General features: G+C 39.0%; 2 protein-coding genes across 2 annotated transcripts; both read left to right on the top strand.

Moving 5' to 3' along the window:
* The first annotated feature begins 7,357 nt into the window (after positions 1–7,357).
* On the top strand, positions 7,358–11,821 carry NDUFAF4 (NADH:ubiquinone oxidoreductase complex assembly factor 4). Its single transcript, XM_056487854.1, has 3 exons — positions 7,358–7,552; positions 8,803–8,900; positions 10,997–11,821. The coding sequence occupies exons 1-3, from the start codon at positions 7,426–7,428 to the stop codon at positions 11,309–11,311; spliced, it is 540 nt and encodes a 179-aa protein (XP_056343829.1). The 5' UTR covers positions 7,358–7,425; the 3' UTR covers positions 11,312–11,821.
* A 24,378-nt stretch (positions 11,822–36,199) lies between these two features.
* Positions 36,200–61,362, top strand: GPR63 (G protein-coupled receptor 63). Its single transcript, XM_056488326.1, has 4 exons — positions 36,200–36,538; positions 50,903–50,988; positions 54,626–54,703; positions 57,747–61,362. Exon 4 carries the CDS (start codon positions 57,889–57,891, stop codon positions 59,146–59,148), a length of 1,260 nt encoding a protein of 419 aa, XP_056344301.1. The 5' UTR covers positions 36,200–36,538; positions 50,903–50,988; positions 54,626–54,703; positions 57,747–57,888; the 3' UTR covers positions 59,149–61,362.
* The last annotated feature ends 10,727 nt before the right edge of the window (positions 61,363–72,089 follow it).

Below are 72,089 nucleotides of genomic sequence, written 5' to 3'. Positions count from 1 at the left end.
GTTACTGGGAGCTGCAAGAGCTTGTGGAGATCACTGATATGTGCATTTCAGCACGTGAAGAGAGAGAACAGATTCTGAAATCAATGCAGTTCTGTCTCCCATGTGAGGAGTCTGTAGTTCTGCTTCTTGACTCTATGTCCAAAAACTGCATATAGTCTGTCCACAGAAAAAACTGAAAACACCTCGTTGTTGTAGCAATTAACCACAATACAAGATGGCCCACATTTTCCAAACAGATTAAAGTATTAAACAAGAACAGACTTAGCATGCTCCCTCTGATGTCTGAACGAAAAGTGAAAGACTACAGGAGCAGCTTGCAGAAATCTAAAAATCTCAATTGTTCTTGGGGTGAGAGGTGAACTTCCCCATGCTGCAAAGAGAGATGCCCTGCAGGGATCATTTCTACATTCTAATGAGATTTTACACCAGGATGAAACTGGCCCATGTCACAGTCCATTGACGAGAGTCTGGCAGTACTTCTGACAAGAAAAGCTTTGCAGCTGTAATTCAGACAGGCCATCAACAGACATTTCCTCTGGAGTAACTCAGTGTGCTGAATTATTTAAAGTCTGTCATCCACAGGCTGAATCCTACTACTTGTAGGTACAGCAGGGAAACTCAGCTCCTGGCAGCTCTTAGAAGCCGACACCTAGTGCCACAGAAAGTTCCAAAAATCTCTCTGAGCACCTAGCTTCTTTGTGCACATGAGATTTATCATGTTATCACTCATCATATATCCTGTAGAGAATTTCTTAATTTATATTAGAAAGGCATGAGACATCTTGACAAATTGTTTATCAACTAAAGAAAACTTGACATTCTCAGCATTTTCTAGCCCAAAAAAGTACAATAATACCTATAGAGTTTCTGAACTAATGCTTGAGAACACTGTTTTTTTATTTTATTATGTATGTATAGGCAAGTGTGGTAGCTTCATCATGATCCCAAAGACATCTTACATAAAGAAAGAACTCTGCCTTCAAGGAGTCTCAGTAAGTCTGCAGTAAAATGCTGGAGCTTTGAAGCTTAATCATGTCCTTATTATACAATCTAAAAATGAACTTTTGGTACCCAGAGTTAGTAACTTAAATATTTGGGGACCTCTTTAATAGTCTATTTTAGTAGGCCCCAAAGCAACCTGACACTTGCATACTTAACCACTGTATCTTTCTATATAATTAGTAAATGTAACTGTTCAAAATACATCTGTGTCCCACATGCTGCCCCTAGATTTTTGATGCTGTGGGAAGAAGAGGCACACAAAAGGGCTCTCTAATTTCAGTAATTATTTCCACTTGAACTCTAATTCTGGTTCACATGACTATGTGTTGAAACCTTTTCTTTTGTCTTTAATGCATTCTCTACCAGCACAATTTGGATATGTAATCATTCAGGTAAATGGGGATACATACAAATGAAAATGCTCAGAAGACCTGTAGGAAGAACGTAATTAATTTTCTGGATTATTGTACATAGAGTATTAGGGAATAATGCAAAATTAACTAAAACAATGCAGCATTATTTGTCTTAACTATATCCTTCTCTGTGACATACATTTATGGGTACTACTGCATTAGGTGTAGACCAAATCATTTGTAGTTGACATTATTCCTGTTACAACACTGCTACAATAATCCATACTGGTATATTCCTAAATTAAATAAAATGTAATATTTTATGGTAAATAAATCAAGTAGATAATAAATCTATTTTTTCCCGGATCATTGATATGAATACATGTTATCTAAAACTGTGTCTTTAATAAGGACTTCCCATAGAGTATTTCACAATAAGATGTAAAATAAATAAAACCCATGTAGTAGACAGGACATAATTATGAAAAATCTTTCCTTGTGGATTTTTCATCTGACAATCACTGAATTACACTCCAAATTCTAAAATTTTTTATTAATTTCAAATACATATCTTTGTCTAGAGCTTTGGATTCTTTTCCACTATTTTCATTCTTATTTATCCTGTTCTGTATAAATGTTATTGAAGCCAATAGGATTTTATTTGTTTTATATGTTCTAAGATCAGTTCTTAAACTTAAAGTTTAGAATAAAGTTATTTCAACCAGAAATCCAAAGAAAAATGTGTTTAAATCAGCAAGACTTTAATATTGTAACTCTACTGGTGACTGCACATCTCAAAATATTAATTTGTTTCTTGGAATAAATGCTAAATGAATTTAATGTATTTCTTCAATCTTCTGGTAATGCAATATTGCACATTCATCTTTACTTCAAGGGTCTTAATCAAAGGTTGTAAGTTGTAACCCTATGGTCACATTTTCTTTGCTCTGCAGTCTGGTAGCTTCTTCTGATAGAACCCTCTTCCAGCTTTAGTATAGATACATTGGCTTTTTAGAAATTAGAGGACTTGAAAAGGCTTGTGGAAGCAGCCAGGAAAGATATGTAATCTCAGTATGGTATTTCTTGAATATCTGCAATGAATCCTTTGTGTGTGTCACGCAGATTTTTAGCTACTGCATCTAAAAAAATACAGGTATAGGACTTGGACTCAAATGCTACTTACCCAGCATAACACTGATTAAGCCACTGAGCTATTAAACCACACTGTAACTTCTCCAGCTTCTTAAGATCTATATATAAGCCTTCTTTAGGACTGAGATATATATAAAATGGTTTTAGAAGTGTTCACTGAGGTCATTTTGGCTTTCCTGCTCTGCACAAAATTTGGTTTCCCACAAGCAAATAAAAGATTTCAGCTTTTCACGTAATTCACACCTGCAAATACACAATTTGTAAATTGCAGAAGGATGCAATTAAAGTGTAATATGAATAAATAAAACTGGTTCTGCAACTACTTATAGAAGCATGGAAAATCAATCCCTTGATATATCAAGTCACAGATAATACAAATAAATTATAAAGTTATAAATATTTATGCATCATCATAAATTAAAACCATATAGAGAGAATAGGAATATCCTCTGGGGTTGGAAAAAAATTACATTACTGTAGAAGAACATCTTGCCAGCACACTTAGATTATATATTTGTTATTTTTTATGTGTTATATTTCATGAAAGAAACTTCAGCAGATAGCTAATATTCTGAATCCATTCACCAACACTCTTCTGGACTATAAGACAACTACTTAAGTGGCTGCAGTACTACCTCAAGTCAGTACAAAGGATGTTTGTCTTGGGTGATGTTGGAGCAAAGCCAGTCCAAGATGAGCCAGCCACCTCTCCATTCCATCCAGTCTCTTCCTGCTGGTTCATCTCCTGCTTATTGGAGCTGGCCCAGTTGTTTCTGTCCCTGCTGGAGGGAAATAATCTAGGAGCAAAGTGCAAACTGTCACAAATAAATTAACCAATCAAACCAATCAGCCAACCAACCTGGCAGCAATACCAGTTCAAGGTATTCACACTCATCCTGTCACAGGATTTTATTTTCCCTCCTGTGTTTCGAGTAGCTTTCTGTGGACCAGTCAAATCATCAGTGATTGACCAGCTTAGAAAAGTTATGGGAGCTCTTCTCTTTCTTAAATTAAACCATCTGTGTGATGTTGTTTGCTCTAGAGGTGTTCCTACACCCTCACACTGGAAAGAGGGATGAACTGAAGCCAGGATTACAGGCAATAATAAGGCTGTCAGTTGTCTCAACTAGTACTGCCACTGAGAAAAGAACATGGGGTACTGAACCCTGTGAGTAAAAATGAAGAAAAAAGGCATGTGTAACTGATTTAATTAATTAATTCCAGTACCAGGCTTCCTCGTTCTCAAATATGTACATTCTCCTACTGTGTATTTCCAAGTCAAAGTAACCTGCTAATTGAGATACAACAATCAGACAGGAAAAGTATGGAAGATGATGTCAAGTATATCAAGCCACAGTCAATCAGGAGAATTTAAATGCAATGTCTTTGAAATTAGTATTAACTGACAAGGAGCTAGTGATCTGCCTGGGCTGGTGTGTGAGTCTGTAACACTGAGCTTGCTTCACTTGCCATAAACTTCATCCACATAAGGACTTGACAAAAACTCCTTTAAATAAAGCACTGCAGCCACCTAGCCTTGAAAATATGCAAGTGTTCAGGAACACTCTGATCACAGACTAGAATTAAGCAAAATCCTTTAATGCAGATCCTTCTGTAGATACGTCAGAAGTCCATAAAAGATGGATCAGTTGAAACCAACGAGAGAGAAATGATCTGAATTAAGTAACCAAAAATCACTGAAAGACAAAAGTGATCCATCAGTAAGTCCATCTCTCCTGAGTGCAGCTCTACAAAGTTGCAGGACAGTCATTTTTACTTGGCTCATAATCAATTCTTGCTAATGCTATGTTCTCTGGTTCTGCCTAACACTGATGAGATAAGGAACAAAAGGATCAATGCTTTCATTGTGTTTGCTGGTGAACCAGCAATCAGGATAGAGGTCTCAGTCCTGAATCCTAATGCTCAAGTATCCATTTAGACTAACATAAATTATGAACAAACAACAACAGAAAGATGAGAACAGGAAAACAGTTTCAGTGGTAGAAACTGTGGACAGAATCAAATATAAACCTGTGCTGCTGCTGTATAAGGGCATTCTTCATTTTCCACTGTGGTCAACTGCTGTGCCATTCCCAGACCACAAATCACAAAGTAAACTTCACCTGCCTCCTCTCCAAAATTCTCCAGTTGGGCACCTATTACCAGTAAAAGACTGTTATTTTACTGAGATTACCTGCCCATCTGGACTCATATTCTTAGTCCTGATCTTCTGAGTAGTAAAGACAGCAAAGAAACTTTCATAGTACCACATAGGAACACAAATTAATGATAGACATTCCTATTCTCCCTTCTCTAAAGGGAATTTTCAATAGGTCAATCACACTTTTGATGCTAATGAAATACAAAAATTAATTTCTAATTTTCCACTCAGTTAAAGAACTATCTGAGAAAGAAAAAAATATACACAACATATAATCAAAACTGAGATGGAAAACCAAGAAGATTCAAAGAACAGTCACAAATGTACTTTTTACTTTCCAGCTACATAGTAGCTTTAGAAATGTCTCTCTTAAGATGTATGGAAGTATTACAAGGAGGTCCAGAGTGGCAGCCTATGGCACACATATATCATGAGAGTTACAGTATTTTTCTCTGATGTGTTTGGTGCTGTCCATTGTTGAGAACAGGATGCTATGAGAACCTGTTGAGAACAGGTGTACATGAATCCAGCTGGCTAATCTGTGTTCTTCTCATGGGCTGTTTTGTTATTTTTTAATTTCCTGGAAAAATTCAGACTCCTCATGTAAGATAAATGCATCTCATTTGAAATTCTAAGGTGAGTACATATACATTAATTTTTTTAATCATCCCACTTGCAGATGTTTTATACGGAAAAAAATCCAACCTCTTGATTACTGATATTTAATATCAATATGGTTACATTGGTAAAATATCAAATTATATTGAAATTGTTTTCAATCAGTTTTTCTGCTTGCTACAGTTTAAGAAAGATTCTTCAGAATAAAAATCTTGAACTTTTGATGCATTTTTATAAGAAAAGAACAGCCTTGTGCCATCCTCAGTGGTAGGAAGTGACAGGCAGAGCATGACATCACTCTTTATTTTTAACTGACTGCCTTCTGGTGAATTTATTTTGCTGTCAGTACATATCACAGCAGTGTTAATGACATTCAGTAATTACGAAGACAGAAGCCCTGTGCTGAGTTTGATTCCACAAGCTGGGAGTGCTTAGCTTTTGAAGGAGAAACTTTGGCACGACAGCTGATCTGCAGACAGATGAGTAAGAATACGTCTCAGAGAAATGCTAAAGTACCTATGAAAGGTCTACAACCAAAGGCATCCATTCTATTATAGCCTCACCACACAGACTAACCACTTACAAAAGTATCAAATCCTGGACTCAAGAACACAGGCTTAGCCAGCAAGTAATTGACTATATATATTTAATTAAACTTGCCACCAGTCTGACTTCAGCAGATTTTAACAGCTTTCTATTATCACTGTATCACTTGTCTTCTTAATTCATTCGCATGCAATGTCTAAAATAAGACAGGGTCAGTAAGCTTATTACCAGAGAACAAAAATATGTTTCTATCCTACAGACTGTGAGAGTCTTCAAAATAAACAAGTGGAGAAACTGCACCTTCCTGATTCCCAAAGAGAACAGAAATCCAACACACACACTGCTAATATTGCCTTGACTCCATTGCCTTTCTAAATCTATTTGGCTTCTTTCTAAAGAAAACACAGCCATTCATTAATCCAGCATTAAAGCACACTGTTGCCTTGACAACTATCACAATTATTATTATTACTAGATAATGCTACTAGTAGAAGACCAAGTTCTGAAATCCCAGGTTTTGTATGCCTACAATAATAAGAAAAAACTAGATAGATGCAAGAGCAGAAAAAAAGGTGTTTCCCACCATAAATAAATAAATAAATAAATAAATAAATAAATAAATAAATAAATAAACAAATAAATAAATAAATAAATGAGGCACAAGACGTCTGGTCTTTTCTCAGTCCTTCATTAACACACCCACTGCAGGCCACTTTATTCAGGCAACCATGAACTAACTAGCGACCCAGAATGCACTAAGAGTCTGCAAACAGTGCATACACAATATAAAATCATAAGGGAATTACTTGTTGGCTAATTCACGCAGCAGCTGGAATGAACGAGTCATTAATCTCTATTGGTAAGACACCTTATCAGTCGTGGCTGAATAAAAAAGTCAATCAGGCTTTATCGCTTTTTGCATCAGGCCAGGACCTCTTACTCTTTCTTTCTCTGAGGATTCTGTATTTTTATTCTGTATTCTTTTCACACTTCGCTTCCTGAACCTATGAACTGCTGATTCCATCTCAACAATTATGTACTTTAGAAATGAATCAAACATAAACCTTCAAATACCCTGTGGCAAACCGTACTGGAGAACAGTACAGTTCTAACTCAGAGAAGGTGAAGGAATCTTGCATTGAAACAACAAAGCTGATCATCTTCTTGATAAGACATTTACCAGACTCCAAATCAAAGACTTGGCAAAAAGGTTCTTGAAAAGAAAGTTACACTGTAAGCCTGGCACTGACTTATACCCTTTAAATTCACCTTCTTTGGTGACAGGCATAAAATTAGTTTCTGGTTTTTTTTGTTTTTTTTATTTTTTTTTAAGGAAGGAAATCATAATGCATTTTAAAATATCAATTCTGGAAAAGCCACGGCGGGACCAACGCCGCCCCGAGGCAGCGCCGCGGGCAAGCGGGAAGCACCGCCGTGAGGTGACAAGTGAAAGCGCCTTGTCCGCACTCTCGTTCGCTTCATTATTTGCTTGTTCGCGTGCGCTCCTGGGTCTATTTCCTTCCGGTGCATTGGCGGGCGCGGCGCAGCAGCCGTGCCCGGCCCGCCCCTGCGCAGGCGCGGCTGGCGGCGGCGATGGGCGGGCGGGTGACCCGCGTGTTCCGGAATTTTAACGTGGAGAACCGGGCCAGCCGCGAGATCAGCAAGGAGAAGCCCACGCCGGCGCCGCGGCACCGCACGGCCCGGCTGGACACCATGGCCGGTGAGTGCCGGCCCCGCCCGGGGTGACCCCGGCGGTGGGGGCGGCCCCTGTGGGCCCGGCGCGGGGCCGCGGCGCGGGCGGAGGAGGCGGAGGAGGAGGAGGGCGGGTGCCGGGTGCGGGCTGAGGGGGCGAGGGGCGGCGGCTCCCGGTGGCCCCCGGTAGCCCCCGGTGCGGGGCCGGTGACATTGAGCGCGGCGCGGGGCATGCCGGGAGCCGCGGCTGCGGGGCCCGGGCGGGCACGGCGGCAGCAGCGGGAGGGACGGAGCGACGGGCGGAGCCTGAGCCTGAGCCCGAGCCTGAGCCTGAGCCTGAGCCTGAGCGAGCTGCCGGGGGCTGCTGGCTGACGGGGCAGTCGGGCATGGGGACAGGAGCTAAGGGCATTGATGGGCCGGGTGGTTCCTGGGAAGGCGGTGGAATGGGGGGGTGAAAAACGAGGTTCACTTTCCTGCTACGTTTTTAAAGGTTTAATAAAAGACAGTATGAGACAAACACTAAAGCAAAAGGTTATAACCGGGTGCTTGGCTTTCAGCCAAGAGCACACCTGCTGTTTTGGAGACACCCCTTAAATTCATCAGCCTGTTGCATATTCGTAGACCCATCATATATATTCAAACTTTTCTGCAAACTATTTTCCATACGCCAAGAACTGTTTTACATGGCCACTCCTTGAGTCTGCCTTTTTAGATCATGTGTGTTTCTTGGCTGTGGTTTTACTTTATTTTTCTTATCAGTCTTAATTCGGGCTGTGGTCTTCAATTTCTGCAGATGGTCAGTGCTGGTAACTGGTATATCAGTAGCAGGTGTCTTCACTGGGTTATCCAACCAAACAGATAGTTCACTTACTACAAAAACGCTTCATCAGCCTATGTAAGTCCTAAAACAAACCTAGATCTTAAAAACCATTTCAACACCACACATATAGTATCCACCATAGTATTTGCAAAATGCCAATACCATAATATGTGTTTATAACGAGGGGTGGTGGCAGGGAGCCTCAGGGTTGCTGAGGCAGTGCTGCAGAGCAGTACCGAGCATGTGCTGTGACAGGTGACCCCAGCCCTACTGTGTGAAGTCTTGTTGCCAAGGTCAGGGCTCTGGGAAGAATGACACCTTCATGCATTTTGTGGGAGCCATGCCATGCCTCTGGGTAAGCCATGAGCTGGCAGAACTAACAAAAAGGAAACTATTTGACTCAGATAAATCTTTTCTCTTTTTTTTCTCCCTTCTCTTCTTCTTCTTGCTGCCTTTAGATAGCCCAGAGATAAGAGAAGAAGTTCTTAGAAAGGATGATAGGTTCCTCACCTTGCTCAAAGATGTTTATGTAGAGTCCAGAGATCCACCAGTGCAGGTAAGTGTGTCTCTGTATGAACCCCATACCAGCATCAGCTTTGTGGTCTTCAAACTCAGCACAAAGTCAATGTCAAGAAAAATGCTCTTTGTGCATAAAAGCTACTTTTTTTCAGTAGATAAAAGTAGTGTTTTTATTACCCTTCTGTACATCAGTAACACTGTGTCTGACTCCAGGTTTTGAACGTGTGACAGATTGTGATTATACAAGCTTTTAAATGCTGACACAGTCTTCCTTTTTAACACAGTGTTAATCTTACTCTGTTTTTCACCTAAATTCCCATTTCTGCTTCTTATGAGGCAGGATAGTTCTCCAGCCTTTTGCAAAGATAAAGCAGTAGCTAGAGATCATTTGTGGAGTTGTTAGAAGAGACTGGGACTGCTGGGCCAGCAGGGATGTGGTAGAGGACAAAGATGTTTACTCTTTAATGGAGTCTTTAACTCCATTTAATTTTATACAGTGCAAAGAGTTTTTTAATCCAGCTCATTAAGTCCCTTAGGTTTTTTCTACATAATCTGTTGAGTTGTGTGGTCATCATTTCCTTATTGCCACTGGCTGCAGTCTTTTGCTTGAAAGGCAAAGCATACTCCTTTGTAAAATGCAGACTGGGGTTCAGTGTCCTCTTTGCCATCATATTGTGTGTTTTACCTGTTGCATTATTGGACCACTTTATTCCAGTTACTTTATTCAGCAATAAGATTTTTATAGTCATCTAGCAAAATCCCTAAGTCTCTCTAATTTGCCATGTATATGGTATTCAAGTCTAAAAATATTTAAAATGCAAATAGTTGTCTTCAATCTCTGCCTGAAATTTTCAAGAAATCTCTGTTGTTAATTTCTGTCACAGAGGCTGGGACTCTAATCTTGAAGTGCTGAAGTCTAATTTCAATATATTTCAATATTCATGTATAGACCTGTCAAGAGAGATCTGAGAAAAAGCCCAAAATGGAACAAATCTTTACTTGATTTCATGCCTACTCTGAGTTTGCTGCCACAGACTTGCCCTTGTGCTGTGTCTGCTTGTAGTTGTAGTTGTTAGGGCACAATTGAAGTGAAATCACAGAGACTTGTGGGCAAAGCAATACAAAAGCTTTCTACCATTCCTGATGTCATCCTGATGACTTTGTGCATTTGTGTACATGATGCGTACACACCTCTGTGTATATTTGGGATGTCTGCCTGTGGTAAATGGAAAAGTACCAGCCTGGGAGTCTTGAAGTGGCAGATTCCCAGAGACAAATTGAAAAGAGTTGAAAATCATTATCCAACCAGTTTTAGGAAAAAGTAGAAGGCATGGAGTACAGGCCAGACATTCTTTGTAGCTCAGAAACAGTCTCACAGGTGCTGTAGCATCCACATCAGTTTTCTCAGCATGTGAGTTGATACAGAGTATCTGTGTAATAATCAGTGGTTGTGCACTCTGATTACTATGTATTACTAAATTTAAGAAAGGTTTAATTGTATCTTTTTTTTTTCAGTATTATTCACTGATTAAATGTTAAAAAAAGGTAATATGAAGAAGTGAAAGTTGTTTTGGAGATTATCTGGAAATATGAAGGGACCTTAGAGAAGAGATTTTGTGTGTACATATTGCAGTAGTTATGGCAGTTAAACTCCATATGATGCTGCAAAATAGCTGGAGAGCTTGTTCTCTAGACAGAGCAAAAGAAGGAATTTCTTTTAGTAGCAAAGCTAAAATTTGAAAACAAAAGGAAGGGGAGAGAGACTACATGAGAAAGTTTTCCATCAGTATCAGAAGGATACTGAGTTGTTGCGTGATTTTTTTGTCCCTTCCAATGAATATTGGTTATCTGGATTTACATTTGACTACCAGAATCTGTAGTTTGCCTTGTATGAAAGGCTGTCAAGCCAGTACAACACTTAGAATGCAGTGAACAGGAGCTTTTCAGCATTTGGTTGGGAGTTGACACTCTATGTAGAATGGATGTGGAAGAAGCTAGGCTGGCTAAGCTTTTTTTAAAAAATGGGGAAAACTAATAGGAAATACCATATTTAGGAAAGCAGCTTAGCTGCTAGAGTATGCATAGTAAACAGAACTGCTGTTGAGCTCTTTTTGTTTTCCTTCCCTCAATTAGGTTAAAGATGGAGGTGGTGAACGTCTTCCAAGCAAACAGGAGGAAAAGAGACTTACCAAATTAGGCCACTTGGAAGCTCTAGATGTTAACAAAGTTTCCAAAGGCAAAATTTCCCTTGTGGAGGCTCTGACACTTCTTAATAATCATAAACTTCAACCTCAAATATGGACTGCAGAGAAAATAGCAGCAGAATATAGTCTGGAACTGAAGGACGTCAACTCTCTTCTGGAATTCTTCATTCCTTTCACCGTAATGGAATTTCCTAAAGAAACCAAAAAAGCCATAACAAGCCATAAACCAAAACAGTTAACATAAAAATACCTGCCAAAACCTTTTGTGATCTCACTCGTGTCTTCATTTTACTCTCAAGTATATTCCATGTCTGCAAGGCTGCAGAGAGATGCCAGTGAGATGTATTCAAGCAATTCCATTCTACATTGGATGGCTTCAGTGAAATGCAGCAACTAGTTTGTAAACCAGAATATGACTCATTCATGGTATGACAGCACATTACACAGTTCTCATTATCCCATTCAAATGTTGTGAGTTCAGTTAAAGCATTTTACCTTTGAAGATTGCCTTTCTCAGCAGAGACTTCCTGGCCTGCAGCTAAAGAGGTGCTCTGTGGGTGTTGGCTCTGTAATTTCATGTTGCACTGTTCTTTCAAGGACTTGCTGTCAAGGTGTGTGTACATAACAAACAGCTGTATTTCTTTTGTATGAGAGTGGAATGGTATTTGTACTTTGTAAAGAAGGTTAACCACAAGGGCATTTGGAAAATTCAGCTGTGTCAAACATAAAATAAAAAGAAGGTGAACAGCAAGAAGGCCTCTTTCTGGTGCTGGAACAATAATGGCTCATATGTAACTCCTCTTCTACTCTATTCTGATTTAGCTTAAATGCCTGCACCTCTCCAGGTGCTGTTAGGGAATTTGTAGAGTGATGATCTTGTGGCATAAGTCTCTTGCAGCTGCCCATGGCATCTGCTGTATGAGGAACAATGCTTCATAATAATAGGTAGCAAGGACATGCAACCAATGGATGTACTAATTGGACCCACTAGTAGGACTTCTGTGAATGTTTGCCCATCCTGTTACAACAATTTTTTTTTTCCCTATGGAAGCCTTGTCTGATCCAAGTGTGGGCTAGATCAGGTCATGTTTACTCCCAGCACACATCTGGACAGATGACAGGTGACACAAACTGTGAGCTAGTGGTGGATTTTAATTCTGATACTGTGATTGTTCACGTCTGTGTAGGTAAGAAGTTTTGTACCGATGGTTAATCCTGTAGCAAAATGTGGTAAGATAAGCTGGGGAGATGGGGCAGCAGAAAATCAGAATTTATATTTTAAAATGCATTATGATTTTCTTCCTTCAAAAAAAAAACCCCAGAAACTAATTTTATGCCTGTTACCAAAGAAGGTGAATTTAAAGGGTATAAGTCAGTGCCAGGCTTACAGTGTAACTTTCTTTTCAAGAACCTTTTTGCCAAGTCTTTGATTTGGAGTCTGGTAAATGTCTTACCAAGAAGAAGATTAGCTTTGTTGTTTCAAAGCAAGATTCCTTCATCTTCTCTGAGTTAGAACTGTACTGGTATCTCCAGTACGGTTTGCCACAGGGTATTTGAAGGTTTATGTTTGATTCATTTCTGAAGTACATGACACTGTACTATAGTGGAAGATGACACTATGTGCACTGCATCAAAATTCAAAAGTCTTTGAATGCGTGGCTTGTCATTTGTCCTCTAATACAATGGGATACAGAGCTGCACTCTGAAATTGATGCACCTGAGTTATGTACCACATTAGGATTTCTTTGTTTTGCACAAAATATTCTGTTTTATAAAATGTTGTAACAAAAATACTTAATTGTTTCAGTACTGTTCATCCTACTGTAATGTTTAAGGTAACATTCAGAAAACAGCTCTGGAATGCATTTGGTACAGATATTGAAGATGCTGCAATTTCCTTTAAAGTGAATTTTAATTATGGATTGACATTGATTAAAAACACACTACAGGCAGCGCCAGACAATAGTTCAACCATGGCCTTTGACCACCTTGATATGTATTTTGGCATCTTTTGTCTGTCTTAATGATAAGTCTTGTGATGTAGCTGTACCATGACAGTGCTCTGTTTCACTTTATGGTACACTACTGTGCTGCTTACACCCTCCAGCAGGCATGCACTTTGGGATGTTTGTTTTGTTCACAGTCAGTGCCCCAGCCATCCTTTCAGGACAAAATCCTATCCACAACTGTGATGACTGCAAAGCTGTTCCTTGTGTTTGTGGAGCCAGGATCTCCTCCTCAGAATACATTATCCACAGTGGGAAAGCAAATGTCCCACAGCAGTGTTGGTGGAGGGATCCATCTCCCTGCAAGCAGGTGAACTTGTGGCCCAGAAGGCTTCTCTGGAGCAGGGTGGTTCTCTGGTAAAGTCTGTTCACCCCAGGAAAATTAGATGTAATGCAATTTGTCAGCACAGATTCTTCTGCTGGTCACCTGCCCCACCTGGTGGGCAGCATCAAACCAGTATTACAAAGATACTGCCAATGGTACAGGATCATATAAAAATTTGTACCATTATCTATCCAAATTGTGTGAGGTCTGATGTTTAGCTTTCACTGTGTCTTCTGACATGGAGCATGTTAGTTGCCCAAAGCTCACAAGAGCCAGGACCATCGATCTTTACTGTGATGGGAAAGCCTGCTCCTGATCAAGCTTTCCAGTGCTACCATCTTGTCCTGTGTAGGATACTGACCACAGCATGTGTGTTGCCTAGAGTGTTCCAGTAAGTTTGAGTATGAAGGTAATGCTGTCTTTAGGGTTGATGTCTGGAACAAGATTATTCTCATTGTTGCATGTTTTCTACAACTACTTATATCCTTTCTTCCAGTTTCAAGGGACATTTTACTCATTAGTCTTGCCTGGTTACTAGTTTCTGATTGAAAGAATAATGTTTTTCTTTTGTTTACACTTGAAACATGGTTTTGTCTGTGTACCTTTATGTCTGTATCCCTTTCCTGTTTGGCTGTTAGCTTAAGAAACAGGTATTCTTCAAGCAACTGTTTTGAAGAGGTAATTATGGGAAATTTGTGGGAACCTCCAGTTCAGTTTTCAGGTACTTCTGTGTGAAGAATTTTTCATGTCTCATTGCCATGCATATGGGGAAACAAGTTTAGCTCAGGTGGTTTTGGCCACCATATAGAAACATTACATGTGGTAGGGAACAACCTGTCTCACCCAGACTGCTTTGTTATTATGGAATGAATGTACAATGTGTAGCAAGTATTAGCTTTGTCAGCCTGTAAGGGATTTGTTTCATTTCTAGTGTGGCACACGATTGACAAACTTCTTATATGTGACATTATTATGCCAGTTCTTCAAAAGTTACTGAATAAATCCAAGGCCACTGTGGGCACAGATGCAGAGTGAATACACAGGATGAGGCTGAGCCTCATTTGAAAATGAGGGTTACATTCCTGGTGAGACATAAAAATGAATTTCTTCATGGGAGTTCCAGCAAGTATATTAAAAAAATTGATATTTTTAAAAGAAAATTTCTTTAGGGGCAGTCTAGTAGCTAACTTACCCAGGTTTTCTTGGACATGGTCCTGTTTCTCTAGCCTTGTTCTATCATTAAGTCTATTCCCAGTCTTCTGCAGCCAGTCTTTGCTGCAATGAAAACTTCATGCAGTTGCATTCTTGCTCTGTTCTAGATCACATGAAAATGTTGGTTGTATTCTGCCCTTTCAGTAACAACTATTTTATTTCTGCAGAGCATCTGCTGAGGTAAAGATGAGAATACTGAGCACATTTTGCTGCAGAATTTATGAATAGGAGGTTTTCAAAAGGAATTTAGCTTTAACATCTTCAAAAGCCACTCTTTAGGGATATGTGAACCCAAGTAATCTGTTTCACCCCATCACTATAGCTTGGTTCATGCAGACTGATGGCAAGATAGCAAGATTGGAGCTGTGAGGCAGGAGTGAGTTTTAACTGCTCCCAATGCAGTTTAGTCAGAGGGACCTTCAACACAAAATGTGATTTTTCTGTAGCCTCCCAGCACAGGGAACTTGTCTTTTAATCTGCCTCTTTTTGCTCAAGCAGAAAAGAAAATTATATGTGAGAGGTTTGTATTAAACTTACAAAATGGAATGTCTTATTTCTGTATTAGAAAATCAAAGCTCAAGTAGTCATACAGCAGGATCAAAATGCAAAAGTTAAAAAAGGTGGCTGTCTCACTTTGTTACATGTGAGCATCATGCTTGCATGTTTGAGATTGCATGAAGGTTCACATTTCACAGCTCTTTCTGAAACCTCCTTTTTTACAGGAGTTTCCTGGCTCTTAGTCAGATGATGCCAGTGTTGAACTGACAGGGCAGGCATGACCAGAGCAGATAAGCTTCAGGTGCAAACAGATTTTGGTACCTAAGACTCTAGGAAGCTGTACACCAATTGATGTGCTACTAGCAATCAAAACACCCTGTTTGTGCCTGTTATTAAATCTGTTTCCAGCAAGTCTAATGAATTCTGTTAACCTTTCACAATTTAAGTACTGTTGTGTTGTTACCAGAGCTAAGTATTTTCACCTGAAAAAAAGCCACAAATCCCATGGAGTAAATTATCTTAGAAACTTCACATTAGTTTTCTTGGTCTGAAAGAGAGACTTAGATGCAGTCTAAGCAGCAGTGGTAAGCAACAGAAGCACAGCACTCCTGTATCATGCTGGAGGGAGAAGACTGTGGTGCTCTTGTGCCTCTGCAGGGTGGAGTGGGGTTTGATGTGTCTACAATCAGGAAAAGAAATTAAAAAATAGGTCTTCCAAGGTGGTTCTTTTGTGACTGTTGTGCAAAATCTCCTTCCACTGTGGGTTACATCAACTGGCAGAAGCTGTTTTTAGGTGAGGTGTTTTGGCTACTGAGAGGAGTAGTGTTGCATTACCCTAGAGGGAAGCAACTGGGGCTGGACAGACCTCATGTTATCTCCTGTAAGGATTCTTTGCACAGGGATAGAAAATGTATGATGTCTTGTAAGCATGAGGCTACTGTTTTTTAATAAGCTGAGGGAAGTGATGGTGCAGTTGCATGAATCTCTACTTTTTCAAAAGTTATTCAGTGGCACCCACACCTGGAAGCGAGGATCACACAGGGACTGAGGAATCCCACTGCTGATGAGCTGCATATGGTGCAGAGTCAGTCCTGCCATGGCTGCTGGAACTGGAAATCTGAGAGTAAAGTCACCACTGGAAGCTCTTACACAGGATTGGGGGCTGGAGAAAGGACAACAGACAGCACTGGTATCCTAGGTGCACTGGGAGTGCAGAGCTGGTTATAATTGCCTGTGTTGGCAGAGCAAAAAGAGATAAAGGTGGAGTCTTCGAGACATTTCCTCTGACTTAAAGTATGCCCTTTTGTTAATTGCACAGGGCTTTGTTCCAAAGAAAAATCAGCACAGTTCATGACTGCTTAGCAATGTGTTGAGTATGAAGTAGAGGCAGAGCAATGAAGCAGGGGCAGAGCACAGTAAGCCTGGATGGTCAGATCCTTGTTCAGCTGCCATATGTATGGGTGTTGTGCATTGCATGTCACCCTTCATTGCCCTCTGTCCCAATTTCTGGTGTTCACAGCATGGCACTGTAGCCTAAAAGATGCCACAGACTTGATGGTTAGCTGTCCCCTTGTAAAGTGCAGTTGTGGATTTGCATCCCTCTTAAGATAAAGCAGAAATTCAGTGTTAGGTAGAGCCTATCTTAGCAGCCTCTATGCCACCTAGAAGCTGGAGCCTATGTATCTCAGCTGCATAATTCCTCCACATCATTTTTCTTCATGACAACCAAGTGTAGCAGGGCTCAAGCCCCTTTTGCAGTGGGGCAGTGGTAGGGCTACAGCCTGGTGGGCAGGGGAAGGGGCTCCCTGAAGTTCAGGGAGGGAAGCCTTCTTTGTTCCTTACCACCCCACCCTGTTCCCAGTGCTACAGCCCACCTCCTCTCTTTTTGCTAGCTCAGCCAATTGTCAGACCACTTTATGAACCACTTTAATTCACTAACATGGCAGAAAACAAACCAGAAGAGGTATTTTTAAAACTGAGAAGAAAGTCTTTACCACTGTCAGCACCAGTGGCTATCCTTTGGCTGGAGCCACCATATATTTCGCTTACTTGTATTATCAAACTTGCCTACAGGGGGAAACAAGTTATTGAAATTGGGTATGGTTTTCTTGCACAAAATTTAGGGCAAAAAGCTGAACATACGGATGTACCAAAATGCTGCTATGAATTTTTTGAAATGCATTATCCTCAGGTTATTTATTTGAAAAGCATACTGTTAAAACCTTTCTCTCTTTTAAATTTTAGAAGCATATTTAGGTGTGGTGGTATAAGATGACATGTATTTCTAAGAATAGTTCAAACTGAATACAAAATATTTTGTTCAGACATCTTTTTTTTTTTTTTTTTTTTTTTTTTTTTACAAAATAATGAGGGTTTTTTTTCCTTTGGTCAATCTCAAATGCCAAGTGTTGAGTTAAATAGTTTGTCCCATTTTAATTACTACCATTCCCACCCTTACCTAAATCCAGTCCTCCTCATACCCCTCTACTTTGTTGACAAGTATCATCTGTTGAGTTTCTAGTCCTGTTTCATAGATAGGCAATTAACTGTGTACATTGAGTGAGGCTGATTTACTGTCTACCTAAAGCTATAGTGAAACTGGAATAAACAGAAAGCAAGTGCATTGAATAGCAATGTATCAGTGTAAAATAGGCTACTGAAGATGTCTTCAGGAAGAAATAATGCCAGACTCTTGCCTTTGCTTCTCTGCAGAGAAGGAAAGTGGAAATAAAGTTCATACTGTGTTCTGCCTTTCTCAATTAGCTGTCATCAGTTAAAGATTTCCTTTGTGGGAACAAATTCACAGTTGTCATCACTTAACAAAGATAAATTCTATCAGCTCACTTCAGCACATGCAATTCTTCAATATTAAACTCTTTTTATATTGCAAAGTTTTCATTAATGTAGCAATTTGAGAAATTAAACCATTTTTCTTGTTACTCTCTTAATAGGTTGACATTTAATCATGGCTTCTTAACCCTTTTGAAATAAATGTACTGCTGAGTACATTTTGAATAAAAATTACTTGAATTTTACCATGGACACATAGCTATGATTAAAAGCTGGGAAGATGCTATTAAAAGTAAATCTGTTCCTTCAGCAAATAGAATAAATACCTGCTTGTGATGCACAGGGTCCATGACCCTATACGTACATACATAATTCTCTAGCCTTCAGAAAGCAGTGAAGCTGCAACATTTTGGAGATACAATAAGGAAGAAAAACATAGTTTTACTGACAGAAAAGTATGAGAAACCCTTGGTAGATTTTTAGGCTCAAAAACTGGTGCTATCATTCTGCTGCTGTGGAACTTGTTACAGAATGCAGCCCTGATACAACATTGCACTCTAGCATAATATGTTTAATGTTGCCAAAAAAGTGTAATTAGTTCTCAATCAAGACAAAAGCTGAACTGAGTGTAAGCCATGCTTACTCAAATCCTCTTGAGTTTGCTGTGACTTAAAACATACTTTGTGAAAAACGAACTGCTTCCTCTGTCTTAGCTGCTCAATACTTCTGAAAATGAAAGATGAAAACCTAAATGTAGTTAAAGTCAAAATGCTGGACATATTGATATAAATTACATAGGGCTCTTGATGTGCTACGACTCCTTTCTGTCTTGAATTTAACACAGGCTTTTTGACAATTGCCCTTGTTTTTAGTTTTTAACAACATGAAATGCCTTTTCTAAAACAATCTTTTGTCCTTGGTGAAATGATAGCATCTCCTTTGCCTTCTCCTGCACAGATTTTCTTTGCTTCCTGAATGAGAGAGGGAAAGGGTAGATAAATATTCAAATGTCAGATTGAAGAATGTGTCATGAAGGATTTTCAAATGTTATGTCCTTTCTACACTTGGCAGTAGACATGGATGCACTGCATTTTTCCAGTCTTCATCAAAAGCTTGTGTCAAATGGAAGACAACTTGAATCTGAACTAACTTCACATTCTGTTGGTTTTCAAGCTATTTTCATGATAAGAAAAAATGGGTACTTAAGAGATAAAAATCCAATGTGCATTCCATTTAGTCAAACTGTTTCTGGAGTATTTATCTAAAGATGAAAACATGTGGCTTAAAGATGAGAAAACAGCTTATCTGTTGTATCCCTTCGCTAGACAAAAATAGAGTAGAGATGCAGGCAGATGGTTTTCTTGCTGAATCCTTGCAAATAACTCCTCTCTGCAAATCAAACTTTTCCCCAAAGCCCTGGCAAATCTATATATGCTGCAGGTGACCAGAGATTTTTATAAGAACATCATTAAATTTATTCAGTGACATCTCAAGGGTCCTGTTTGCATCGTTTGGGAAGGTGACTTACCAGGATCAACTACTAAATGTAAACTATAAGAACAAGAATAGTATTTGTTTTCTCTGTGTTCTGCAAGGATGCTTCACTCCATAGCTCTTGGATAAGTCATTACACAAAACATTACTTGATTTACTGCTATGTTTTTCTTCGTTTTGCTATTAGGAATAATATTACCTATTTTTTTTCTGAGGTCTGCTAGCAGCAGAATAGGAACAAAAAAATCATAGGTTGAAAAATTAATACAGACTTTTCCTAGGCATGCTTTTTTACATATGCGTCTATTGCCATGCTAACAAAATATTTCTATTTCACTTTTAAATTTTGCTCATAAAGTTGCAGATTATTAGCAGCATCTATAATAATTTCAAAGCTTGTCCTTGTTCCATCAAGGTCATACAAAGGCAACAGGAATAAGGAGCACTGAGGTCTTAATGACCTGCAGATGACAATTTTAACCATGGCTGGGCAGCTTCCAAGTCAAGTGCAGGTAGCCATCTAGAGACTTGGGATCTAATGGCAGGAGAAGAAAAACTGAGAAGAAAAAAGGAGCATTTCATTTAGGAACCAGGAAGACCACTTGCTACCTCAAAACATTGGGCACTCTGTTGTAAACATTTTTGAATTCATAGAATCAAAGAGTAATTTAGATTGTAAGGGAATAATTTATCCTGTGCAGTCAAGTTTTGAATGCTTCCAAAGCTGTAGATTCTACAACACAGGCAATCCATTCCAGTGCTTAACTGTCTTCATGGGAAAAGTAATTTCTTTACAGCTGGGCAAAATTTCCTGTTGCAACTTGTGACTGTTGCCCATTGTTGTTCTGCTAGAAGACTGAAAGATGGAAGAGTGACTCCATATTGCTCATGCCTGGCCAAATATCTTTCAGGATCACCAGCATACTAAAAATTATCTGAAAGAAACTTGGTTTCATCCATCTGTGCTTTACTACTTTGCTGGAATGCCATCCTTCCAGTTCCTGTTTCTACTGGGAACTAACTCTATGACCTCATCTATAAAACATGAATAATGTTTTATTCAATGAATAGAGGGAAAAGGCACTATAATATAACTTAAAAGACAGATCATTCAAAAGAATATATTTAAGGATTTATAATTTAAGGATTATTCCTGCAATAGTAACACCATCACTCTTCCTGTCAGCTTGCATGTTTTCTCTATATATACTTCATACCAGACAATGCATTTGTCTCTGGAAAGCAGCAGCCAGGGCTGTGGGTGGGTGAACAAGGAAACGAGCAAAAACCCAGGCAAAACTTATTCCTGTTTTTTCTCTGTGGCTTACCAATGGTAATGATATTGCCTTATTTTATTTAATGAACAGTAATGCAGAAAAATTATACATATGCTCACAACTGCTCCTCTTCTCTTAGCAACTTGTCTGTAGTAACGTTTTCTGGTAATAAGGTTACAGGATCCACATTACAGTCTGAACACTTTCTGAAAATTGTTTCCATTTATTACATGCTTAAAAGATCTGTAGTTGTTATTCATTTTCCAAGGCATCAAACTTACTGAAATATTTGGAAACAAATCTGTTACAGGCAGTTATGATGCCTTGACTCTATGTTTAATGGTAGTGATAGGCACAAGAGAGGTGACATTTACTTTCAAGTTCTCCCACATTTCTTAATGATACCACACAAAAAATTCCACAATTTCTTAATGCCTCAGGTCTACATCGGACACATGAAGAAATGTGGTTGCTACTTTTTTGATCATTGCCTTAGGAACATACAGCAAATTGTTGTTGTGTCACTTAAATCACTCCAGGAAGACTCTCTGATAGTCCTGTGACATATACACATTTGTCTTTCTGGCAGGTGCTTAAGTTTGAATCAAAGGTAAAAGAAAGCCAAAATATTCTGACCTGCCACAAAAAGACTGTGGGAGAATTGGTGAAGTCCAGCCTGTGCCAGTGCAGGGGTGCACCATTATCTTCATCAAGTGAATGGAATGAGCTAGACTCTCAAGGCCTTATCGTGCAGCTCAGATATGAGCATTATTTACATAAATGGTCAGGTTTTTACCAAAAGAAATGATGATGTGATCAAAAATATGTACAGTTAGGTCTTCAGATTAACACTAAGGTGTCTATAAATTTCTCAGAGATACGACTAGTTCAGTTTCTGCTCTTCACGGATGTTTATGGTTGACAGATAAAAACATTGAAATATAGTCTTCTATGAAAGTGTGAAGTGGCACCCTGTGAAGATTTCTGAGCAGTAAAAGGCACCATAATGTTTAAATAATGTGCTATTGATCTGACCATTTGAGAACACTGTTAGAGTACAGATGATGTTAATAAAGTCAGTTAGTCTAACACCCTAGAGCCCTCCTTTTAACACATGGTGATCCAGCATTATGGTTATGAAATACAGTACATCCTGAGTCAGTAAATGTCAGTGAACTTTAAAAAGAGAAAAAAGATATGTTGCTTACAGACAAATATGATTCATTTCTGTACAACAGAGAAAGACATACACAAAACCACATGGTATTATCACTCTTGTACTGGATTTTGAGAGCAGTCAAGCTTACTCAAGTATGCTAAGCCACATTTGGAAAGACATAATATTCCTGTTCTTTTTTACAATCTCCCAAGAGAGATATTGTAAAATCTCTGGATCATCAATTTGTGCTGTGTCATATGCTGGCACTGGTGTGTGGGTTGGTTAGATCTCAGCTAAGTATAAAGACATTTCACCTGCCTGCACTGAGGAAAATATGTGTATGGAAAGGAAAAAAATGTGTGGCCAGCAATTCAAGGGAGGACTCCTCTACTCCAATCTAGTGAGACCCCACATGGAGTAATGCATCCAGCCTGGGGTCCTCAGCAGAGGAAGGACATGGACCTGTTAGAGTGGGTCTGGAGAAGGACCATGAAGATGATCAGAGGGCTGTAGCACCTCTCCTAATGAGTAAGTGCTGAGAGAGTTGGGGTTGGAGAGGCCTGGAGAGTGCTCTGGGCAAACCTTATAGGTGCCTTTTGGTCCTTAAGGAGGGCCTGTAAGAAAGAAAGGGACAGACTTTTTTCACAGGCAGATAGTGATAAAACAAGAGGGAATGGCTTTAAATTAAAAGAGGGTTGATGTAGACTAGATAGAAGGAATATTTTTTTTTTAATGACATGTGTGGCAAAACCCTGGAACAAGTTGCTCAGAGAGGTGGTGGCTGCCACATCCCTGGAAATACTGAAGGTCAGGTTGGATGGGGCTCTGAGCAACCAGATCTAGTTGAAGGTGTCTGTGCTTATTGCAGAGGGGCAGAACTTTAAATGTCCCTTTTTAACCAAACTATTCTGTGATTCTATAAAGGTTAGCCTATTTCACATGAACCATCACTAACAAGGAAGTAGCAATACTTCATCTCTTTTCACTCATTATTATAAATAAACTGGATCTCCATCCAGCTTGACCACATAGGTAGATATCAAAGATTTGTGTAGCAATATTTAGTGTTTAGAAAATATTTAAGCATCACTGGAGAGTAAAATTTGCATTATTCCAATTTTTCATGCCAATGTGATTTGTAAGGCAGACAACATGTGCTAATTAGAGAATTTCCCTAATAAATTTCTGTTAGTGTGCTGCCCTAACATGACTTAAAATATACAGCTTAATGTATTAAATGTATTAGGATTGCTTATATTTCCCATTGTAAAACAGGGAGTAATATGCTATTAACAGCAAGTGTTTACAACAATCTTTAGATGCACATATTCTAATTAAAGTGAACAGGCAGCATGTTGGGCAAGGATGAGTCATACTCCACAACAGCTCTACAGGGAAGAGATGTGAGTTGTGTATTTTTCTAAAGCAATGGCAAAAAAAAATAAATTACTTTCTTTTGTGTGAAATGTATTTTCTGCTGCTTACTGAATACCTAAAGGATTAATGAACATGAAAGTATGAAGCCTGGGATACATACTGCATAGCACAAGGGTGGCACCTGTAATGGAGGGCTAGAGGGAGCTATTTGAAAACCCAACCTTTTTGTTGCTAAGCACAAAAGTATATGCATTTTGTCACTCAGGAGCAAGGTACCAGCATTATGCCACCTTAGTTACCATGGTTTCCATTCAGCCACAGCGTCCTCTTGGAAAAGAAACAACTTTAATTTTATATTCATTATATATAACTCCTAGATATTTTAAAACCAAAATTACGACTCAGATTATCTTAAAACCAGAATTACAACTTGACAGATGTCAAGATGGACAGATCAACATGATTTTCTGTTTGAACACAGTACATACTTTCCCAGATCCAAAGCATCTCCTCTCACCCCAGCAAGGTTTGAAAATAACCACACTCACAGAGATGCCTTTTTTCAAAGAGTGCCAAACCTTCTGAACATCACAGGTTTTGAAGAACTCTGATAGCAAATGTGTTTCCCAATCCACATGGCACCACCAAGTGGGCAGTGATGGACCTAAGAGCTGGAGGAGGCTGCTGGGAACCTCTGGCAGCACCAGTGCTGCTGCTACTCCTGCTCCCCTAACAGGAGAGAATGCTCTGCTGCTCTGATGGTTGTGGTGAAGAAAACAGATCTGCAGTGTGAGAGCAAAGCCCTCTCAAAGGGAATAGCTGCTTGTTGTCTCATAAAAGAATGAAGGTGTTTTGAACACAGTATTTATTGTAAAGGTGTCACGCTAGATCAACAGCTTCTGATCTCTGCCCTTCCCAACAGCTCCAGAAAGTGCAATGTGCACTGACCTGCTCTCTAGCAAGGTGCCTTGCTGTCTCTAGCTACATTTAAATCACACAGCTTTAATTGTGATACTTCCCTAGGAGAATCTACAGTAATTTAGTTTGGGTGATACACCATACATGCAAAAAGCAAATTACAAAAGGGACTAATGCTATCAGAACAATAGCTTATGTTCTCATTTTGTTCTTTTTTCACCTGAGATATGAATATAGCAGAAGCTGACCTTTAGGTAGCAAATTGCATGCCAATGACATCTGAAGTATGCTAAAACAGATGGGATAATCTCATTTTCAAATGTGGCTGTAGAAACAACCAAGAATGAAATAATTGTTCATACAAAAACTAATTTCAGTAGGCTTCAGAGTCAGATCACAATCACTGAACAAACCTCTTCGTGATTTTCTGAGCCATCACCATTTTTACTCCTACAGATCCTGAAGTACTTGTATAATGAGGCTCCACTGGTACCTAGAAAACTGCAAGGAAGGACACTCCCTACTCCAATTGTCCTTCTTTCTCCTGCTTTTGTAGCTGATTACAGCTGTGGTAAATCTGTAGTAAATAACCATTGGAATATGTTGACAAGTTAATTTGGCTCATAACTGTGAAGGCAATGAGACATTTCTGCAACTGTTTAGATCAGATTTGTCAGATGTAAGTCAGTTACAAAGGTGACACATTTAACTGTACAATGAACACATAGAGAATAAATCAACTTTCAGACTTGAATTACAGTGCAGGGGGGATAATTACCAGAGCAGAACATGTACTTAGAAACAAAAACCTTTGTAGAACAGAATTACACCTAAAATTATTGTTGAGTATCCTAAAAAAAAAAAGGAATAGGAATATTGAATAAAACTATTTTACTACTTTTAACTGTGTGAATTCTCAGTGGGGATAGAGAAGGGCAGCTTTGACCAGACTTCCAAAACTTATTGTGGTGATGCTAATGGTTCACTAGGCATTAATTTTTTTCCTCAAAATCCATGCACAATGGTGGAGCTGCTTGCATCTTATTTGCCCCACAGTCCCCATATACATGGTAGGTGGATTTCATGCATGTGCAGTCTGGAAGGCTTGCTTCAGTTAGAAACATATATAAATCAGAGCCACTTATAATGGTTAAAGGTACATAAAAAGCCTTTGATGAGTTTTGAGATCTGGCTCGACAGAATTGAGTTCTTTTAAGTAAACTGCCCTCTACCAAATTTTGCCAATTTTGTGTTCAGCTAACTACAAACTGGCAATTTATTCTTCTTGCTACATATATTATTAGACATTAAAAACCTGTACGTGGTTTAAAACCTAGCAGTAGTGCATACTGTGCTAATTAAAATGTGTATGACATTTCTATCTAGGTAAAATAAACAAGGTGATGTGATGAATTACTGATTTTTTCAAAATTTTATGTTACAAAAGCTTTGTGTCTTTGTTCAGCATACCACTGAATGTTTCCATTAATTGAGGGCACTTTGGAACAAAGGACATACATTTGATAATAAGTAACATCTTCACTTTGCAGTCACTTAATCTGTATGTGTTTGTTGGAGTGCAAAGTGAGGCTATAAAACCATCTAAGTTATTTCTCATTACAACAAATGGCCACAAAGAGGTAGGAATTACAATATTGTTCAGTCCCAAGCATTATAAAGTCTTTTGTCCCAGTTGTCAAGAATTGTATTACTGCCCTCAAGCATCAAAGAATTTTAAAAGAAGTATGGGGTTACAGTTACTGAACCTTTGCTGCAGTTTTATAATATTTTCTCTACAATCACAAGACTTAGAAACTTCCATTTAAAAAGGATGAAAATAAAACTTTTCATCCAATAACAGGACTGAAGGATTTAAAATGTCCCGAGTAAAAAACCACAATATAGGTTTTCTCTCAAGAAAAAAAAATTGTGTTAATGTAAAATTTATGATATCTTAATCAAATATTGAGGACTGATTTGAGGAATGTTTTTAGCACATAGCTAGGGATTTTCTTCAGCATTTGTTTATTATTATTTTTTGAGAAGAGGAAAATGAACAGCAACTCATATATTTTGCCTACAGATTGAATTATCCAGATATCCAGAAATCACACTGCTGATCCAGAATGCAGTGTATTATTGTTGATAATTACAATTTTTTCTACTCAAGAAGATTGCTTTTTAGAGATGCATGAAAAATTCCCATAAATCATATGTATACCACTTTGAATTGCCACTAAATAAACGTATTGTATAAATTTGCAGTGTTGAGGTTGTTGTTTGTTAGGAAAAGCCCTCAGTAGGTTACTGGAGGAGTTTTTGTTTAAACTAGATGATCTTTATTTATTCTGAATTATTGCAGAGGAAATTGTGGTTTTCAATCATTTATGGTTATTCTGAGTTCTTCTTTTGTTCTTAGTTCATAATTTATATAATCTTAGACATGACCACTGTGATGCCCTACTGTGATCTAAAATAAAGTGATGTAATGCTTCCTTAATTTCCCATTTTGAAATACAGAAGAAGCTTAGGGGGAAAATAAGGAAGCCACTATTGATCAAGTAATTTCCAGTGAGAAACAATCCTGCATAATCCTTAGAAAATTGCCACAGTGAGTTACTACCTTCACATTTCAAGACTGAACTCCACTTCTAGACTGACTGTGGTATATTGTCACCAATTTGTTGCCTCTTCTTTAACCAATGTTTATGGTACAGAAAACCAACTGTATTCCTCATGAATATATTTACAAACTGTGGTTCCTTAATATAACAATGTATTTACAATCTGTAATACCTATACAAGGAAATGCACACAGTCTAGCAACTGTTGAATAAGGACAGGAAATATCTTTAGAAATACAATGGTCAGGAAACTGACAAGCCTACTCAAAACATCAAGTATTCCAATAGAGATGTTCACAGCAGCTCTAGCATGAATCCTGCCCTGCTCCTTCTGTTGAGGAAAAACACCCTGGGGGCTGTAGAAGTCTTTGTTTTCACACCCTGCAGAATGTTCTGAGACCTGCTGTATCTTTTAAGTACACTGATGTTATTATGTCAAGCTGTGACTGAAACATTTTCTATTAAGACTGGAGCTAACACTGTGATACAATAGATCTTTTCCATTTCTAGTTTCTCTGCATGTCCCTGTAGGCTGGAACATTGCAATGAAGGCACTAAAATGGCAAACAGTCTTTGAGGAATGTGTAGCTACAGTGCATTGAAAGTCCTGCAAACCAGTCCCTCTTTTAATGTATAATTAAATTGTGGAACTCATTGCCATGAGACATTATGGAGGTCAAAAGCATAAGTAGATTTAAAGTGAAGTATAAAAACATCCTGGAACATCAACACTGAAGTAAAAGTTCATGTGTGGTTAATAAGCACAGCAGTTGGGGTGTAACTCCTAGGAAGAAGAAGTGGTTTAGGACATTCATAAGTCACTTGCTGCTGGAAAGCACATGTTATCATTTGGTACATGTTCCTTACTTTTTGCTCCTGTAGAGATCTACTGACATTCATTGGTCAAGGTGTCAAACACCCATTCAGCAGCATGTCAGCACTTGCAAGGACCAGCAGTGCAGTACAGAACCATCCAAACAGGCCAAGAAGAAATGGGCATCAGGGCAGCATGGAAGCAAGCACAAGTCTCTATTGCCCATTGATTTTTCCTTCCAGGTACCAGGCATTTCTCAGTGCACCACAGGAAAGCATCTCAGAATGCATATATCTGGAAGCACAGCATTTTCAACCTGTCCAGAAATGTTACAAGCCTAGTATTTCAACAGCCCTCTCTGTAAGGAGACTAATTCAGATTGAAGCAGAAATAACTGGTTGCATTGATACAGATACTGAGCTGTGTCAGTCATCACAGAAATGGCAGAAGCTGTTGCTGTCCTTTCTTTCCAAGTTCACTTGCCTCTGGAGCTCAGTTGTGGAATGGCCTTTGTGGGCACTCCTAATCTACTTCTCACAAAGTCAGATGGCATAGTTTGACTTATTGTTTAATGTATTTTGAGCTAATCTTGGCTGACCTTTTGCTGAAAAAAATAAGAAACACTTGTATGAGCCTTTCTGCCAGCTCTACTCTGATGGCAGTGCCCTCCAGCAGAAAAACAGTCATATCTAAAATTTCCACCAATGATTTCACAAAAGTTAAGTTAAATAACTCCACAGCTCAGTAAGAGCTCACTGTCTGCACAGGCAAGGTGTAATGGAGAAGAATGTGGATTTTTTTCCTTTTAATCCCTAAATTAGAAATGCAGCTATGTCCCACATAGGCAGTAGAATGCTTAGACTGTGGTATTCAGGATTGGGGTTTTTATTTTTTGGTTCTGCACCAAAGAAATAAAGACCACAGGCTGTGTTATAGTCTTGTGATTAAGTTGGCAGAGCTAGAAATCACATCTCTGTACTGAAAGATCATCCCATCAAGACTTCTGCTGAAATTCCAGAACCTGATTCTTCTGATTATTAGAAACATTCTGAATTTCTATTGTAAATTTATTCATAGCTCTTCTCCCTCTTTGGTGATTACCATCTCACTCCCTGTGTATTTATAGGCATCAATCATAATATTAGAAAGGACTTTATGCAGAGCAGTCTGCAGATTTATGCTTCAGTAAATATGATCTGAAATTGAAAAAAGGATAGCTTTATCAAGTTCTTTGGTTAAAACACAACTTTGCTGTAATTGTCTCCTCCCTGCATTAAAAAAAAACAAATATCAGATCTGGCATCAGTTGGTCTATTTGAAGACAAAAATGGAGAGGGTATGCTGATCATTAGTAAAAGATTCATTCTTCCAACTTTTTTTCTTTAATAACACAGAGTTGCTTCAAAAGGACATAGGGCTTTCACATTAACAATCCTTTTCTCTCTAGTAATCAGCATTCATAAGAATAGAACAATGTGAAAATATTAATTTTTAAAAAGGTATTTTATGTATTTTTTTTATATTGTACAACACTTATGCGCTAAAACCCCCAAAAGATAGCACCTTCTTTTATTTGCTATAAAATGAGCTGTAAAATGTCTGGATTTAAAATACAAAACTAAAACAGCTTTTTTAGAACAAACTGAACAGAACCTTATAAAAGAAAAGTCTGCTGTCTGTGCAATTGCCTTTACAGGTATCCTACACTGTTATTTTACATGAATAGTGAATTGACAAGAGCTACTGTGTCAAGAAAAATGTAATTTACAAAATGTCTGATTTCTAGAAAGCAATTACTTAAGGAAAATAGATTTAAAAAAAAAAATCTTTCCTCAGCCTGTATCCTTTTGCTTGAATTCTAGTTCAAGGCCTTCAAGTCAAAGAGTGCATCATATGAGGGCTATCTCCACACACACACACACAAACAGGTCAATGTCATAAAGTCGCTGACAAAAACCTCCTAGATGTTCTAGTTGTTCCCTTTTGGCACTTATGCATCCAAAAATTGGAAATCAAATTAAAAAGAAGAACCAAAAATCTCTGAAGACTTCAATGGTGCTTAAGGAACACCCCTTTCTCTCCTCTTTCCATACTTAGCATGGAGATCACCAGCCCCAAAATAAGCAGCTGGCCATTCAATCTTAGGTCTCAGGTACTGATCCAAAAGCAACTCTAATTTGCTGTCTCTGCTGTCTTCCTAGCTAGGATCTATTCTATCATCTACCATATAACAAAGATAAGTTTGAGCTTCTTTAAGTAAGAATTCCACTTCATGCCAGGTAGAGACATTCCTTTGGAAGACTAACAGCACTGAACAATGGATCAATAGACATATTCACGCATTATACAAAAATGGTAAAAGTAATTGCTCACAGGACCTAAAAAGAAATTGGTCTAAGTATCTGGAATAGGACATGAAAAAGGTAGGGAAGATACACAGAAGACAAGGGGAGTTTTAAAAGGATTAAAAGGACAGGCTTTCTTAGGAGATAAGACTCAAAAATTTTCAATTGAGAGAAGGCAGTGGTGAGACTTGTTCAATCTTTATGAAATCATGAAGGAGGCTATAAGGATGAATATTTTTCATAAAACTTCAGAGTTTGGCTAATTTAATGGAATTAAATGAAAACAGATAAAAAGAACACATTACTTTACAGTGCCTCGTGTATTTCTGGACTTGCTGACAAAAGAGGTTGTAGAAGCAGATCCCAGCAATAGGTTCAGACAGGAATTGGATAAGTTCATGTACAACAAGTCCAAAAAAGACAGTGAAAGAACTTCCACAAAAGCCAGGAGAGTACAAAGAAAAAAATTTGAAGAAGGTGGCCAAGCTTGTGTGCACTCTGTAAATAGTTTCTTCTACTGCTGCCATTTCTATTTTCTTTTCTGTTTAGAAAAACAGAATTTTGTATAAGCAAAACCTTGAAGATTCCCAAGGGAGGGAAAGGGCTATGGGTAATGGGAAAAAAGGATTAAAAATAGGAAACAACAAACAACAAATGATAGAAAGGGAAGAGTTATAGCACTGAAAGTACAGAGCTAGGGAACTGGAGGAGGGCATGAAGCAGAGAAACCCTGACATCACTCATCACTTTTTGAAGGTTAACCAAGGAGCAGGTGGATGCTTCCCAGTGATGCTCTGCCTGGAGATGTGGGAGAATGATGAAATGAATATATACAGCTTCCACTATCACCAGCTTCTTTCTTCTGGTGACATGAACAACCAACAGGGCCTGGAAGCTGTTGATGAGGAGATCCTGCAACTTGAAAGGGTCTTGGTTAGGTTATAAACAAAAAGTGCAGAGGGAAAAGCACACCTGGAACTTTTTCATCATAATTTTTATTTAACTGGAGGATTTTTGAAGTATTTGTTATTGGTTTTTCGTTCAGAAACATCTTTTATTGTAGAGATAACTTCATAAAATTAAGTTCACAGGGCACTGATTTAGGTTCTGAATAAAAAGAAATTAAAATGTTTCTAATAAATATCATCTATGTCGTCCATCTTCGCTTCTTGCATCTTCTAAAAATCAAATTTGCTGATGAAAGAATGGCAACAATTCTAATATGATGCACAGAATTAGATTATCAAATTTGTGCCATGACAAAAGAAAGGTGCTATTTTGTTACTCTTTTCTTAGAGTGTAGTTGAACACAAAACTGGACACACTCAGACACTACACTGTAGATAGTTTCCTTCACAAAGATACTGGAAAATCATTCCAGCCAGTTTCACTAGACTGTAAGGTAAGTATCCCAAAGGACTTGCTGAAAACTAAGACTACTAATTTTAATTCCTCTGTTATCAGTAAAAATAACTGTTTTGAAATAGAGATACTAATAGCTATCATATAGATCCTACTGAAAATTATATCAAGTAACTGAAGTAGATATAAATCTAGGCTGAAAGTGGCACAATAGAAAATTTTGAAAAACAGGCAGAGATGGGATAGGAATGGGGGAAAGACTACACTTCTTTTATTACACCCTAATCATGGAAGCATGGGAAACACTGAACCAGGAGGCGGGCAGAGAGTGGGGAAAGTTTATAGCTTCTCTCTAAGAAATCCAGGAAATATTTTTTGCCCCTGGTTCCTGGATGACAGAACAAAAGGAAACAAAAAGAGTTTATCAGTTTCAGTAATGCTGAACGTAGCCTCCCTGTCCAGCTTATTAACTACAAGAAGAAGTTTGCGGGTTCTATTATGGGAGAATTCAAATGAAGAGAAGTGTTGTGAGTTTCATTCTTTTCTTAAAACTAGAATATGGGATGAAGATACATGGCTCTCAGAATTAAGCTTTAAGAGCAAAATATCACATTGGAGACTATTCTGTGCCATGTCCTCCACTTCCCCAAGCTCCTTAAATTATTATAACTACAGAAGCTACAGCCCAGACTACAGGGTCTTGTAGACTGGAAATTGAAAGCTGAATTTTCTCAACACTTTTTTGTGCTGATGTTGATGATGCACAGATGTAATAGAGCTTTGGTTTATCTTGCTTCAAAGGCAAACAGTAGCAACTGAAGCAGCAAATGGCTTTGAGAGGCAGGTGAATTTGTGAGGTTTGTTGACCATATTTTCATCTTTGTCATAAGAAATAAAGAAGAAATTACTTCAATAGCTGTCAGATGGCCACAAGAGGACAAGAGACACTGAATGTGTGGCAATACCTGAAATTTGTATACTAAACTATCTCATATTTGCTTGGCAATGAGAAAAAATTGCCGACATGCTTTCTCTCTTCCTCTCTGAGTGAAAACAGGATAGAAAACAAAGTAATGAAGCTGTGAGGAAATGATTAGTTGATATGTGCTCCACTGCAAACACAGCTCTAGAGGATATAATTTTTCTAGAGAAAAGGTGTGAAAGCATTTTCATGCTACATTTCAAACTCAGCTCCAATTCACCAGCCTTCTGCACCAATTCTCAGGTCAATGTCATGAATTTCCATTTCAAAATAGCAGCCTGTTTTCCCACTATAATCCTTACTGACCCAGTCTTTCTTCCCTTGCTCCAGTTACTGTGGTAAGCAGAACAAAATACTTGTGTAACTTCAAGCACATGAATAATCCACCAAGGTCCTGTCCTCAGTACTGTCTCTTCCTTGTTACACTATACTGTGTTTTTTCATGCCTTCAAATTCATTCTATTACAAAGAAAAAAGTGGGCAAAAAGGATGATAAGGTGTTTTTTTATGTTGCATATAGAAGAAACTACATTTTGAAGTCTCTTTTCTCCTGGGCACAGAGTTCAGAGGCAGCCTTGAAACTCAAGACTCTATTGTGATTTTGTATACAACTCTCTGCTTAATAAAGTAAATGCAAATATAAATTCTCTTAACATTTGACTTTTGTTTTGTTCATCTGCATGTTTTCTTGCTACTGTTAGAAAAAGCCCCAAACCTAACTCGGTTGCTTTACCATCCATGTTGAATGCTTTGAAAAAGTAGACTTTATTTTGGGGAATCTTCCCTATTACCCCTGCCCCAACATTACTTTTGACCTGCTCTGTAAGAAAAAAAAAAAATTCTGTGAGGCTCAACTGGAGTAGAAATTCAAGAGCAGTAATGTCCTGATTTCCCCTCACAAAAAGGTCTGGTCATTTGCTCCAAGTTTTTACATACAATATAGAAAAAGCATAATCAGAAAGAGTCTAAATAATGCCAAAATGCTTGTGTAGGTTTCTTTCAATTGAGGACTGTAAGAATTCTGACAGTTGCACACAAAGTGGATTAACACAAGCATTATGTTACTTTCATTGTAATAATAGTAACAATTTAAAGTAATCAGTGCAGTGATGGAGTAGTGAGTCATTGCTTTAGGAAAATGACCAAGGAGTCTAGAAAAGGCTAACACTGTAATCAATGAAGATTCCCTGCCTTTAGTATACATCAGGAATTAATGAGACCTGTCTCCACTATTAGAATAGCAGAGACACTCCACCTCCAAGGCTTTGTTTGCACTGAGGCATTAGATCAATTCTACCTTACCAGACAGCTCAGTCTGGAGAAGGAAAGCACACCAGCCTTCAGCAAGTTGTTGTCCAACCCCCTCCCTGGTAAATGAATCAGAAAAGGCCAGTGCTTCATACAGCCCTGCTGTTCCACACCACATCACAGGGAGAGGCACAGACATTACTGCTACTTGCTACTGCAAGAGGAGAAAAAAAAAAACAAAAAAAAAACAAAAAAGAAAATGAAAAAGAAAGAAAAAGAAAAAGCATAGTTCATGGCTGCTAATTAAATTCACTCTCCTTGTGGAACCTACTTCTGGAGTGAGGCAATTCAGAGGATCCTCATTTGTACAAAAGAATTTTCTCCTAACTCCTTCCCATGCAAGACCTGTTTTTCCCTGCTTCTTTGGGTCTGAATGACTAAGCTTTTCTACAGTCTTGTTTCAATAAAACCTTTTTGCTTCCGCTCAAGGAACAGTTAGAGTAACTAGCCCTTTGTATTTTAAGTTATTCATTAAAGTTAAATGGCTTTATCTTCAAGCTTGTCCTAAGGCAACTATTATAAGTTAACCTTTTTATAACAGTGAATTCAGGTAAGTTTCTCAATTTTCTCTGAATCTGGTCAGACACAAATATGTATGACTATGCCCCTGCTATGGTTCACAGTTGTTGCCTCAATATCTATTTTGATTTCCCAAAGCAGTACTGAACATCAAAGGGAAAAAGGTCACAAGCCATGAAAGTCAGTTTCAGAAAGACGTGAGTGAATCTCATCACTTTTTTTCTTTTTTCTTTTTTTTTTTCTTTTTTTTTTTTTTTTTGGTAAGACACTGATCTTCAATACCCTGTCCAGATACAACTGGATTATTGTACTTAATACAGGGGTAACAAAAAACCTTGCAAACCACACAGACCACCCAGTAAATTCCCTACAGAGCAATCTTACTTAGCAGAGTCTTTACGCCAGCCACATATTCTCAACCTATCACCATCCCCAAATCTCTCCCAAATCTGGAGTGCTCCTTGACAGCCACACCTAGAAAGGAGATTCTTTTCTTCTTTAGTTTTGCTTTTCAAATTAGGATCTTTGAATACTTTCCTAAAGAAGCTCCTTTCCAAAACAAAGATATGAAGCTCAAATCTAAAACCAAGGGACATTTACATGAATCCACTGGGTACAATTAGGCAAATTAAGACTTAAGCAACTTCTTGTATCCATTGCTATATGTAGTTCTTTGCTTTGGCAGTACGAACCAAATATTGTTAGGGTTAATTACTCAAACCACTACAGAGTCGTTTTAAAACATGTTGTTGTCTCTTCCACAAGATGGAGTGCAGTGATAATATCTGAGGACTTTCCAAGTGAATCAATATGTCATGTCTCCCCTATGCCAGAAAAACCCTTTAAAAACTTTATCCAACCACAGCAAGACAAATCAGAAGCCCGTGCAGGACAGGTTAGATGTGGCTATTTTAGATGAGAGGAGTTTAGAGTGCATCCCAAAAAACAAAGCCCATAGGTTATTTTAGGTCTTTTCTTTTGCATTCAAAATGACCAGCAGAACTTAAGAGTGATGAGAACTGAACTTAACTCTGACAGGAAATTGCAACCAAAAGATAGTGCTGACACCTACTTGTAGCAGAAAATTTAAGAATAAAGGAATAATTTTACTCTGTCAAGAATTTTGTAAAGAAGACAGAGAGAATTGCTTTGTCTGTGCCTTGCAGTTCACAGCCATAGCCTTGTGGGTGCAGGGCTGCCAAACTCAATCAAGAGCTGAACTCCTCAAAAATCAAAGCAGTATCAGGGCTTTGATTAGATGTAGCTGCTAGCATTCTGCTGGCATCCCATCAGCTGTGCTTAAGAGATCCATTTGGGAGAACAAGAAGCTCCCTCATTCTCTTCTTTAATGGTCTGAGTTCACTTTGCACAGTTGCAATCTGATGTAGACAGGGACATGTTTGCTGGCAATCAGGTAAATGCACTTTGAATAGGAATCGTGACACTCTTTCTTCAGACACTAAGCTTTGTCTTTGACCTGAAATTATCATCTATGGCCTTGTCCATCTCAGAATCAGTAGTCACCCTACCCCAGTTTGGAAGTGATATGGCTGCCAATACTATGTCAAAACTATACTATGCAATCTCAGCACTGCAACTGCTATTCTATTTGGAAGATCCTCCTTACTAAGTTAGCTATGTGGGCAGTGAGGAGACTTAACGGCTTGTCCTAGTCCTTAAAAATTAGCTCGAACAACTCTCTATAATAAAGTGACGCTTAGAGATGCATTCATTTTCCCTTTAGGTACACCAGGACTGCAGTACCACTAAGCGCATACCGTATTTACGTCCCAGCCCGGCAGGAGGCTTGGCGCCCCTTTGCATTCGTTAATCCTGTTCCTCAGCATCGTTTACCTGGATTTTTAAGGAGACGCCTCCAACTTTGCAGGAACAGCCTGCTGGGCGGTGGGCAATGGCACGGGAGGGGTGCGGATGCCGGCGGGAGCGGGGCACGGGGGCGGCGCGGCCGCTCCGCCGGGAAGCGCCCACGGCCACCGGGGGCGGCGGGAGCGCCGGGCCGGAGCGCGCGCGCGCCCGGGGGCGGAGCCGCGGCGCGGGCGGGGCTCTGCGGCGGCGGGCGGGACGGGCGGCGCGGGGCGCGCTGCCGGCGGGCGGGCAGGGACCGAGGGGAGGGAGGGAGGCGCCGTCTCGCCCGGCTGCTCCTCCGTCCGCCGGTTCCGCGGCGCTGCCCGGGCAGCAGAGCCGCCGCTGAAGCAAATGGGGAGGCGGCGCTGAGCGGGCTGCGCTCCGCGGGAGTCGGCAGCCGGGGGCAGCGGCTCGGCGGGCGAGCAATGCCCCTCACTCCTCTGCTTACGCTGCCCTTCCTCCTTCTCCTCCCGCTCCCGGCTCTGAAGCTTTTGTTTTCCCCGGCCACTGCGATGGCAGGAAACTTCCCGGAGGGATGGGCTCAGGCCGGGCTTGTGCTGCGCCGGGCTCCGCAGGGCTCCGGTCACATCGTGAGGTGAGGCGAGAGGCGGCGGCGCGGCCGCGGCAGTTCCGCGGGACCGGCTGCTGCTCTGCCCGGCCGAGGGGCGGCGGGACGGGCAGCGGGAGCGCGGACAGAGTTGTGCTGGGGACCGCGGGGAGCGCCCACGGCTGTGCCGCTTCCCCCGGCCGCGGTCCCGCCACCGGGAAGGCGTTCTAGCCCCGGGGATTCGTGCCCGTGGGCCAGGACTGCTCGGGGGTCGGCACCCCGAGGAGGCTGCGTGGGCACCGGGAGCCGAGCGCCTCTGCTCCCGCCGGAGCCGTCAGCGGGCAGTGGGGGCGGCAGCGCCGCCGGAGCCGGGTGGGCGCTCTCGGCTCGGCCGCGTCCCGGGGCCCGTGGAGCCGCCTGTGGGGGCTTCCTGCTCCGGTGGGGGCGGCGGGCGGGGGCCGCGCTTCCGGCCGCCGCTCCGTCCCCGCAGCCGGCCTGGCTCTCTCTCTCCCCGGGACCGGCGCTCCGTCCCCGCAGCCGGCCTGGCTCTCTCTCTCCCCGGGGCCGGCGCTCCGTCCCCGCAGCCGGCCTGGCTGTCTCTCTCCCCGGGACCGGCGCTCCGGGACACCGCAGCCGGCCTGGCTCTCTCTCTCCCCGGGACCGGCGCTCCGTCCCCGCAGCCGGCCTGGCTCTCTCTCTCCCCGGGGCCGGCGCTCCGTCCCCGCAGCCGGCCTGGCTCTCTCTCTCCCCGGGACCGGCGCTCCGTCCCCGCAGCCGGCCTGGCTCTCTCTCTCCCCGGGACCGGCGCTCCGTCCCCGCAGCCGGCCTGGCTCCCGCCGGCTGCTGGGACCGGCGCTCCCGGACACTGCTCCGAGGCACGGGGGAGCTGTCTGCTTGCTGTCACCTGCTCGCCGGGCTGCTGCTTGTGCTCAACTCTTAAACCTGCCCGTGTCAGTACGATGTGTGTCACTCCTGGAAAAAATTGATAGGAACGTCTCGCTTGGTTCTGTTTCTTTTTCATCTACTTAAGAGAGTATGTAATTTTTGTTTGGGTGTGCCATATGATTTTCCAAACTTGTTTTGTAAAAGTCAAATGATACCGTGCAGCCTAATGTATATATATATGTATATAACAAAACATATGATAAAGTTTTTCTTGTAAATTAACAAAACGCTTTTCCAAGGAAACAGTTCATTTACGGAAAGATACAGGTAACATAGGAATTTTCAGTGGTTAGAGCTAGGCATGGCTGGAAAGTTAGGTCCGTGCCCAAGAAGGCTGTGAAACAAAATTTTCCTTACTGAAATGGATAATGAATGCTTAAGCAGTGACAAATGGATTTTACATAATGCATTTTTTGTGGAACATATTGCACATTCTAACATTAGAGCAGAGGCGTTAGAGGCATCAGATTGTGAAAAGGGCAGTTTAAAATAGATAATTTCAAATTTCCTGCAAATGTAAAGAAATGTCAATGAGATTTGTTGCAAGATTGGTAACACAGAATAACTGCATGTTGTCAGTTGTCAAATATGGGGTTTTTTATTGTTTTTGCAATTATCTGTTGTGAAAATGTATTTACCAACATTGCTGTAGCTCCAGCGTAACAATGTAGATCCATTCGTAATTACATTCTTAGCCTACAGAAGCAAATTTGGTAATGACTAGTAATTAGAAGAAGAATAATTTCTGAATAACTTCTCTTTGAAATATCTACTGCCAAAAGATCAGCACTCTAAAGTACATTCTCTTCAGCTATTCTCCTTTACTCCTTTATTAGAGAGTAGCCTTACTGTAAGAACGTATTCTAAATGTGTAGAACTTTTTTTTTTTTTAAGTGAGAAAATAAATGAGACTCTGGAAATTAGTAGTTCATATGCAATGTCTGCCTACTCAGAGGAAGCAGGAACAAGGCAAGATGAACTCTACAAGTTTCTAATTTTCTTCTTGTGCGCTACAATGCGTGGGTGACTTTTGTCAGGTGCTGCTGATCAGGCATTGCTTGTGTGCTTCATCATTGCATTTGCCACTTTTAAAATATTCCTCTAGGAAAAACAGCAGATAAAGCTTGGAGAGGCTGTGATTGCTTCTCTGCAGTTAATGAAATTCACCCAAGGCCATTTTCTGGTTCTGAAGCAAGTGCTGTGGGTTAGCCTTTGTCAATGCTGTTTAACTCTCTTGCCTTCCAGAGCAGGAAATTTGCATGGGAGACCTGTAGCTGGGCTGTGTTAGAAGTATGCTGTGCTGATGTGAGGCAGCTCAGCAGTCTGTGTGACAGTGAATTCCATTTCCAGGGAATGATTCCTGGCATTGCTTGGTTTACTGATGTGGACATAGTCTATCTGCAGGTACCCTCCCTTAACTCTGTATTCAGTCACAGTGATCTGATTTCCCTGCATTGAGGATCTCTGTCACTATAAAATGCTGCTTTTCGTAGTCAGCTGCTTGGAGGTGCCAGGGCTGCTTTTTTTTCTTCTTGTGCATGTGGGTGAAGAGGGAGTATGTGAAGGCTTGGTGGTTTTCCCACTTCTTCATAAGGGAGGGTTAAAGAGGATCAGAGACTTACGTGACTTGTTTGGTTGTCTGGGAATGTGCTCCCAGGGCAATGCATGTCCCTAAGCAGCCCTGATGGCTAGATGTGAAGGTCCATGGCCTGCAGTTATGTGGAACTTCCATAATTATTTTGTTACAAGTAGCAAATTTGGTTTGTTTTTTTTAATGCTCCAAAGGATGTCAGACTTAGTTGTTAAAAGTTAGGTGAGGCAAGAGGAAGTGTAAGTATCATCTAAGAAATCCTACTTGTAGTATCCTGAAGTAGTGTTTCAGGCTGAAAATTGTCAGGTTGTGCTGCCTCTCATAGACATATGAAATACTTTAATAGAACAGTGTACTTTTTATCTCAGTAATTTGCTGGTAATCTTTATTTTGCTAACTTAGCTAGTAGCACAGTTTGAACTTGAATAGGAAAATTGTTTAACCATCTCATTTCCAGCTGCGGGTAATACTTAGGTACTTAATGTAAACCTGAAGTATATGATTGGACTTGGTTAATGCTGTAAAGTATTTTCCCAAACAGGCAGCTTGGCACAGTGAAATTCCTGTTGATTTCATTAGAATGAAACCTTATAGAATACAGTTATTAATACTGAGCTATTTCTGTGCGTCATTTAGGAGAAAGCTGAGCTATCCTTTCTTGTTTTTTGTTTTTTTTCCCCTGCTTGTGTGAAAGCACTGGTTCTGTAAGGTGTATTTACACTTAAACATGTGTTGGAGGTATCTAAGGAGTCCCACTGGTTTGAATGGCACTTTGAGAAATCTCTTGCATAACTGTAACCTAATTTACCTCAATCTAGATGTTTATTATACACAAGCTGTGTTTAAAAGAGTATTATAAAGACCACATAAGCACAGAAGAGTTTGTAAATTTAGAGCTTTGAAGTAGTGATGATGTGGCCTGTGGGAACTGTGTCTTATACAATCTAGGACCCAGTTTTTTTCAGAATACTTTACATCTAAATGTAAATACTTACCTCTAAATGCCAGCTCAGGCTGTAACTGTCTAAAATGTAGTGGTAGGTCGTGACCCACAGGTGGATTGGCAACGAAGAGAGATAGCAGCCTTTATACATCTGTTACGAAATAATCCACATTACTTCCTAGTTTTTATGTAATATAATACATAAAACTTGAAGGACTTGAAGCTTTGATGCACAAATCCCATTCTGTTGGCCACAGGGCGATGCTGTCTGGTGACTTTACCCTAACTTTCCCTGCAATATTCTACTTACCCATTTCTTTCTGGGCTATCTTATTACCCTGCTGCTTTCTGCATTTTTCTGCCATTTCCTTTTTGTTGATTTAATAAATAATTTGTAGTTGCTCATCATTTCATTTGGCCAGTGTGACTGTTTTGTCCTAATCTTGTGTGCAGCCCTATAGTTGTATGGGTCAGGTCAGCTGGCCAAGCAGATCAGGTCTAGAAAGCAAAGAGGAAACTGGCTTTTAGATCCAGTGCTTGGATTTTGCAGGCTGTAGTGAGGAAATAATCGTTGTTATAACCAAGGTAAACTGAGGCTGGGGCACAGAACTACAGAATAATTGATGTTGGAAGAGATCTCCAGAGGTTATGTAGGCTACCACTCTGCTCAGAGTCTGGTTGAAAGTTAGGTGAGGCTGCTTAGGGTCATGTCCTCTTGAGTTTTGAATATCACAAAGGATAGAAATGATGCAGCTTGTGTGAGTAACCTGTTCCACCATTTGACCACTGTCACTATGAAGTTTTTTCCTTAAGGTCTAATTGAAGTTACTGTAATGCAGCTTGTGTCGATTGTCCTGGTCCTTTGCTGTGAATCTCCAAGAAGAATGAGGTTCTTGTGCTCTTAAAAGCAACAGATATTTTTCTAATGCTTAATAGCACACTTTCTGTTAGGAGTATAGATAACTTTTGCCAAGTACATAAACAATTCTGTTGCAGCCATGGTTGCACACTTTATTCAATAACAGGCTGACCAATTCAGTTGGGTTACTTTCTTGTTTATGGGGGCAAAATAAAAGTCTTTTTCTAACTTGGCTTTTTGAAACAGATTAGATGTTTGAAATTTCTCCTTTCTCACACATGATCATGCATTGTATTTTTCATCAGGTGACTGCCTCATTGTGTGTAGTGAATAGATGCTGGCGGTTTAGGAGATAAATCTAAGTCTTCAGGCTGGGCTTCTGAAAGCCAGCTATGTCGTCGTGTGGGTTTTTTTTCCATCTTGTTGGGTGTTTGGACCCCCTGCATAGCAAATTTAAACCTACTGACTACAGGCTACTTTTGAGGGCTGTGTTAGAAATGATCTGCAGAGTACTACACTGACATTGAGGGAGTCTCAACTAGCCTTTCAGGCACAGTCAGTGGGGAGAAAAATAAGCCTGTTGAGAAAGTAGTTTATTCTACATATGGCTGTATTATTTGCTCAGTATCTCTGCTTTGTGTCATTAGAGTCTCAATGGCTCTTAGCCTTTCTACCCAGCTTTCAGGACAGCTATGTTGAGGTGAGGTTAATGCTTTCCAGTCCTTTATTTTCTTGTCATTGCTCAATATATGATCACATATCTTACTTGCAGCCTATTTTGTATGCTTAGTAATTAACTTCCTTGTGTATTTCTTTTGTGGTGATGTTCATCTCTGAATCTTAGTTCTTCAGGAAAAGTTAAATTATCTTCATTACCCTACTATCTTGTGCAAGTTATCTTCCCTTTTAAAAAGGCAAGAAAGTGATGGGGTGAGGGCAGAAAATTTTACAAACAAGAGGTGTTCAGTTTTGATTGCTTTGTGCACAAGGGAAAAAACATGCAACAAAGCAGAAGAAAAAGTGTGTATTTTTAATGCAAATTGTGAAATAATAATCCTTTCTAAAGCTGTCTTAGAACTTCAAAACCTGATACAACTTAGAAGTGGTTATTGCTACTAATCCTTTCAAAGGATTGTTCATTTTGTATAATGATAGAGACTAATATCTTGTGAAAAATAGACATTACTTTCTTTTTGTCAAAAACTTGAAATGTAATTTGAAAACACGTTATATATCTTGGTAAAGTTCTTATTTTCAGTAGATTATATCCCAACAAGCCTTTTATTACTTGATCATTTTGATTTTGACTCTTCTGTCAGTTGTCACTTCTGAATTTTCTCTAGACCTTTTTCTTGGGTCTTACATGAGACTTGTGGATGTATTTAAAAGCATTGAACATATATGTGCATATACTTTTGCATTTACAAACTCCAAAATGTAGATAATGATTTAAAATTCCTATCTGAATTTCCTGTGCTTCATCCTATTACCAAAATGACTTTAAAAACAAAAGTAGATCTCCAAACAAAAATCCAAACTTCCTACATCTAGTCAAAGACACATTATGAAATGTAGAAGAAATGTGTATGCTATATTTTTGCTTCCATTGTCTCAACAGTGCACACATGCCCACTAGTGCCCCAGACCCTCATATGCTTGAGTACTCTGGGAAAATCATGTGGCCTGGAAAGGAACTACCTTTCTTTTTGAAGCAAAATCAGCTGAATTGCAGTGGGGCCTCCCACCACATGCCTTATTTTTTGGTTTTCTGTCCTTTACATGACTGAATTCATTCAGCATGTCTGCTCAAGCTCCAAGTGTGTCACTTATGATAAGGAGGTGACATTTAAAAGAAATTTGGCAATATTTAATAATGACTCATAAAGGCACATTAGAGTATTTATAACAAGAAGTTATACCATGCATTACTGATATTGGGACATCTGCATCTGCCATCAGAAATTTTCATTGCATTTATTATGACAATAGGGATGCAGTTGAGTGCATTTGCTGACTGAAGTAAGGAGTGTTTTCCTTCCCCATTCCCTCCATTTTGATAAGAAGGCAATTTCCAACTGCATTCATCTTTTCTGGAGATATCGAATCAAAGCATGAAATCTCAGGTAAGAGTACTTATGCTGTTAAACTGTTAGATCTGAATGAACTGGATTAAATGTGTGTTTTCAAGGCCACCACAAATTATAGACTTGAAAAAGCATCTTCATGGTGCGCTGCCAGTACGATGATACACTTCAAGCTATTATCAGCAAGGCTAAAAATAAAAAATAGCCCTGGAATATTCTCTCTGTTTTTTTTGCATATTTTGCAATGTCTGTCTCTGTTCTTGGATATGTAACTATTCGAAAAATAATCAGATTCTTTGTTTCTTGATGCCAGTATAAATGAGTGTGAATTAGGCATTGGGCTAGAGACTGACCAGTCGCTTTGGTGATCTTACAAGATTTTACACTTCTGAAATGATGGGAAAGATGTGTTATCTTGATTCTGTTACAGTGTTCGTGGGATCCTGGCAAACTCCAGAGCACACTGAGGATCCCAGCATCTTAACTCCAGGAACGGAGGTCCTGGTAAATCGCTCCTTGGGGAGGCTGGTGTCAGCTGTTGACAGGGCAATTTCTGTAGTTTGCTGAAACTACAGAATTTTAGAATGTACCTATTAAGCACTGTGTTGCTCTTACATAGAAGCATGAGTCAGATTTTCAGGCAGACACATGCAGACCATTATAGGTACTCAGAGGTGTTCATATACAGTACTGTTACAAAACAAGAGAAATAAAATAGCTACATGAAATTATTTAGGTAAATTTACCATCCAGAAATGCATGATCTGACTGACTGCTGACTAAGCTTATGTGTTGAAATTAGGTGAGATCAGTCTCAGCCCTAGTAGGAAGAAAAGGAGGAGGAGGATGGTATGTGTAAAACCCGATGCTGGTAAGGAAACAGACTTCCCTAAGGTCTGAGGTTGGGGCTTCATATTGATAACCACTTACCAGTTTTGCCAGACATTGCTAAAAGGCCTACCCAGTTTAATGCTCAGCCTGCTCAAATCTCTCTTCATTGCTGTCAGGAGGTCAGGAAATGTGGACTTGTGTGCTGCCACGGTACAGCTGAGTCACACAAAAGTTATGCAGAACTGAAATGGTTCGCTGCATGCCAGAGGTATTCTGTGGATTAAAGACTGGCTTGATGTTGATGAGCCTTTGAGATATAGGCAGTGGTGGTTCTATTCTACCTAACTTGATAGGTAGAATGTCCTTTGCAAGGTTGAAGTTGCCAAATTCATACAAAGCAGCGTATGTTTAAGATAGATTCTGTGATTTTAAGTTGTATCCATTCATCCTGGTGATAGAAGGTCTGTGTTATTCAGTTTCATTGGGAATTGCTAGTTACCTTCCTGGATTTCCTGAATATTTCGAACCTGTTATTCTTATGCTCTTAATGTTTAAAGTTACTGTTGTGGATTGGGTTTTTAGTTTAGTTTGTATATATAAAATGTTTTTTGTTTAAGATGCAAAAAGTTGAAGAGTAAGTACTTCTGAGACAAGTGACTCTACTCTGTAATGTGATCAACTTTCATCAGGGTTTTTTTGGCCACCATTAATGGCATTGTGTCCTAGGTCTTGCAAATTACTTTTCTTTAAAAATTCTTAAGAGAACTGATTGCCCAGGTGCAGTTCTGAAGGCCTCTTCAGCTGGACATGATGAAACAAAGATGAAATATTTTCATTTCTGAAACTCTTGGTGGAAGATATTCTCAGTATGGGAACCAGCTTTTCAAACTAGAGCAGTGAGAATTTGCATATGTGTTTTGAGGACATTGGCTTTTCAGATTAATTTATATGCTCAGTAATCACGATGTCTGTTTAAAATATAAATGATTTTGAGCCTATTTCCGGTGTATGGGAGGATATGGTTTGAGAATTTAGCTTTCTGCAGCCAGATGGATTATAGTGTTGCTAAGGAAACAGACTATAAATGAAGTGGCAACTGGGTGTCCCTAGAATATCAGACTGCTTGAAGCTGGTATTTTAGACTCATTTAGGTGGGTAGCTAGATGATGTGATGAGAAGTTAATTTCCTGTATTTTATGGTTCGTTAATTTTCATTGCTTTATTAGTATTTACAGAAGGTACCTTAACTTCCCACTCAAACTACCTGGCATGTGGGTCACTGAACAAATATTGCTATGGAAATTAGAAAATGGACAGAAGCTGTACAGAGGAACAGGTTCTAAAATAAGCATTCAAACTACTGACTAGTGGATAGATAAGTGTATAAAGACCTGGCAGCAGTATGGTCTGACTGAAAATCTACTCTGAGGAAGTGAGCTGAGTTGCTTCAGAGTACTTGGGAAAGAACAGAACTTCTGCAGACCTGGTGAAGTTACAGGTTTTGAATTTAATGTATGAACATCTATATTATAGCTGTTTGATATACGTACAGGAAGTTGCTCAGAGCAAAGGAATTGAATTGGGGTTTTGGTACTTGCTCTGCCCAAGAAGATACCTGGCTCTTTTTTCCTAGTGCTTTTGATGAAAATGTATCAGGTTTCCAGACCAGGGCTGAGGAATGGTACAGCAGAGGTAGTGTTTTTTTAGCTAGGGCATATAAAACATGACTTTTCCTCTATAATCACTCTTTTGCTGAGGGGCTTTGGAACTGAGCAAGTTTAATTGTCCTGGTGGCTGGTTGCTCCTGATGCCTTGAATCTTTTCTATAAGTCCCTCTGTGCTCATTTTGTGGTAGAAGGAGCAATAGGACCCATGAGAAAGCTGGGTCTTTAAAAGAGTTTTTTCTTCTTTTCTGCTGAGCTGGAAATACAAGAGAGGCATCACTTCTGATTTGGTGTTTTGGTTTTTGATGTCTTATGCTGGATAATGTTAATTTCAGCTGTATCATTGCAATCTATAAAGAGATTTATAGAGAGCATAGAGGCAAGAGTTTAATTTTCTGATCTCATGGCAGATGTCATTGCGCTTGTTTTCCTATAAATCATGCCCATAACTTTGAGTTGTTTCTACTTTTTGTGTTTGTGTTTTAAAAGGTTGATACAAGTCCCTTGGTCTGAATTTTTCAACTGTTACTGAATAGTTATAATTGAATTAGAAGCTATATGTTACATTTATGCTATTTAGAGTTATTCTGGGTGCAGGATGATAAATTCCATACAGTATTTTCTCAGGTTTAATTTCATATTTAAATAGAGACTAAGTAAACTTCTCCATAACCAAAGAAACACTGTTATTATTTGCAAAATTCATTAGTTGAGCATACTTAAATAGCCTTTGGTTAAGTAGGGAAAGATGATCTTTAGATACTAAAGTGGAAGACAACAGGAAATAATGGATTGCGCTTTTCTGCTAAGGTAATACTCTCTTTGTAAGTTTGAGGGATTTGGGGAGTTTTTATTTTTCAGTGAGTTTGGTTGGTTGGTTTGTTGTTTTTTTGGGGTGTATGTGTTTTGTAGATTTTTTTGGGTTTTTATTTCTCTACTTTTAAAAAATAATGTGAAAATCCCTAACTTATTACTGAAGGAGCTTTTCCATGGAAAGAAACCTTTCTTAAATAGGAAGTTTGTGAAGTTAGGACTGCTGTAACTATGTATGGAAGGCATTAGGATTGCTCTTCTGTTTATTTAAAAGGTCCCAAATAGGACAAAAGTGATGAGTATATAAAATCACTTCGATTAACTGTTACTTTTTTTGTAACAAGGAATTACAAGGTACTTTTATGTCTAAAAAGGATTTGAATTCTTCGGTTGATGCATATATTTGTTTGCTTTGCATTTTTATAATTTAAAAGCCCAGAAAAAATTGAAGTACGATCTCTTGTATGACACGAAAAAAGGTGCACTTTAAAAATCATCAGACTAGCTCATTTAAATGTTTTTGGCTTGCAAATGAAATCAATTTGTTTTTAATCTCTTTGGGATGCATGTTATAAGCCCTGCTTGTTGGGTCTGTACAGAAATTTAGTGCCTGTATTGCATAGGGTCTTAATGTCTGTAATACGTCATCTCACCCTGAGAGTTGTCCAGATGGGAACTCTTAATTTAACTGTCTTTTAATCTCTGCCATGAATATATTTCTGGCTAGGATTGTTTCTCCAAAATAGTTGCTGTCTTAAAAGCTTTATTCCAGTTGGCTGGCATGACCCAAAAATAATTCTGAAACTATCAAATCAATTAGATGGCACTATCAAGAATTTGATAGTTTATTTATTCTCTCTTTCTATATTAGGAAAAATAAGTTGCAATAGAAACATGTAGCTGATTTTAATAGACTAATTTAGACTAAAAGCAAAGTATAGGGTAAATCTGGAGGGAAAAATCAATGTAACCTTATAACTTTTTTTTTTGTATTAAGCATTTTATCTTTTTCTTTGGTTGAATAGAGATGTTAATAAGTATTGAAAATATATGCATGTGTGCACACGTGTGTGTATATATATATATATATATATCTATGAGTAGAAAAGTTATAATATATATAGGCATATAAAATAAATCTTTGCTTAGTTCACAGGTAAATCTTACCATTGTGGACTTTGAGCACTCTCTGAGCAGGGTGCTGTGAGTGGGGGTCATCTCATGTGACTTGCTGCCAGCACCTCTTCCATGTGAGCCGAGTGCCAAGAAGTGAGATTCGTAACACCTGTATTGCAGCAGCAAGACTCCTGGGCAGGCACAGAACTTGGCTCTAGCATGACCTGAACCCCTGAGGGAAAAGCAGAAGCATGCCTAAACACTTTGCTCTGGGAGCTAAATCAAATCCCAGGAACTTGTGGGCAGCACAGTGCAAAGAGTGTACAAATCTGATCGTTCTAATCACTTTTTCATGAGTATCCCTGTATCTTTTTATACAGAGATGAATTTTTGTTGAAATAAATTTTGTTTCAAGAAACAGGCATGTTTCTGTGGGAGAGACAGCTTAAATTCCAGTGTAGAGTGCTGCTGCTGGCATTACCATTTTTATAAATGAATTTTGTAAGCCCTTGCTGACAAGAGAAGACAGTGTGCTAACAGCTATTGTCCAAACTACTGACAAAAAAATTAATCTTCCCCTGTTTTTAGCAGAAGGCAATGCAATAGTGTATATTGGGAATACTGGGGTGCTACACAGGAAGTAAGAATGATGTAATGCAAGGAGCCTTTAGATCTTTACCTTAAGGTATCTGAGCTTTTCACAGAGCTCAGTCTTTCATTCAGAGAATATAGTGGAGAAGTTTCTGAAGTTGAAAAGCCAAAATAGCCTCAGGACAACTCTCTTAAAGCTTTCTGACTTGAAGCAGACTTTTTTACTTGCTTATTATCTTCTGATGGACTGAAGAATATTTTTGTGATTTTTTTTTCTTTTGTGAAGAAAGTAAGCTTTCAGTATTTCACTTCATTGTTGCTTGTGGTTAGACTTAGTATCCCAAGAAAATGTTATGAAAACTTGATAAAATATGGCTTTAGACTAGGCATGAGGAGACATAGAAAATTGTCAGTAATGTACATAACAAAATTACGACTCACTTAAAATGCAATTTCATAATATTTCTGATCTTCTCTAGACTTTTGCTAAGTGTTTAATGTAATCTGAATACTTGTGGGAAACACCTTGTCATTTAAGTATGTTTAAGGTCTTTGTGTTTTTAGTTCCACTATTTCAGTCCTTTGGAAATTACAGCTCCTGGTTTGGGGAATCAAAGTAAGATGCAAATTTTTCTCAGTAAGTGTGGGTTTTGCAGCATTCTTTCTTGTGACACAAGACAGACTGTCTTGCATTAAAATACTTCTTAGTATGTAGAAGCTAAATCCACATCATAAGCCTTTTTCTGTGTTTCCCAGCATCTCACATCTTCAGACCAGAAACATCAAGCTTTTAAATTTGCTTGCCAGGCTCTGGTTTAGTCCAGTCTATTCTTTTTGCTTTGGGACTGGGGAGCTGGATTCAGGAATAAGTGAATGAAGGAGGAAAAGGTCAGGACTACCCTATCAGTAGCTCTGCCAGATCTAAACACTGATATTATCAAGGTTGTAATTCTACAAGTAGAGCTCTTTGCAGGATCAGAAATCCTTGCACTCAAATTTCAGGAAGGGTTATGAAGCTTTTCCTCTCTGTTCTTAGAAAAAAGCCTGACTAATCATTTATAATAGAGTGGAAGAAAGGGAGTTTAGTTGTGAAACAGTGTTAATCCCTAACTGTCAACAGAAAACTACCCAAAGCAATCTTGCCCAGCAAGATCTGTAAGGTACTCCAATTAAATAAAGTTTTCCTGATTTTCTTTGAAAAAGTACTTCTGGTTTTTTTCCTTCTTGGAGGCTTGAAGTGAAAGAATTTCCTAGTTCATTGTGATGTTTCAGATGCTTGTCTAAATTGGTTTTAAAGATACATGATCATAGAAAATATTCCAGACTCTCACTAAAATAAAAGTAAGTGGAGATTGGAAATGGCTCTTGTGTCAGAGGATGCACTTGTCTGGTGGAAGGATCTTACATGTTATTGAGGTATTTAATCTTGTCCAGGCTCCAGCAAACCTATTCACTTATTTGACACTTCAGAAAGCTGAAGAGGAAAGATTACCAATTTATATTACTTACCTCACTAAAGAGGGAACAAACCAAATGGAGAAAGTCTGTAATAATACAATGGCTGCATTTTATCTCTTTTATACATAGGTGTGTCTGAGAATTGTTTTCCTTCCCTCCTTTTTCTGTGGAATAAATGCAAAAATCAAATTTTTGTGCTCATGGAAAACAACTTTTATTAATAGATTATCAGAAGAATCTTTCAGACACGAGCTTCCCTTGTGGCTAGATAATGTGTTCTGCAAAAGGCAGATGTCTCAGCAGACTCCAGTCTGGCAAATCAAGCCTTATGTTTTGGATCTTTGAAGTCTGTGTTGAGTCGGCTGCAGGAACAGAAACTGAGCACTGAGTGATCAGAGGGGTCAGTACATTATGGGAGATCTGGAGTTCAGCTTGTTGTTACTGCTTCCCTTGCTGGAGGCCATTGTAAACTCCTTGGCTGGTTTCTCCTTCAGCCCCTGCGTGCATCTTTTATTTAGAAACCTTTTCCTGAAGGATCCTGATATCTTTTTTCCAATGTGGAGGTGACTTAAGATGTTCTTAAAGCTTATTCTTGCAGAAATTAAAAGCTATGTAGCCTTTTAAAAATAAGCATGTAAAGTGTCTCATATATTTGTCCTCTTGGTATTAGGTCACTTAAAATTATTAGTGGGACATAAACTCAGTTTTCAAGGTACACTAAAATTTTATGACTTCTTTCTAAGAGTACAAGGTAAAGCTACCTTGAAAATTGACATTCTCAGTTAAGAATTGATGATATCTGATAATTGATTCTGCCATGAACTCATGATAGAATATGCAGCTTTTTAACTATGTTAGGCCCAGTTTGCAGAAATAATTTAGCTATCTGAGGTATATTAGCTGTGTGATGATGATTGATTGGTACAAGCACGTGTAAAGGAAGTGCTGAGGTCCTGCACTGAAGCATTGAAACTTAATGGTTTATTCTTCCTCTCTGGGCCTATTTTCTTGTCCTTTGTTTTGCCAATGCTGTTATCTTTGCTGTTTGGGGAAAATTTATTTTCCTTCTTTATGGCACTTAGTAGTAGATTTAAATGTTACTGTTTTGAGCATCTTTAGGAATATAAAGATCAGGATCCTGATGGTTAAGGGTAAGAATTTATTTTGATATATCCAGTAAGACTTAGGGCAGCTGGCTGCTGTGTGCTTGTCTACAAGTGAAATAAACAATGCTGAGTGAGACCTGAAAAGACGTGTTTCTCCAGCCCTGACAGATACTAGTATGAAATGGTGAGATTCTTATAGGTGACATAGCTGAGGATCTCTGGTTTGATGAAACTTTGATGCCTTTCTATTCCGTCTGCCAGAAAGGGGGCATGCAATCTGCCTTCTGTCAGGAGAAACAGCATATTCTACTTCTCCCAGTAAAGATAAAGTTTTATTCCAAGAAAAATTTTGCTGTTCTGACTTGTCCTGCCTTGAATGTAAATATCTCACTTTTTTTTTTTTTTTGGCAGATTATTTGGGAAGACAATAATTAGCTGAATAAAACAGCACAAGATGACTTATGATTCCTGCTCTTCATGGGAGCCTGTCTGGATTGGTATGCTTTGGGTTTTGTGTGTTAGTTTTTTGGGATTTTTTTTTGCTACACTGACATATAGAGATTGCATGCATAATTCAAAGATCCACTTAAAATTTAGGAATCCAATCTCCTAGGAAGCTTTCAACTTGTTAGTTGCATGTTAATAACTAGGCAGAGGATATGAATTAAAATAGTGTGTTTTTAATAATGTTCAACATTTGCTGTTGTTCGAGGTACTACAGTACTCAGCTCTTCATCATGGTTATGGTTAATGTGACCATAGAACTAGTGGGAAAGTTAGTCAGGGGAAATATGACAGAGCTAGAAATGAACCTAGAACTGCCCAAGTCCTTTCACATGATCTGCAAATTGAGAACATGATTTTTCCCAAGAAATAAGAAAATAGAATTTTTTTTTTTTACATTTTGAATATTTGTGGTTTATAGTAGTGATAATGATTGCCACGACTGACGTTTCTTGGCAGTTAATGGCTCTCTGAATTAAGGTCATAAGGAAATATCATTGAGAGGGCAATTAGTTGTACTAAATGACCCAAAGCAGAGGTGACTGTTTCCCACAGTACCTTCCTATGAAAATTGCCACAGCAGTGTTTATAGAGTGGAAAAAAGAACAATTTCCTAAATTAAAGTAATGCCTCTTGTGAACAGTTTTATGGGTCATCTACTCATGCAGTGTAGTTGATTAGTTTCAATTTAGGTTATATGTAAATAGGTATTAAAATTGAAAACTGCTGGTTTCTTTTAGGTAAGAATATTGTCCCTGCTGCTTTGTGCTCTGACTCATTCTTTTCACTGGTGTTAGCAGAAAGGCTTCCATTGTAACATGTTCCTGCCTCTGCTTAATTGCATAGAAAACAATGTTTGGTTCATATTTAGAGGAGTGTCTGTCCTGGGCTACTTTGTGCAATAATGTGGTGTTGGAGAGCATGTACTCAAGCATTTTCTCATGGCACACTAATTCTTTTGAAAACAATAAGCCCATGCCCTTCATGCTTCTTTTTATTCTTTCCCCCTAAAAATATTCTGCTTTTTAAATGTTGTTTATGTTGCGAAAAATAATTTTTTCTGAAGTTTGCCTGTAAAATAAAACCATTGATAGTAGCTATAAAGCATGCAAAAAAGCTGCTGGGCCCACTTAAAATATCCCAAAGAAATAGGATCACTGTACCAGGCAGTGCTGCCTTCAGGTTTCTGAATAAGAATGATTTTTTGTATACTGGATGAAGTCTTTGTGCTGGTCAGTATTGCCAATATATGCTTGCTTTTAGCAGACAAATTTATTAAGTCACTTTGGCAGCTGTTCATGATGTGTTCTGATATGCCTTAAACTTAACTGTTATTATGGCACTATTATGTTCCCTCTTTTGTCTTTTTTGAAGTTCCTGGCTTTGACTGATGTCAGCTTTGCATATAACATATAATCTTATTTCCAGTTGAGCATGCTATCCAAATTTTGAACAGGAAACATTTAGCTTCTAAAGCTGTTAAAAACAGACGCCATAGTTCTAGCAATAATTATACTTGATGAATGGAATTTGTGTGTTATTTAGGTTTAAGTATGTACTTCATTGAAATAATTGTGTCTATTATGTTCCATAAAAAGAAAGTTGTATATGAGTGAGAACCTTGCTTGAGAGAAAATGTGCATACACAGTAAATTTCGGCACTGAAATTGAAAAAAGTGACTGTATGAAGCTTTTTTGCATCTGAAAAGAATCTGTGAGAGTACGTGTTCCAAAAGTGAGAATGCTGTGACAAAAAGGTGCCTATCTGCCTCTTGCTTGAGTACCTGACCATCAGTAGACTTACTCATTTAAACTATCAAAGTGTGGTTGTCTTTTACAAGCTGTGTGATTACCATTCAACAAGGACTGGGGCTTTGGAATTACAAGATTTGCCTTTCTCAAGGAGCAAGTGAGGACTGAAATGCTGTTGCTGTGAAATTATCTTATTGGTTTCTTTCATCTTTACATAATCTTAGAGAAGTTGGAAGGGTAGGAAGAAAGGTGGAGGCACGTGTTTGATAATCATGTGCGTGCTTACAGAGGAAGACCTTTAAGCAGGGAGAAAAAAAAGGAAAAAATTATATATGTTGGTAACAGAAGGGAAGCTCTTGAGTTTATTGGCTGAATTGGTCGGGCACTTCCATGAAGGATGATAGCCAGGAAAGAACATTGCCTGCAGGTTCGATCACTGTAAATCCAAGCCAATATCTGAGCATGCAGATTCTGTGTGCGCTGCAGACACTTTATACTCAGAGTGATAAACAGAGCACAGAGAAGGGTGCTGCTGGAGACCATCAGGGAGCACAGGAGCAACATGGGATCTAAAGCCTTCAGTCCTCTTACTGGGTGAGATGCACAAGAGGGGATGTAGCTATTTGCATAGAGAGCTGGGATGGTGGGAGAACATGTGTGAGGTTTTCTTTCCTTTTTTGAATTTGTTAGGAATAAACTATAGAGTTTGTGAGTCTTTTGTCCTTTGCTATATACTGGGTGCTACTGACTTGAGAAACACAGAGTAGCATAATTTTTATCAATGTATATAAATACTTGAAGAGAGGATACAAAGAGGACAGAGCCAGGATCTTTTCAGCGGTGCCAGGTGATAGAGGCAGTGGGCAGAAACTGAAACAGGAAATTCCCCCTGAGCATCAGGAGACAATTTTTCTCTGCGGTGGCCCCCTGCTAGGCAGCCCTGCTTGAGCAGAGAGATTGGAGAGGTTGGAGACGATGATCTCTGGAGATGTTTCGTGATTTCTTTGACTTTTTCTGTTCTTATGTTATGAGAGACAGCAATCATTCACTTTCCCTGTGTCACTAAAAACTTGGTAGATCTCTATGATACCTTTTTTTCAGTTGCTTTTTAATACAGATCAAATGGTACAGAACTGAACATAGTGCTGAAGAGATGCCATAGATGTATATTGTAGCAGGTGGTGTATCTAAATATACAGTGTATATAGCTGGCTCCTGGTTTTCTTCTCAGTTCCTTTGCTTACAATTCTGAACACATGGCTGATGTTTTCCTAGAGCAGACTATGAAAATTTGAAGATCTGTTTTTCTTCTGGGTGGTAAATATTGGTTTAGCATCTGTTACTGTGCGGATAACTTTTTTCAGTACAGGCATAGCTTTATTTCTAGCAGTGAATTTTATGAGGTAGACAGTTAGCTTGCTACCATCTCTCAAGAGAGCCCTCTGTACCTTTTTGTAGTTGACCTTTGTTTTTATTAAATTGACCTGAAAAACAGTTCATGTTCATCATCAGCAAATGTCATGGTTTTGCATTTCCCTCTTCTCCTCTATAGATTAAAGAGCTTGAACTCCTGTAAAGATTTTATTTGTAGGATCATTCTACTGACCACTTTTCTTTGTAAAACTAACTTCTCCTTTTTTTGTTTCCTATGTGAAACTGGTTATTGTCTGTAGGAGAGTTTTGCATTTATCTAATGGCAGATTAGTTTCTTTTAGAGCCTTGGTAGAAAGACCTATACAAAGTCAATCAGAAATGTAGAAGTTACCTTTGCTGACTTATTGCTTACACAGCTCTAAAAGATACTAGCCTGGGGATCTAATTTTCTTGCTCCAAGATTTTAAGTCCAGAATTATTTGTTGAATTTGTGTTCTTTTGCAGTCCCTGCAGAATGCTACAGCTTCCTTTCCTTCATAGTGTTCTCAGCTTGTGGAATCATAAACATCAGTGGAACTTTGGGTGAGATTTTCTTGTTCATTGCTAAAATATTTCTTATTTATTCTGGAAAGTTCTGTTAATCTTTTTCCTATTGGTTACATATTTTATTCTAAAAAAATGTTAAAGACTAGTAGAGGAAAAGTTTATATAGATAAAAGAAAGAAGAGCTTTGACTAGTATATGTGCTTTAGCCTGTAATTGACATTGAGGTTTTCTCTAAAGGAGTTAGTGTAAAAATAAAATTTAAAGAGAAAGAATGGAGGGAAAGAAAAATCTATAATAAAGTTAATGGAATTGGTAATTTTTGCAAAATATTAATGTAGATAGATTTATATACTTTTGCTGAGTTTTGCAATCTTTGAAATATGATAGGACAAAATAGAAAATTATAACTTTCATTCAATCAGACCTCTAGAAAGTGGAATTTTTGTGGCTCTGTATTGGGTTTGTGTGACAAGATTTTGGTAGCAGAGAGGCACAGGGGTTGCTTTTGTGAGAAGCTGTCAGAAGTTTCATCTATGACCAGTAGAGCCAGTGTCAGTGGAAGGGACCCACACATGAGTGTTCAAGAGAAACTGCAGACTATAGGAAGGACTTCTATTGCAGAAGTTCATGGGGGACTCTCTCCCATGGGAAGAATCCACACTGGAAGAGAGGAAAAGAGTTTGAGTCTTTTCCTTGTTGAGAGAGGAGCAGCAGAAAAAATGTGTGATGAACTGACTGCAACCCCTGTTTCCTTTCCCTCTGCATTGCTGGTGGGGAGGAGATAGAGATAATTAGTCAGAACCTTAAACTCAGGAAGAAGGAATGGGTGGGGTGAAGGTGTTTTTAAGATTTGGCTCTATTTTCTCATTACCCTACTGTGATTTAATTGGTAATAATTTAATCTAATTTCTTCAAACTGAGGTTTTGCCTGTTGTAGTAACAGGTGAACGATCTCTCCCTGTTCTTACTTCAACATACAAGCCTTTTGTAATACTACTTCTCCCCTGGCCAGTTGAGGAGAGGAGTGAAAGAGCAGCTCTTGTGGGACACATGGTGTCCAGTCAGGATCAGCCCACCATGAGAGTCAATTAAATTAGGAAGTTTATAGTAATATCTTTTTGTGATATGATTGAAAATTAAGGAACACAGAGAGGTTAATCATTTATCTGAAAAAAAATGCTGATGGTAGTCTGGCCATGGAAATCATCTAGTGATAGAGTTTGCAGATAATCAGGGAATGAAAGGAGCAGGTCACAGTGCCTATGTTATTTGATGAATTCTTGACAGCAGCCTAAGCAGGCTTGCTTTCAGATTGCCAGAAGTCAAAAGTGGGGGCATAGATTAGGTTTTGTTGCCTTACAGTTAATTCCTTTATTGGTGAAGTATTATCCAGCAAAGGGTAAACTTTTTATCCTACACAAAGCTTGTGATCCTTGTGTTCATAAAAAGCATTTCTTCCTTTTATTTTTGCCTGACATTGATACTAAACAGAACCTGCATAAATACTGTGGGCAGGGTTTGTGCTACCGTAAGCTGCTTGTGTTAGTAGCACAGGTTTGTCATTGTGTGCAGAGATGGAGCAGAGAGATTGCCCTCTGAAGATGCCTTTATCCCTTTTCTAATGATAAACATGAAAACAGCCAGAAGGGATTATTGCAGTCATCCAGAATGAATGAGGTGAAGCCCACTTTATGTTTCTGGCTGTAGTGATCGTTTTTTTGAAAAGGGCATAGAGTCCTTCTGGTTTCCAGCTTGATCAGATGCCAGTGTTCTCTGAGAGTGTTTAATAGTCCAAGATAGAGATGAGGAGCTAGCACTGAAAAGAGAGAGCTCTCAACTCCTTTGCATTATATTTGTTAAGAATATGTGCATACAGATATATGTAACAATCCAATACTAGTAGTATTAGTGCAACAAGACAGTGCTTGTGAACTATAGAAGGAAATGTTGCACTGTGTCAGTATCTATAGGGGGCCTGGAGGAGGGCTGGAGAGGGACTTTCTACAAGGTCAGGGCAATGGTCTTAAGCTGAAGGATGAGAGATTCACACTAGGTATTAAGAAGAAATTCTTTACTGTTAGACTGCTGAGGCACTGGTACAGGGTACTCATGGATATTGTGGATGTCCTATCCATGGAAGTGTTCAAGGCTTGGTTGGATGGGGCTCTGAGCAACCTGTTGCTGCTAGAGCAGGGGGGTCGGAACTAGAAGATCTTTGCAGTCCCTTCCAGCCCAAATAATTTTGTTACTATAACGACAAGGGAAGGAGTTCAGCAGAATGTCTAAGGACTAGATTTACGAGGAAAAAGAGAGTGCACATGTTAAATTATATGGGATACCAGGATGAGTCAACAAAAACATGCCCAGATCAGTGGAAGCAGGAAAGCTTACTGTCAGGGGAAGAGTTGTAGTGACCAAAGAAGTGATGGTTTCCTGCACCTTGGTGTGAGTCAGCCCCTAAATGAAACAAATTGAGAAATTATTTTATCCTGTAGATGAGTTATTTAATAATAACAGGTTAGGGTGTTTTGCATGTTTTTCCTGACATGTCTGATGTGGATGACTGACATGGAACAAAGAATTCTGTATTATATGCAATAACTTGGATAAATAGGCTTTCAGTGCTTACCAAACAGGCAAATAGGCAATATACTGATACTATTTAAGCTATTTAGAAATGTTATTAAAGCTTCCACCTGTAGGCAATTTGAAAACAAAGTAATGAAGTTAGTTCAAAAATTATGAAATTTAAATAAAAATACCTGTTTGATTTATTCAATCTTAATCAGTAAAGTTTGTTTTCAAACACAAGTTCTCAGCCTTGGTAATGGTAGGAAAAAAGCGTGGTGAGTTGAGAGTATTGTACAGGGTCAGAAGGACTATGGGAATATGATCTATGAGAGAAAGGCCTAATATTATGAGACTCACATGTCTGGTGCTTAAGTAAATTGTGTCAACCTGAAGTGTAAACATATATTAAGGATACTGTTCTCATTAAGGAAAGCTGAGAAATCATTACATTCCCACTGGTTTCAGACAGTTTTACTTTGTGTATTTACATTCCTTTCTTCTTTTTCAGGTGGAAATACTGACATGAACTTAAGAACTTTGATGCTTTCAAACGCTGAATTTTGATTGTTGAATAACCAGTTCAAAACACTGCCTGATCAAGATGAAATGCCTTGAATACCTTTGGTTCTGCTTTCATTTTTCCTGAAGCAATGGTTTTCTCAGCAATGTTGACGCTGGCCCACTCTGGGACCTCAAATGCTACTTTCATAGTTTATGAAAATGCCTATACGAATTTTACCACCCCCCAGTTCTTGCTTCATAGTGGCACAACACAGCCGTTGAGATACGGTTCAGGTGCTGTGCTCACCACTGAGAGAAGTACTTTCCTGGTAAACACCACAGCTATCCTGCCATCACAAGAAGTTTTCAGGAGCTTGAGTTTGCCACTCCAGATCATTCTTTCTGCTGCTATGATATTCATCCTCTTGGTTTCTTTCCTTGGGAACTTTGTTGTCTGCCTGATGGTCTACCAGAAGGCAGCTATGCGATCTGCAATTAATATCCTCTTAGCAAGCCTGGCTTTTGCAGACCTGCTGCTGGCAGTGCTGAACATGCCATTTGCTCTGATAACAATCATTACCACACATTGGATTTTTGGGGATATATTTTGCAGAGTTTCTGCCATGTTCTTCTGGCTTTTTGTCATAGAGGGGGTAGCCATTCTTCTTATTATTAGTATTGACCGATTTCTTATCATAGTTCAGAGGCAAGATAAACTGAACCCCTACCGTGCAAAGATTCTTATTGTGATTTCCTGGGCAGCATCCTTTGTTATTGCTTTTCCGTTATCAGTAGGGAATCCTAACCTGCAGATACCCTCGAGAGCACCTCAGTGTGTTTTTGGCTACTCTACAAGCCCAGGTTACCGAGCCTACGTGATAATTATCTTGCTAATTTCGTTTTTTATTCCATTCCTGATAATGCTGTATTCTTTTATGGGCATACTCAACACCGTCCGCCACAACGCAGTTCGTATCCATAGCCACCCTGATAGCATATGTCTCAGCCAGGCCAGCAAACTTGGTCTCATGAGCTTACAGAGACCTTTTCAGATGAATATTGATATGAGCTTTAAAACTCGTGCCTTCACAACCATCTTGATTTTGTTCCTTGTCTTCATAGTCTGTTGGGCGCCATTCACCACTTACAGCCTTATTGCCACGTTCAACAGCCACTTCTACTACAAGCACAACTTTTTTGAGATAAGCACTTGGCTCCTTTGGCTCTGCTACCTCAAGTCTGCACTGAACCCACTGATTTACTACTGGAGGATTAAGAAGTTTCACGATGCATGCTTAGACTTGATGCCCAGATTCTTTAAGTTCTTGCCACAGCTCCCTGGCCATACGAGGCGGCGCATCCGGCCCAGCGCCATCTACGTGTGCGGGGAGCATCGGTCGGTAGTTTGAACCTGCGGCTGCTTTGACAATGATTGTTGTTTGCTGGGGTCATTTGTTTTTTAGGCTTTAGGTTGAATTTTGTTTTGTTTCATATGGCTTTTTCAGTGTGGCCATATCTTATAAATTGATTAAATTTTCAGTACTCTGTGCAATGTTGGGAAGATGGAGGGAGGGAATGTGATTGGCTGTAGTTAGGTTTACTACCAGAATACAGTGTAAACAGAATAACAAATGTTACCTCTAGGATTCCATGGAAATCCGTTCCTTTAATGAAAACTATATTTGGAACATCTCGTCAGGTTTATGCTTACTAGGCCTGCAATTTTATCTAATTGTGGGGACTTTTTTTATGCTGCTAAGATACGGTGTATTTTGTTGGTGTAATTTTTTTTTTAAAAACTATTGCTGCTGTCAATATATTAGAGCCAAAAAGTCTCATTAGATTATTTCTATCTAATTTAACGATATTTCAGAAGTTTCCATGGTAACATTAAAAACCTTTTTTTAAAATATTTCCATTAATACTTTTGTGCACTTTACAAAATTTTCTGTATAGTTTGTTCATTTGAATATTTTGTTCTCTATTGAAGGTGTATTATTATTTGTCTTATTATCATTTGTTATATTGGTGAATTTCAATGAAAGACCCGTGTGAGCTCTAGGAGGGTGATTATTGTCCATATAGCTACATGTAAAGTCATAGATTTACTGATTTTCTAACAATTGATCAAAATTACCTGCTCTGTTATCAGGAGAGTTAGAAGGAGAAAACAGAGAAATGAAAGAGAGCCTGAATCTCAGGTCATGATATTTTCGTAGCTAACACATGGTTTAGAAAAAGAGTGTTCATGTTGAAATTGTTACACCAAAAAGGGTGACTGTAGTTCTTACTTGAGGCTGTTACAAGTTATCCAAACCTGATGGCATGCCTGAAAACCTATCTGAAATAGTGATTTTTGGGCCTGCAGTTTATACTGTGTTGGTGTAATGTTGTTTCTGCTTGGAGCTCATATAAGGCTAGGTGTGCTCTCCCCTGCTGAAATCATGCTGTCAAGCATTTGTTGGGATAGGATTAGAAATTGTAGGGGAGGCCAGCACACAGATAGCAAGTTAACCATAGCATAGAACATAGTAATTACAGGGAGAAAAATAATCCTGGGTTTGTTTTGCAATTTTAAGTATTGGATCAAAATCATAAACAGTCACAGAACTCCCCTGCCATCAGCAGATACACCTTCTACCAGGCTACTCAGAGCCCCATTCAACTTGGCCTTGAAACTCTTCCAGGGATGGAATATCCACAGCTTCTTTGGGAAAACTGTTCCAGTGCTTCACCACCCTCACATGGAAGAATATCTTCCTATATCTTTTATAAATCTACTTGCTTTCAGCCATTACCCCTTATAACAGTCAGCCAGCAGAGTTTGCTGAGGATATAAGTTAAATTCCCCTTTTCCCTCTGATATTACTTCACATTGATTTTTCGTTACTTCTTTGTCTCTCTAGTGGCTGCTGCCTCAAGGGTTTACTTGCTGTTCTCATCTATTAGGCATCAGCTTCCCTCCCTAAAATGCCAAACTACCTTTCTGATTAATGTCAGGCTGTGTTGGTATCCTCCTGGAAAGCAGAGAGACAAAGATTTTCCTTGATGATAGCAAACTAAACTCAGACTCTTTTTTTTTTTTTTTTTTTTTTTTTTTGTCAATCAGCTGAATAAATATTTATTGTGAAATAGGTAGAATTAAGACTTAGGTTTGGGCTTTACAGCCATATCCCCAGTTGCTCTGAGACTGGGAAGAATGCCTGCAGAATCATCTTTTTGGAGCTGTGACTGAGAACAGAGGTATTGATGTACAACAAAAAACAGCCAGAGCTGGGGTTTAGGCTTTTCTTGCTTCCATCTGTTTTTCAGTCCCCCAAAACATGGGGACCTCTCTGTTGCTGTTGTACCAGAGGAGCAAAAATAATAGCAATTTATCTACTTCTATGTATCCACACAGTCCACATGTGTATGAAGGAAATGCCTTGTCCTATGTGGGTGTCCAGGGACTGCTGCTTCCTGAGGGCAACAAAATGTTCACACCCCAGTTTTTTTTAAAGGTCTTCAGTGAAGAACTAATTTAAGTTAGCTCTGTTCTTCTCATTGACAGCTATTGGTAAAACTGTTGTCATTACTTAAATTTTATCCTTCTAAAAGGAAAGACTTTGAATCCAGTAATTTAATTTAAAAAATACAAAAAGATACCAACTGAGACTGGGTTACATGTAAAGGCACCTGGCAGTGGTGATGTTATCAATGACCATGCTTTACCTTCCTTGTCACTTTTACTGATGATGGTATAGATTTTTCTGATCTGAAGGAGTTCCACTGTAAAGCAGAGTGTTTTAGTGTGTCTTTGCAGTAAGGCTTTTATTTTTCAATTACATTTGCACTGAGAGCACAAGTTTATGACCTGGTTAGTATGGATTTTCTGTTTCAAAGCTGTCATACCTCTTTATCTCTGAAAGCAGCAAAATTGTGCTTAGAGTTAATGTAACAGAATGAGAGTGTACATTGTCTAAATGGCAAGTACAGGTATTTTTGCTGTCTTCCAGCTCTATGATGCAAGTGATTTGAATGTTGTAAAACACAATAATTCAAGAAGGAAAGAAGATGAGCAATACAGGAAAATTAGTGAAATTACATTCCTGAAGGAGGAGGGAAAAAGGTTTTGTGGGATTTTCATGGTTCTGATATGTACTGGCTGTGAAGTATACATTGCAAACATCAAAGACAGCTAATTTGTTTACACTGACTGTAACAAGGTTTCTGGTCAAATCTGCATCTACTGATCCTTAGAGAAAAGAAGCCCATATTGTGTGGCCTGAATTCAGAGGTGATTTCCATAGTGATACAGTATTCACACTTACCAGGGTTTTTGAGGTGATCAAAGCATATAGTGAACAAAAGGATGTTCAAAAAAAGAAGCAAGGTGGTGTAGAAGTATCCCCAGGATAGTTATGTGTTTACATAATCATTTGAGCTATTGTGTCTATGTACTGTCTTGAGAGCAGTGCCTTGATAATTACAGCTGAAGTCCTAGAACCAAGTTGAAGACCTCTGAACTGCTCAGTCTTGCTGTCTGTGATCCTGCCAAGAATCCTGCACAACCTCTGAGATTTGTGATGTTAAAACACATACATATTGGCAGAAGTGGGTCTCCTGAGGCAATTTAATGGTCTTGACCAAGACCAAGGATTTTTAAAAACTCAGACTGATCCTTCTTGACTTTACTGGGGAATTATAATTTTCTTCTTCTCCAGTGATGATAGTCATTAATAATCTGTATTCCCTCATGTTCTATTTTCAGATGTCTTTAGTATGGAGGATTTAAATGAATGTATTTTGAAGTATGTTGCAGTTTATTCATTCAGTCAAAGCATGCTGCTTACACAGTTCTCAATTGTACAAATCTATTGCTGAAATTATTATTTTGTACTCAAAATTGTGTATTTTTGACATTTCTTGTTACTTATGTAAAATTATTTCTGTATATAGAGAAGAAAATTGTTTTGCCTCTTATTGCTTTCTGTCACTATTTTTTTCACTAATATTCTTAATACTTTCATATTTTATTTTGGGCATACGCATAAATAACTGTAAGATTTTAATGATCTTTCTGAAACCATTTGAGATTTTTAATTCTTTAATCATTGAACAATGCCCTCCTTGAAAGAGATTTTAATTTATTTTAGTGTGAAAACTAAAATTCAGAGCACAAGTTTGTTGTAGTTGGAATGGTGAGGAACCACTACTTTGCCACCACTTTGAACTGGTTTGATTCTTTTTTTTTTCAGACTAGTCATTTTCTGATGCGGAGAAACCTTGAATTATTGTTTTAAAACAAACTGTTCAGTAGAATGGCATTGTCTTTTCTGTACATAATACACTCATGAAAATACCTGAAAAACAACAACAAAGAAAAAGAAAAAAAAAAGAGAAAATAAACATAATCATTCTCCAGAAATGTAGCAAAAGTCTTTAGAATTGACTCTCTTGTTTGCATGTGCACTTGTTTTTTGTATTTAATGCCCACTTCCACAATTTCATCACTTATTTTATCTGTCTATGAAATAGCCAGGGTTGCTTGATTTAGGTGGTTATGTTTAAATCAAAATGTTTATTGTATAAAACATCTCCAGAATGCTCTTTTCTGAGACACTGGGGTAGCACAATTGGAATAGTATCCAGCAAGCAGAGAGAGAGCCTAATAAGAAGGTAACTTTCCTAAAATACTACCTGAACTGGGTGTCCTACCTTTTAGCTTGCACTAAGTAATTAAGATCATCTTGCTGTGCAATAAATAAAGCAGGAAGTAGTATGGCAGGGCATGATTCATATCAACACAAGACAGTGACCTTTATGATTCAAGTGCTGCATGTTTGCATGTAATGGATTATTCCCCATAGCAGTAGAGTGAAAGAAGTGCAGCATCTCGGCTGTGTTGGGGAAAACTTTCAGCTTGGCAATGATTTAGCAGAAGTGCTGCTAGAGTAATTTCTCTAAGTGATAAAGACATGTCCCCAAAGAGTGCCTGAGAGGGTATAGTTATTTCTGGTTGCTTGAAAATGGCTGTGCTCAGCTGCTGCAGTGCCTTGTTCTGAGACTTCATACTTCTGCAACAGCTAGTTTTTCTTCTCTTATCCTCTCCTGGTTCCCCGACCCCCCCAAGGCAACTCCTTCTTCATCACTATGTTGCTGCAGGTGCAGTGGTGGCAGGAGGAGCTGGAGGTCCCTGGACAAGCTGTGGAGGCAGCAAACATCTGACCCCGTTCTTTTCCTGTCTTGTGTTCAGGTTGGGTCATCAATGACAGTCTGAGGACGAGTTTTACCACCTCTGGTTTTAACATTAGAGCCATCATAGGAGAGGTGTTACAGAAGCATGTATGGTTGCCTGTAGTGCTTGTGCAGGATCCTTGTTTTATCCCCAGTAGTGTTAGAAATTTTATTCTACCTCCTCTTTCAGCGATGGAGCTTCATCCATCTTCAGCCAGTTCATGACTGAATAAGAATCCCTGAGCTGATCTGTGTCTCTAGGAGTGTTCTGGGCACATGATCTGCCAGTGAGCTTCCAGCATAACAAAATTCCTCCAGGTTGCTCTCAAAACAAAATGGCATGCATGGAGACAACCATAACTCGACTCAGATGTCAGTGGTAAAACAGCCATAAGTCAGTGGCTGCACTGTGTGGTGGAGGAAAATGTGAGTTATAATGGGAATTCTTAAGTCCCCATTAGAGAGACTGTTTGTTTTTAAAATTGATGTATGGATATTTATGCACAGACTGGTTGTGTTGTTCTGCCTTATTGTGTGACAGTGAATGCAGTTGGATACCAAATCATTACTGTACTGCTGGTAAGTGACACAGTGTTCATAAATACCACATTAGAACTTGTTCCTGGCTTATATTATTATCCTGTCTTCCTGTCTACATAACTAGCTTTGCCAATGTGCAGGCACAGAACATGGCAATAATGAGATACACTCCTCATTTATTCGGTGCTCTGCCTTCAATAGGTTACTGCAATTCAAACCTCTGTGGTTGACCTGAAATAAAATTAGGCGGTTTTGCCATCATGAGTAGAAATTCCACTAACATTTCCCTGTCTTTTGAAAGAGAAGATCTAGTGAAATAAATGACAGTTCCTCCACCTCCAAGAGTCAGTTAATCTGATCTCCAGAGGGGATGAAATCACAGCTGTAATAAATTTAGCAGTATCTTCCTTTGATTTACTGGCCTTAAGCTCTGTGTCAAAGACAGAGGGAAGCTTTTGGTGGCTGAGGGTCTTGCCTGAACACCCAGGATGGCAAGAGGGAGCCACTGAAGCCTATATGAAAAACTCAGTGCTATAGTTTGAGCCCCACTGTTCTTTCAGGTGTCAGTGCTGCCTGAGGAAGAGAGATTAAATGACATCTCTTCCATCATGTCTTGCTTCTTTATTGACACTTTAACTGTTAGAATAGTAATTCTGAATTTGGTTCCCTGGACTTGGGTTTCTTTCCCTTCCTCACTGAAAGGGAATTGAAGCTGTCATTTATCAGCCTGTGTTCTGCATCTGATCTAGAGGAGATGAACGGTACCATCAGTCCCTCCTGTAAACTCTTTCACACTTAACACTCCTTGGGCTGGAGAGAAAAGGTGAGTGTGGGAAGAAAGTGGGAGGATGTTCTCCTGCCACTTGTTTGATGATGATGCAGTTTCACAGTTTGGCTGTTGGGAGAGCAGCAGTGGAAGCCAGGCTCTTTCCATCAGTGCAGTAACTGTCCCAGCCCATGTGTCTCCCTTCTGCTGAGCATTTAATTAGTCTTTAAAAATGAAACAGCTTTCACAGAGGCAAGGGAGGGTGCCCTTTCTGTTCCTAACTGAGATTAGATAATAATCCACTGATTCAAGAGGTGAGGAGAGACTGTTGAAAATCCCCTGGGGTCCTGACAGGAACAAACTACATCTCCATCCTGATATTTTCACTACTGAATTATTAGGTTAAGGGAGCAGTCTGCCAAGACTTTCTGTTTCACTTATGGGCTTTTTTTTTTTTTTTTTTTTTTTTTAGCCTAAGCTGTTGGTTGAGCTCTGAAAATGCCTATGGCTGAATCTTCTCTGTGGCATAGATAATGTGAAGCCTGTTTTGTAAATTGCAGTTTGGGATGGGCAAGTGCTGCAGCACTTCTGGACATATGCAGAAGCAGGTGTATATGATGAGATACATCTCTGATACTTTAGCCATCTATAGCATTGGCAACTCCACCAATCACTTGAGGCTGTTTTGCAGCCAATGGAGATGAGTGAATGCTTTCAAGTGTTTAGGAACTCTTCTGGAAGGTTACCTTCCAAAAGAAGCGAGTGAAACAGCATTAAAAAGCCCTAAACATTTTTTATTTTATTTCTGGTGATGACTCTACTGGAAAAAATATTGTTCATTGTAGAGCTTGATTCAATTCCTCTAGGGCTTCTTTGTAGATGAGATGCAAATTCCTGCACTTCTAACCATGATGTGGATTTTCTCCTGAAAAATTAAATTTGGCTGAGTTTGGACCAATTTTTCAGAAGGAATTAAAGCCCTTTGCTTCTATGTGAGAACACCTGAAATGAGAGTTAGTATTGTTAAAATAGAATGCATTGCCTTTGTATCTTTAATTACTTGTTCTTTGATTTCTCATGTTCCAATGTAGACAAGACTTTATAAGTCACTTCTAAAACTACCCAGCCTTCTAGCATGAGTTTTTGAAGTTCTGTTAATTATTCCGTTTCTGTTATGTCAAATTTAGAAATCCAGAAGATATCACTACATAGGCTGAGCTGCTTTCATAGCTGTTTTGTTAGATTAGATAGAGGGAGCAATGTAAGATTTGTAAGTCTAAATTTAACTAAGATCAAAGCCAAGAGTCTCTCTTGAGAGGACCTGACTTTGCAGCCTACTAATTTGGGCAAGTCAGAATCCTTGAAGACAGCCCCAACTGCCCATTTGATTTCAGATTCTGTTTGGGTGTTTACAGGATTGCTCCTGCATTTCCTGATGTGAAATGCAGGAACAATCATGTAGATTTTGGTGGCAGCTGAAGCTTTACATGTCCTATCTACAGGCACCAGCATCTCATGGATTCCTGTTCCCCTCATTCTGTCCCCATGAAGTTTTGTGGCCTCTTGCACTCCCAGGTGTGTGCCTCCCAGGTAAGTGGTGGGAGAGGCACTCAAATCTCGCTTTGTCTCTACAACAGCACATTCAGAACTATCCTGCTGAGGGTAAGTCCTTTTCCATGCGTCCATGATTTAAATTCGTGATTTTATTGTTAAATCCCTGCCTTCCTCCACATGACCTGGAAATGTAGGATTTCAGGTAGGTGCTCTGGGGGATGGAAACCAGGACTTCAGCTGGAAGGTGTCAGTCCTGCCAAGCATTTCTACTGAACAGCTGCTTTTCTGTCACCTGGACGACGTGAGACAGCCTGCAGAGGTGGCTGACTTCACTCCCAGGGCAGCAGGTGTAGATCCTTACCTCTTACCCTCTCAAAAGGAGTCTGCAGCAATTCTGGTGCCCTTCTGGTCCTTAATACCTCATCTTTAACACACAACGGATTTTTTTAAAACTAAAGCAAGTTTCAAGAAATAAAATTTCTACAAGTGTTTTATATTGAGATAATTTGAGAAGTGCTTTTGTTAGCACAATGATTAATTCATGTGGTTTATATGACACAGGATGTCAAACTACATGACTGTAGTAACTTTTTCTGGCTTTATTCTGTATAAGATCCTGATTCCACTTTCATGAAACTTAGTTTTATTAGTTCCATTGTCAAGGTAAGCCTGACTATTGATAGAAACTATCTTAAACATAATTTGAAGAGGACAAAGAAATGACACTTTCAAGAGGGTAATTCATCCTAGGTCGACATTGGTGGCACTTGATTCTGGAAAGTTTGCTTTTCTAATCAACTTTCTCAGAGGAATTCATTAACTGAAAACCTGTGACTAATGAAAGATGTTTTGTTCTTTTGAAGTTCAAGCTAATTTCCATGAAGGTTACTATTACTAAGCAACAGATTCTGCAGAATGTCTCCTGGGGGCGCTGAAACTGTAATATGTACAAATGTGTAAAGCAAAACACAGTACAAAAACTGATGAAATACTATCCCCAGACACAGAGGCCACAAATAGTACATGGCCAGGGCCTGGTTTGGAGTTTCCTTCCTTGAAAGCTGTTTTTTCACCATTAGGAAAGTTCCTGCAGGAGCAAAAGATCAGCAGGAACCATATCACCATCTGTGGTGAATATAATGCAAGGTCCAGCCTCTACTCAAGTGTAGAGGTACACTGGAGCGTGATCAAGGGAAAAATAGTCCTAGTCCCAAATGTATTTCTGCATCCATAGTTTTTCAGAGAAAAGCAATCACCTGTAATATACTTTAGTGATATTAAAGGAAGAATGGTTATTCCAGCTGTGAAAGCAGAGGGAAATTAAACACAGGAGTGCTTTCTTGAGTCACAAAAGATGGTGCCATCTTCTATGCAGCTTTGTGCCAGAGTAGAAATATGTATTTGCACCTTGCTTAAGGAAAAAGGCACACCTGGATATTCAGCTTTTTGAGGACAGAGATTTCATTCTGTCCTCTCAATTGGCCTTTATCCACTGGCTTAGCTAAATACAAGGTACAAATTATAAAAGAGGAGAGAACCCCAAACCCCTCAATTACTTCCAGTGCCTTTCAAATGTTTGTGTGAGCTCGTTTGGTCTTGTTCTTTTCTTTCTTGTGTTCAATTTGGGTGATTCTGTAAGTAGTGTTGTTTTCTAGCATACAATTTGCGTGAGGTGAATTTCAATATTATTCTATTGTTCAATAGAATTCATAAACTTTACAATATCCTGCAACTTAGCCTACTAATCATGGTACATGTAGGATATCTGGAAATAAGTAAAATATTCTAAATATTTGAGTTTAAAATATCTCCCCAAAGGTAAGAACAGAATATACAAAGCAGTTGTTAGCAGAGAAATCCAAATCTTTTCTAACTATTCTGATCATTACATTCACAGTTTCTTTTAAAAATATATCTTCTGACATCATGAAAGAAATATTTGTTATTATCCAAAGTTTTACGAAGTGATCAGTGAGGCAAAAGAGACACTAATTTTTAGACTAATGAAGTAAACATAACTTCTAGTTAGATGCTTCCTTGTCCCTGGAAGCACTGAGGGTCAACAGGTATCTACACTTCCAAGCCATGTACAGTAGGTTCTTTGGAAGTGTATAGGAGCAGCTGTGTCCTCATCTGACTGTGATGGAGTTGCTTAAGCCACACTAAAGCCCTGCAAGTGTCCAGGAATTTAATGCACCTCTTGCCTACAGAGATGATACAGTTATCTTATGCAAACTCTTTTCATCAAGAGAGCAGGACTTTATAAAACACATTCATTACACAAGGACTTCAGTTTTCTCTTCTTCCACAGGAAGCCCTTGCAGCCGTCACACCCTGTAGCAATAGCTGGTTTTGGGCTTAATGACTATCTCAACACAGTGTAGTACTGTCCCAGGAATACTCTGCAGCTCACGTTTGGCTGGGTGTTCTGGGAAATGCCTTATCACATGAGAATGATGACACCATGAAGCACTATCTCAATACTCAAACAGGCAAATAATTTGAAAATAGAATTGGACTGACCTGAAGCTTAAGATAAGGATTATGTTCAACTTCAGGTCTATTCTCATTTCATACCTGAAATGGCTCACACCTTTTCCAGAGTGTTCTATATCTTGTACGTAGCTTTTGTGTGATGGATTTTTTTCCAGATGACTGATTCTAAATGTTAAACCTTACCCAATTTAAAGGAATTGAGGAATTTTAGGAAGGGCAATCTGTTTCCCCATAACTTCTCTGTGAGAGTATGTGAAAAATAATCAGGGAAAAAATGCCTGAGAATCTGAGCTCATTATATCTCCCCCACCCTGATCTATGTAGAAATTTTGCTGCTCAGTTTAAAGATCACCACTGTTCTGCTTCTATTATGTATATCAAGTGACTGGATTGCTTTTAAAAATGAGTACGCAATTAGAAATAGGTTCTCTTCTTTAATTGTATTTTCATTTTATGTTGTAGGCTGGAAATCATTTAAGCAAGAGTCTGGAATAAATAAGTTCCTAGAACTCTGATTAATTGATTACAATAAGTATAGCTTTCAATTTTACAGCAGTAAAGATTTTGCAGTGTTGCCACAGGTCAATTGCATATCTGGAATGATACTTACATTTTATAAAAATGTTGAGAAAAATTAATGGTTTTCAAAATTTTTATGCTAGCACTACTTTAAAATTGGTGAGAGTGACATAGAGCAGTTGTTGTTTGTACTGGCTTCAGTACATTGTGTTATATCCAGAATTATAGGGAACAAAGAGAAATATGTAGTTAATGTAGGGGAAAGTCCATAAGTACACATAATCTGTAAACTGGGAAACTAGAAGTCCTTAGTTCTGCTTCTGGTGTAGTAATTATTCTCAAGAACAATTTGGCATGGAAAATTTTGGGTTATGTTTTATGGTGCAGTAAGTCCTGGTGGCAGACACCAGTATAAAAGGTATGACACTCTCCAGAACTAAATAATTTTTAGTATGAGTGTACTTAGAGCATGGTGCTAATAGCACCAGGCTTGTGGGCTCAATCCTTGTATCAGCCATTCACTAAAGAGTTGGACTTGATGATCCTTGTGGGCCCCTTTCAAATCAGAATATTCTGTGATCTATGACTATGTGTGTATGTGTACTTACATATGACTGTCCTCAATGCCATCACTGTCATTTATGTTTACAGACTTATCCCCACTAAGCTCCACAAAATGAATCGTATAATTTAGAATTGGTCCTCAAAGACAGATATGGCCACAGTGGAAGAGGGAAGGCTCTACTGCTGCACATTTCTTACTGCATTTTGAATATGTAAAAATAATGAGATTTCTGTTGTCCTTTGTACTGGCCTGCTCCCCAGTTGGAGTGGAAAATAACAAAGCTGCCATTCATGGTGATGTAAAATGCGTGTCTTGCCCAAGGGAGGTGGTACCATTTTCAAATGACCTGATTTGCAAAACTTAAGTTATTTTGGGATGGAAGGTAAAGAGCCTGAATCATCATATCATATCAATTTCTATCACATAATATTATAACACAGGCAATGTGCTTTGACCCTTTAGAGCCAATTTTCTGATTGAGGCCTGCCCTAGACAGAGGGACTAAAACAAAGCATGCTGAAAATATAAACCTGAGTAAATATTTCTGACATGGAAGTATAATGCTCTTGCAGAGCGAAAAAACCCTGGTGTTTGTAATGCATTGATGACCTATATATCACTTTTCTTATCCAAAATTCATAAAAATTTCTTAGTGAGCAAGCTTCAAGAAATCAAATTTTAACTTTTTCATCCAATGAACTTGTCTAGCCAGTGATATTTTAATTTAACTAATTTCCAGTCAGGGATATTTAATCATAGGCTTCTATATGAAGTACTCAAACAATAAGATACTCTGCTGAGCTCAGAGTGCAATAGAAAACTTGGGCTTACAAGTGTGTAGAATAGTAAAATATGGATAGTAAAATCTGCACTTTTATTGCTTTTCTGACCCTTTCATTCAATACTAATAATGCAACCATTCCTGACAAATGCAGAGGAAGTGCAATTATGACCTAGGTAGTAATGTATTTGAATTTCTGGAAATAGAAAATTTAAAAAAAAATATGCTTGTCAGAACATGCTGCTGCCCAGAGTTTCCTGCTGTTCCCTGATATTCCCCTTCATCTGGTGAATTAGTTTTAACATGTTAGCCAGAAACTGGCATTATTGTCTTTCAAGGGAATATTAAAAATAGCCAATGGCTTTTTTAATGTCTCTGATATTTTCTTGCCACCAGGACTAGCATAACACGAGGACTTTGGCAGTCTCTCAGTGTCAGTTCACTCCTGTCCCACAAAAAGAGTTGCATGTGGAATGAAACTTCTTCCTGCTGAAGAAGTAATTCAAGACATACATTGCTGTGAAATATCCTCATGTGAAACTAATACAGAGGATGTTTTGTTTTGAGAATAAGGGCCTATTACTTCCAGTTTATGTATATTATAGATTGAGATATTTTATTTAACAAAAGGCCCTCTAGCTCCAATAGGGATTAGGAGCTGGGAAACATCCACTGTTGTTAAACCTGCAGGGAGCATATATCCAGTTCTACCACTTTGAAACATTCATTGGACAAAGCAGTGAATTGAACTGGAATTTTTTTTCTTCAGTCAGTGTAGGCTGGTGGGTTTTACAGACAGGCTGGATGTTTCTTGAAGTCCTTGGTGCCAGTGTCTTGGACACGCATGATTTTGTGATGGTTTTTATGTCTTACAGTGAAATGCACGTTGCTTTAAGAGGTTTGTATTTGAACA

Source organism: Oenanthe melanoleuca, chromosome 3, assembly GCF_029582105.1.
Source record: "Oenanthe melanoleuca isolate GR-GAL-2019-014 chromosome 3, OMel1.0, whole genome shotgun sequence".
NCBI classification, from domain to species: Eukaryota; Metazoa; Chordata; class Aves; order Passeriformes; family Muscicapidae; genus Oenanthe; species Oenanthe melanoleuca.
Note: the sequence above shows the minus strand (reverse complement) of the source record. Positions and strands in the feature narration are given on the sequence as shown.

Coding starts and splice junctions, on each gene's coding strand:
- NDUFAF4 (XM_056487854.1), top strand. CDS start 7,426: ATGGGCGGGCGGGTGACCCGCGTGTTCCGGAATTTTAACGTGGAGAAC. Junction 7,553..8,802: donor CCGGCTGGACACCATGGCCG/GTGAGTGCCGGC, acceptor TGCTGCCTTTAG/ATAGCCCAGAGATAAGAGAA. Junction 8,901..10,996: donor CCAGAGATCCACCAGTGCAG/GTAAGTGTGTCT, acceptor TCCCTCAATTAG/GTTAAAGATGGAGGTGGTGA.
- GPR63 (XM_056488326.1), top strand. CDS start 57,889: ATGGTTTTCTCAGCAATGTTGACGCTGGCCCACTCTGGGACCTCAAAT.